The 72,089-nt window shown below is 36.4% G+C and overlaps 1 pseudogene; it reads right to left on the bottom strand.

Annotated features, from left to right (window-relative positions):
- Positions 1-19,140: 19,140 nt before the first annotated feature.
- Positions 19,141-70,902, bottom strand: LOC125935305 (40S ribosomal protein S3-like; annotated as a pseudogene).
- Between the last annotated feature and the right edge of the window lie 1,187 nt (positions 70,903-72,089).

Below are 72,089 nucleotides of genomic sequence, written 5' to 3'. Positions count from 1 at the left end.
TGAATTTGAAGCAGGCTCCAGGCTCTGAGCTGTCAGCAAAGAGCCCGACACAGGGCTCAAACCCACCAACTGTGAGATCATTACCAGAGCCGAAGTCAGATGCTTAACCGGCTGAGCCACCCACGCACCCCTTTAATTTTAGACTTTCTGAAGATATATGGTGATACCTCACTGTGTATTATATTTGCATTTCCCCAACTACTAATGTAGTTTAGCATCTTTCCAATTGCCTATTTGCTGTCTCTTTATCATCTTCGCTGAAGTGTAAGTTCAGACATTATGCTCATATTTAATTTTGTGTCTTCTAATTGAGATTTGATCCTTGCTTTTATATTCTGAATACTTTATTAGATATGCAGTTTTCAAATATATTCTCCAAGTCTAATTCCTACATTTTTATTCTTTTAACAATATCTTTCAATGAGTGAATGTTAATTTTGCTCAATTCTGAATTATGAATTTTTAAAATTTTATGGATTTGTACTTTGATATTTATTACTTCCTTTCTCTTTATATTTTGGAATAAATTTGCTCTATTTTCTGTTTTTTTGTTTTTTTTTTTTTTTGATTTTGTACAGAGATCATTGATCTGAGAAACTTTTTTGTCTTAATGTAGGGATTTGTTGTTCTACATTTCAACATATGTGCTGCTTTATTGGAATCCTTCAAACTTTGTTTTTCTTTATATTGTGTTTTCATTTTTATTCCGTTCAAAATACATTCTAATTTTTTTTTTTTGTTTGTTTTTTTTTGTTTTTTTTTTTTTGTTTTTTTTGATTCTTCTTTGACCAGTGAGTTACTTAAAGGCATGTTATTTAATTTCTCAATATTGGGACATTTTCTGTATATTGTCCTATTGATTCCTAATTTAATTGCATAGTGGTCAGAGAACATACATTATAATACTTGCATCATTTTATATTTAATGAGACATTTTGACTCCAGATATATTCTATCTTGGTAATTGTTCTGAATGTACTTGAAAATAGACTGAATTTTGTTTTGGATAAACTGTTCTAAACAATTTAATTAGGTCAAGCTGGTTAATAGTGTTGTTAAAGTCTTCTATATCCTTAGTGATTTTTCTGTGTACTTTTTCTATCAATTATTGGGGAGAGTAGCATTCAAATCTTGTGGATTTGTTTATTTCTTCTAGCAGCTATATCATTTTTCTTATAATTTGATATTCTATAGTTATGTTCATGAATGTCTAGGATTATTGAGTTGTCTTGAGAATATGACCACTTGGACGTTATGAAAAGATTCTCTTTATCTTTGTTAATAATTCCTTATCTGAAATATACTTTTTATGCTACGAATATAACCATTGCAGCTTTGACTTCATTAGTCAACATGGTCACATTTTCTCTTCCTTTTATTTTTAACCTAGTGAAGTCTCTCTATTTAAAATTGGTATTCTTTAGTTAGCATGCAGTCTAATCTTGAATTGTTATCCAATAAGACAATCCCTCCCTTTAATTGGGTATGTTAAGAATATTTATATTTAAGGACATTATTGATACCAATTGTGTCCCCTTTTCTCTTCATCTTCTTTCTTTTGGATTAATTTTTTTTTCTGAGTCCACCTTTTCTGATGTTTTAAGCCTGTTAGCAATAAATCTTTGTATTGTGTTGGTTGATTGAAGAATAGTCATCCATCCATACACATACATTCCTTTTAGGGTCCTTCACTGTATTTTGTTTTTCTCTATTTATTATGGACATATATCTATATCTATACATCTATATCTAAATATCTGTATCTGCATCTATTTATCTATCTTAGATGATGATAGACACTTTCCTATACTCAGAAAAATTATTTGTATTGTAACATGAAGATTTTTGCTGTGCATAAAATTTTAGTTTTTTTTTTTTTTCTTTTACAAGCTTGTTTATTGTGTGAATATATTTTGGACCTATTTATATGCTATAATTTATTATGCTTCACTAAAAACTTGTTTATTCATTTTTTATTGATGGAAAATATACATTATATTAATAGATCATAGCTATCATTTCTTTTATTGTTGAGATTTTTTGTTTTACCAAAATTGTCATAATTAACAAAAAATATTTCTACAGTGTATATTCTAATATTTACCTCCTTATGAATACATGGTACACTCTTTCTAGGCTAAGTGGGCCCAAAGTGAAATTGCTACTCTTTTGATATGCTAAAATTTGGTTTTCCAAATCCATATACAATAATTTTTATCCAATTTACACTTCATTCAATAGTTTATTGAAGTTCCTATATTTATACATCTCTTGAATAATTGGTATTGTCAGACATAAATGTATTCTCTGGTTAATGTAAAATAGTATCACATAGTGTGTCTTAACTTGCAGTTCCTTTGATCATAGTTTTCGTTTTTTTCACTTTGGTTTTGATTTGTAGTTTTTACATACATTATAAATACTAATCTTTTCATATGTACCTGAACTTAAAATATTGTCAATTTTATGGGATAGCTCTCTTTGATTTTGTTGTCTGACATAATAGGCCTTTTATTTATTTTTTAAATGTAGTTAAATATTCTAACCCTTTCAAATGTAGACTGTACATTTTGTATTCAAAATAAGCTGCCATAAACTGGGGTCATCATGATATTCATGTATTTTCTTCCATACTTTAAAAAATGTTTGCTTTTTATATATAGATCCTTAATCCAATTGATGTGTGTTAATACAGAACTTTTTTAAGGCATACTCCTGATGGTAATACCAGGGTTTTCAATAATATGAAAGGAGGCTTTACGTTAATTCCTCAAGTTGGAGGAAAGCTTGGGAATTTCTACAAAAGTCATTTAGTTTCACCTTTTCTTAGGATATATTTCCTTCTAACTGAGTCCTAGATATAAATAGGTTTCTATGCTACTTTGTTAACACACTTGTTTTATTTAGTCATTTCGTTAAGGGTCCCTACTGTATTTCTCCAGTCAGAATGATCCTGTATAAATAAATATTTAATTCCTAGATACTGGAGGCAGTATTTGAAGCAACATGCATAGTGTCTGTGATTTCACTCATGAGTTTCTCCATGGACTTTATGGTCATTCTTTGAGTCTAAACCCCAGGAATTCTAGGTTCATTTATTTTGAGCTCAACAGTATGTTGAAAAGTATATTATTTAAGGTTTTTTGTGAAGCTGTATGTATAGGTTTGTATTTTCTCTCATAAGACATATTGATGGATATAATGCTTCCTTTAGCCCTGAATTGTTTTCAGTTTTCTAATATACATTATTTAAATTTTATTTTTATTATCGATTTCAAATTATATTGTACCACAATTAAAAATTGTCTTCTCTGTGGCATTTATCCTTATGGATTTCTTAATGATTCCTTTGTGATCACTTTTGTGATAAATGTTTATGAATGTTACATGTGACCTCAAAAGAGAACATTAGTTTTAAGTTATTTGAGTTATTCAGTTGTTTATAGACTTATTAAAATATATGTGCTTGGCATGTCTATTTCTGTAAAAATTTGTGTACAAATGCTCTAATCTGATGATGATTTCCCATTTTTGTGAAGTTCATAATGTCTTTTGTGAATATAGTATATATATTATATATATATATATATATATATATATATATATATATATGTATTTGCTTCATGTATTCCGAGTCAGGTTTGCAATATTTATACAATATAATTGATTGCTGTAATTTCTTAGTGGGTCGTTTCTTTTAATTCATTAACTTCATATTAATATCATTAATAATTAATTGACAATTATTTTGTTATTAAACTCCAATTAGTTGAAAAGTAAGTAATCGTTTAATCGTCAAAATGATTATGAAATCCATCTTATTAATTACTAAATTCCTTTAATCTCTGCTAATGGACTTCATATTAAAACACAGTGATCTAATATTTAGTGTTTCTATGTGGGATTTGTATTTTGCATGGTATCATTTTTCATTGCCCTTATTTTCAGCCTTTCCGTGGCATCCTGTTTCAGATGGGCATTCCAGCTACTGCTACACTTTAAAAAGATGCACAGTTGAACCTGAAGTTGGGTGACAGTTAGTACATCTGTTGACCCTATTTACATTAATACAAATTATTGATAGAGGTATGTTTACTATCCAGTTTTTAACATCCTGATTTCTCTGTGGTAGTTACTATTGACTGACTAAACCAAAACCCATACCTAACCCTCTTTTTCCCTTGAAAGCAATCAATTACTGTCATCTACTACTTTTTTAAACTGGTGGATGCACGCGGGCCCAGGCATCTGAGAAGGAGAAGCAAGTGTAGCCATTGGCACCATTCCCCTTTGCTCTTAATCCTGTTAAGGGCAAAGAGCCAGAAGCTGTGCTGACCCTCTCACAGCCGCACTCTATGTGTGCTGATACACAGCTGCCTGCTGAGGGAGATGGGGGAGGGGGACGGTGCGGGGGGGGGGGGGGGGTGTCAACTATTTACTGAATAGCTGAACCAGTGTGAGCACATTCTGTCCCCCGTCCTGCATTTTCATTTTCTTTCAACATCGTGTTTTAATCACCCTACAGTCTTTAAATTTAAGCTTAATTAAAACTTGAATTATACTTTTACATTTAAGCCTAATAAAACTTAAATTACACTTTTTTCTGGGCTCTGTTCCTTCACAGTGTTTCCTCTCTTACTGACTAGTTGACCAGCATCAACTTGTCCTGCAGGCCAGAAACCAGGGATCATTTGTGGTTACCCACTCTCACTCTCGCCCCATACATATTTGCTACGGACTTTAGTTCATTGTATATTCAATTCTTGAATTCACCTCTGCATTCTGCCCTTTGAAACTGTAAAAGTTTTCTGGTTTACCCTCCACCTTCCAGGCCCCTTTATATACATCTGATATTGCTATGAGGAAACTTGTTAAAATTCTACAGTAATTATGCCAGTCCTGTTATTAAAATTATTATGTGGGCCCCAAGATTTCAATATGATTTTCACACTCCTTGTCTTAAACACACAATTTCTCAATAGGCCATCTCTGTTGAACTCCTCCTTTGTAAGCCTACCTTCACTCCACATGCTGACCCCTCTTTAGTCAGTGGAGAATTAATTATCTTCTCTGAATGTTGAACAATTTAACACTGTTGCATCTAAATGTAGAATATTATTTCAAAAATAATACTATCTTTTCTTATACTCTTAAAAGGGAAGAAAACTAACTCAATCTTTCCCAAAACTCAGCATCATTGTAAATTTCTACAAGCCTTCCTAGAAACTCTCTTCATAGTTCTTAGATGCTCCTGTGCACACCTTAAACTAATTGAAACTGTTATCATTGGGTGATATTTCTGTCATTTATTCTGACTGGACATTTATCATAGTGCAGTCTTAAAATATTCTTTTAAATCATCTCTTGGTTGCACCTTTGAAGAAACTACTCAGTACTCTGAATCTTCTGATCACCTTTTCAGATATTCTCAAGCCACTTTTTGAGAATCTTGTTGAAATGTTTTCATACTTCCTCAGTAAATCACCCCAACCAGATTATTACAAGTACAAGTTGTTCTTTCTCTTGGTTCAGTTTACAGCAAGCAAATACTCATATAGTATGATTTCATGACACATAAGCTGTTTGTCCACATCTGGGGTACTTCCTTGTTCATAGCTAGTTTTCGGGGTGTCAAGTTTGGGATTCACTATGAGTGAATCTCTTGGCTTCCTAATATCTGGAAGTTAAATGGCATTTTGAAAAAAAAAGAAATCTTACTTAAATATAACACAAATTGTGAACCATTTGAACTGTTTTTTTTTCTCTAATATGGTACTAAATGTATATTTGCATTTTAAGACATTCATAGCTTCTAGGCCTGTCTAAAAGCAAGTTGATGATTCCTCTATTCATGTGTAGTAAGATAAGGGTTTGATTGAGCTCCATGCAAGTATGTGTGCTCCTTGTTGCCTTTCCATATTGCAGAGAGAAAATGCTAGCACCTTCAAAATGTAGACATTTTATCAATTGAAAAATAGAGTGTACTTTCAAAGTTATTCCCCTGTTGCTTCCAGATCGATTAATACATGTACAGTGCCTGGCATGTTGTAGAGGTGTCAGCCAGTATTCTGGAAGAAAAGGGAGGTAACTCAAAGTGGGAAGTTTTGAGAAGAGCTTAATAAAGGGAAACCAAAAGGGAAAGTATAGGACCTTGGGGTGCCGTAATTACCCAGAGCCCTTAAAGTGCCGTGAGGCAGCAAGGTCACTGGAAACCAGGGCAAGTTAGCTGTAGGAGAGAACTGCCTTTTGAAAAGCTGAGGTTTCTTGTAGGGTCACAGCAGGCCTACGGCAACTACTAGAGCAGTGATCCAGGATAATGAATACTACTGACTTAACTTTCCCATGTCTATTAGATCTAGTGTTTCCAGTGTTCTGGCCCTCAGATGCAAGGGATCCCACCGAGTCTATACAGGTTAGCTTCCCAGAGCAGACAACAGATAACAAAATGGAGAATGAATTGAGTCACAAAGGGAAGACCTCCAGAACAGTCTACTTCATTACCCCCTCAGCATTCATCCTTACATTTTATTTTGGTGAAAATGTAATTTTTACAATGCAGGAGAACTTGAAGTTCCAGAAGCTACCACATCAGCATTTGCTGATGTCAACTCAGTTCAACTTCCCCCTGAAACTGAATGTATTAGACATCATTAGTGTTCTCCATATAAGGCAGTGAGGTTAAGGTGGTGTACTCATTAATATAGTACAGTCTTCGCTTCAGTGGATGAGAAGAACTGAATTTGTAATTATGTCTCTATATTACTAGTACTTCCTACTACTTCACTTTCCCTCAAGAAGCCACTCAGTTGAATGGCTACTTTAACCAATGGGGTGAACTTAACCTTCATATTTTGGAATAATTTTTTATTTGAGTTTACCTCAGTTTTCTATTAACCAGGATTATAAAGTGAGAAGGTAGTAATAGGGATCCTGAATAAATAACTAGAGTTCTGGGCACTGTCCTGCTGTCTTTCATAGTGTAGCAGAAACCAGTTTTCTTCCGGTGACTGAGATAAATCTCCCTGGTGAGCACATACTCTCTTTCCCTTTGTGTTCAGTCAACAACATGAGAATTCCAATCTGGACAGATGACAGTCATAGTTTTTGCAATTCAGTGGAATTTTAACTGTATTCCTCAGAGAAAACATGCCTTTATTAGGCTCAAAGATGTCCAAGTTAACCAAGTCAAAAATTGTGATTTTGAAAAAAACATTCTCCAAATAATTTTTAGGGATAATCATATAATTTGTCTCCCCTATGCCTTTGTTCCCAGTACTAGGCATTTTGCTTATGGAAGAGATGACATAGCAGATGCTGGTTTATGGCAGTTGCCTTATCCCATAGCCTGGCATCTCAATTTTTCATGTGATCCAATTTCTGATTTCCTCACCCTTCTAATAGCTAGTTTTTTGTTTTGTTTTTGTTTTTGTTTTTTTGTGATGGAACCTGTGAGAACCAGTTAATTCTGTGAGTGTGAATAGATTGCCACATTCATTTCTTGTAAAATGTGTCCAGTGGGTCAGAAGAAGTATTGTGTGTGAATCTACAGAGATAGATACAGCAATTGCTATGGAATCAAGTTCCCTCCCCATGCTCCTCAAAGGTGATTTGTGCAATCAGATTTCCACCAAGTGGTTAGCTATTTTTTCCAGGTAAGTGGGAATGCCTCAGGGATTCAGCATTGGCTCCTGCTATGAGCATGTTTCACATGCAGTAGTGGTACTGTCCATATTAGCGTTGATAAGAAGCTCATGTTGCTGAGCTCCTGCCTATCCACTCTCCTTGCTTCCGTTACACGTTTACAAGAGGACATTGGGTAAAGTAGCCTGGGGAAAGAAGCTGATATTTCTACTGCTGATCATTTTATATATATGATAACCACATGCTTTCTTTGCATTAGATGCTTTGGTAAACATTCATGTGCAAGATAAATATCTTCACACTTCATGGCCATGCATCCATACATCATCATTCCCCTAGACTTTCTGCACCACATTCTAATATTCCAAATAGGGTTTCATTTGTTTCTTTGCCACTGGTCACCTAGTCAAAACTAAATATTTAGTCAAAACTAAATATTGTTCATGAATTGCAAAGATCTATCCATAAAGAATAATTTCCCTTCTCCGTTGTCTTTTAAGTTCCTCCTGAGTGGGGTCATAGGGAAGAAGTCATTCACTTTTGACTGATAGCGGCAGAATGTGCAGATATATTAATAAATCAGGTTCTCACTGTTTTCTGTTCCATTAATTTGAGCAGAGGCACAGGTATGAGATTGGCAGAAAGAAAAAAAGCAAAAAAGCAAAGCAAAAAAGCAAAGCAAAAGGAAAGCAAAAGCTAAAGGAGATCTAGTTCAGGAATCTGTGACATCTGCACAGCTAGGTTTTTGTTTTTTGTTTTTGTTTTTTTCTTCTCTGAGTTTTAGGAACTACTCAGGCCCATGATTTTGTCTCATTGTATTAGTTTCCTGTTTCTGCACTAACAAGTTGATCACAAACTTAGTGGCTTAAACAATACAAAATAATTTTCTTACAGTTCTAGATGTCAGGATTCCAAAAATCAAGGGATTCAAAGAGCTGCATTTTTTGAAGGCTGTGGGGAGAGTCTGTTTCCTTAACTTTTCCAGCTTTTAGAGGACACCTGCATTCGTTGACTCATGGAACCGTCCTTCATCTTCAAAATCAGCAATGATCTCTAATTCTGTCATCTCATTTTTCTGACACTGAAACTCTTGCATTCCTTTTATTAGGACACTTATGATTACATTGGTGATCACAAGGGTCCTGCACAATCTGCAGGACAATGCTGCTCAATCCAGGATAAATTAAAAAAAATTTTTTTTAAACATTTATTTATTTTTGAGAGACAGAGAGAGAGAGCACAAGCAGGGGAGGAGCAGAGAGAGAGGGAGACACAGAATCTAAAGCAGGCTCCAGGCTTCGAGCTGTCCGCACAGAGCCCGAGGTGGGGCTCAAACTCACGGACCGCGAGATCATGATCTGAGCCAGTCGGCCACTCAACCAACTGAGCCACCCAGGCTCCCCAATCCAAGATAATTTTTCAGTCTCAAGATCCTTAATTCAATCATATGTACAAAGTCCTTTTGCCATGTAAGGTAACTTATTCACAGGCAGACTTCAGCATGAGCTGCACACAACATTTCAAATGGAGAATAATTTGTCAGTAGGAAAGGTCATGGCCTTTTCCCCAAATCCTGTGATTTAAGACTCCCAGTCCCTCACTGAGGTTTATCAAGGCTTCATGAAAATTATCCCTCTAACACTCTTTCAGTAACAATAGGTTTTTTGGGTCATAAGGTTCAAGTGTCAATAGTTAGCATAGCAACCTGGATCTATTGGAGAGCCCTTCTTGCTCTGGGCCAGCTCAAAATTAGCCACCTTTCAAATTACCCAAGAAGTATGTTGGAATGGGATGGCCAAATGTGATATATATTGCCTTCATAATCCATAAACAAGATTCTATTTCTGTTTATTTATTGTATGTACTGTTCTTATTTTTTGATTGTGGTTGTTGAAAGATGCCACAATATTTCTTTCTTTCTGAAGCATTAGAAAACATGTGCCCCCCCCCCCCCCCCCCCCCCGCCTCTAAGACATTTCAATCTTATAGATCCCTGAATATTGAGGGGTCTGTTTGTTACCCTTTGGCATCCTGTGTTTTACTAAGGATTTAGGGTGTTGGCTACTTCCTGTGTGTCTGTTTTGGAATGCTCATACAACCAGAAATGTCATGGACCAGTGTTGTATTCTGTACAGCATCAAGACAACACATGTCCTTAGTCTGGAATATTTTATGACAGGGAGATAGGAGTTGACATAGCCCTGAAAAAAACAGGAAGGGTATACTCTTGTATTTATCATATAACAGCAGACTGCTTATGTTTTCCTTTGCTGGCAGAGATAGGGGGAAAATGCATTTCTATTTCAATAGCTGTATACCAGGTGTCAGGGTCTGTGTTAATTTTCTCCAGGGGAGATACCATATCTGGAAATGCAGCTGTGCTTGGAATCACTACCTAATTATGTGGGTGATAATTGACTGTCATTCTCCTTGACACATCTGGCTTTACACTTTCCAAATAGGCATATTAAATGGGGATGTGGTAGGAATTAGCACTCTTGCATATTTCATGTTATTGATGGTGGCACTAATCTTTATAATTCCTCTAGGGGTGTGATATTTTTGTTTTGTTTTGTTTTCTAGTAAGTCAGGGTTGGGCAGGTGTGATTCCACTGGCTTCTACTTGGCCCTTCCTACAATGAGTCCTCCCTCTGTGGATTGAAGAACCAATGTGGGAATTGTGACAGTTATCTCTTATGTTTGCACCCTGTATATAGGTTTTGGGTTGAGAGGAACAACTATAGAATGGATCTAAGATTGTACCGTAGGTTCCTTGGATCCAGAGTCCATCTATCGCCTGACCTCTGTAAGTCCCCACTTCATTAGTTTCCAGAAACAGTTCAAAGCCAGGAGATAATAATCCCTAAAAGATTTGGTATTTATTTTCCTCTTGAGAAGGTTTGAAGAAAGATTAAAGTATATATAGCATATAGCAAGGTTCTTCCTCAAGTGGATTCTGGCTCCTGCTCAATCCAGATGCTGTAAGTCTTTAAAGTCCCTTCATTTCTTAAATGAGTGGAAAGGCCATGAATCTGCACTACATAATTCAGGCAAGCTTTCTCCCTCCCAGTTCTAAAACTTTTTCTTTTTATATATGTCACTGTATACTATATTATTTTGGTAATCTCATTCATTTCTAAAACCCCAGCAAATAAATTACCCAGCACTCTATATCCTTGAAGATCAAATAAATAAATAAGTGATCCATACAATGTGGCTTGTGGTGTAATTTTTTCCATCGTGTCTCTAAGAGTTAAAGGCTACCACTTGGGCCTCTACTCACAATTTCATCATTCCTATTGAGATCAAGCAACCCAATTCCATTTTTGCATCTCCCACTGTTGTCTACATCTTACAGAATTCAGTATCCATAGGGACTTTCAAGAACTCTAATGGCCCCTCCTCAAAGCATTTCTCCATGCCTTGATAAAGAGTAGATTTATTTCAGATGATCTCTCCCACATCATATGAATGAAGGGTAGCTGAGTAGATCACATTCCCAACATTCTGTTTCCCTAAAACTTTGGGCCAGATGCATGAGAGAACAGAATGATATATTGTACTGTCAATCTCATTAACTATAGGTGACTACTTAAAATTTTTTTGACGTTTCTTCATTTTTGAGGGCGAGAGAGAGATGGAGTGCGAGCAGGGGAGGGGCAGAGAGAGAGAGGGAGACACAGAATCTGGAGCAGGCTCCAAGCTCTGAGCTGTCAGCACAGAGTCTGACACAAGGCTTGAACTCACCAACTGCGAGATCATGAACTGAGCTGACGTAGGATGTTTAACTGACTGAGCCACCCAGGCACCCCTATAGGTGAGTGTTGAAACCATGATTTATTTAGCAGATTTTTTTTTAATTTACATCCAAGTTAGTTAACATATAGTGTCACAATGATTTCAAGAATAGAATTTAATGATTCATCACTTAAGTATAACACCCAGTGCTCATCCCAACAAGTGTCTTCCTTAATGCCCCTTGCCCATTTAGCCCATCTTCCTCATGCAAAATCCCTCCAGCAACCCTCAGTTTGTTCTGTGTTTAGGAGTCTCTTGTGGTTTGTCTCCTCTGTTTTTATATTATTTTTGCTTCCCTTCCTTTATGTTCATCTGTTTTGTATCTTAAATTCCACATGAGTGAAGTCATATGATATTTATGTTTCTCTGACTGACTTATTTTGCTTAGCTTAATACACTCTAGTTCCATCCCGTTGTTACAAGTGGCAAGATTTCATTATTTTTGATGGTTGAGTAATATTCCATTATATATATACACACACACACACACACACACACATATATACACACACACACATATGTATATGTATGTATACATATATATACACACCAGGGCTCTTTCCATACTTTGACTATTGTCAATAAGGCTGCTATAAACATTGAGGTGCATGTGCCCCTTCGAATCAGCACTCCTGTAGCCTTTGGATACCTAGTAGTGCAATTGCTGGGTCATAAGGTAGTTTTATTTTTAATTTTTTGAGGATCCTCCACACTGTTCTCCAGAGCGGCTGCACCAGTTTGCATCCCCACCAACACTTATTTACCAGGTTCTTAAAGTAACTTTCAGGCATTTGAGCCATTGCATTATACCATGACTTCTAGGTGAAAAACCCATAATTTTCCCAGTCAATCATTCTCTTTTATCTAAACCCCTTATGATTTTCTGTCAAATACCCCCTCTCCTACTGGAGCAATACTGTTTGTTGAAGTTTTGTAATTATGTGTATAGCTGTACCCTACCAAAAATCTTTTATTTTCAAGACATTTTTGTAACTAATATAGACTTAAAATTTTTTTTCATATTTATTTTTGTTTTGTTTTTTTTTTAAATTAAAATATCCATTCATTTATTCCATGCACATCTCTGAGCAAGGCATTGAATTGGTTGTTGGTACTCCACGTATGATTAATATATGGGTATTGCCCTCAGAGTATCATTCCTGCCAACGTTCTGCAAAAACTGGCCCTTTGTGGAGGTGAATAGTGGCCTTTCCAGTACATTTTCTTATCTCATATTTATTCTCAAGCAATTATTATTTTTTTACTGAGCATTACCAGCTTTTATTATTATTATTATTTTAATATATGAAATTTATTGTCAAATTGGTTTCCATACAACACCCAGTGTTCATCCCAAAAGATTCCCTATTCAATGCCCATCACCTACTCTCCCCTCCCCCCCACCCCCCATCAACCCTCAGTTTGTTCTCAGTTTTTAAGAGTCTCTTATGCTTTGGCTCTCTCCCACTCATATTTATTTATTTTTGAAGGAGAGAGAGAGAGAGAGAGAGAAAGCGAGAGCACGCCTGAGTGGGGAAGAGGCAGAGAGAGAGAGAGGGAAACACAGAATCTGAAGCAGATTCCAGCCTGTAAGCTGTCAGCACAGAGCCCAACACAGGGCTCAAACTCACAAGCCTTGAAATCATGACCTGAGATGAAGTTAGACGCTTAACTGAGTGAGTCACCCAGGTGCCCTTGTAATATAGCCTTCCATTTATTTTGTTTTGTTTGTTTGTTTTCGTGCTATCTTGACCCAGCTGGAGGCCCTGTTAGTTTTCCTTTTTGAGCAGTTAAGATTTAATTAACACAGCCACTTCCCTTACTGATTCTCATGCTGCAGGCCACTATGCACCCACCCTCATTACCCCAGGACCTGGTACTAGACAACTGGGGTTAGGCCTTATGCCCAGGAATCCACAACATTATTTAAATTAGCCAATCCATAGAGACCTAGGACCAAACCTAGCTAACCCCACCCTACTCACTCTATATAAACTGCCCCCTAAGCTCCAGATTTCTGTTCCCCTGTCGCAGGTTCAGCTCCCTATGTGGCCCTGCCTAGCTGTCTTCTCTCCTTGGAGCTAAATAACAGAATTTTGCCCCTTGTGTACTTTTGAGTGTTTGTGTGTTGTGTCACACCATCAAAACAATCTTTAAAGCTTATAAAATTTTTTTTTAATGTTTATTTATTTTTGAGACAGAGACAGAGCATGAATGGGGGAGGGTCTGAGAGAGGGAGACACAGAATCTGAAACAGGCTCCAGGCTCTGAGCTGTCAGCACAGAGCCCGATGCGGGGCTCGAACTCACGGACCGTGAGATCATGACCTGAGCCAAAGTCGGACGCTTAACCGACTGAGCCACCCAGGCGCCCCATATTTAAAGCTTATAGAACATTGATACTGTGAGCAGAATGGTGTGGCCATGACCACTGACTCGTCCATATCCTGTTGGAGGCTAGCTCTAATGTGTAAACTCCAGCAGCTAGACACTCACCCAGATGGGTCTGCCTTAACACAGGAGGAGTGATGAGCCGCTTGAACCACATTTTCCAGATTTTGCATTCCAGTGGGTTTTGGTCACAGCCTATATTTTCATAGCGGGCTATTCCAGGATTCCTTATGTCTTTCACTTTGGTATTTCTTTCCTATTATTTGAGACAGAACCCTGGTTTATCCATTTGTTTCTGGCAGCCCCTTTAGAAGAAGGTGTTGGTTGGGCTACCCCATGGTAGTGAAATGGCACCCTGGTATCACTGGTGATGACACTTAGGTGGGGATAGCAGCTACTTTCTTCTTTGCTGCCACATAGCCAGCTGCTGTCACCAGCAAAATACAGGATCTCCAGATCCTCAGGAGTACTGTGAATTACACCCTTAAAGCCCAGTGGCCCAATGTTTAATCCAAAAGGGATCTCTGGAGCAAGGGAAATACCTCATTCTTGCATCTCGCATCCCAAACCCAACACCTGCCAAAGTTACCCAGTTGCATGACAATGCAAGGTCCCTAGCTAAGGTGCTTGAACTTCAGTGAGTGCTTCTCCAAATTAACATACCAAGGCACTGAGAATTCAGATCAGGGGGCTACCTGTGCTGTCCTAAAAGGAGAATGCTCTAGTTCTCTAAGTGCAAGTTTTAATGGAAGCTGTATTGGAAAGCTTTAGAATGAGAGAGACACCTGGACTCCTCCCTCTGTGCTCCTTTCCTATAACCACCTAGAAATTCTGCATAAGGAGTTATTAAAAAAACAAAACAAAACAAAACAAAAAAAAAACAAAAACAAAACAAGGAACAAAAAGCACATAAAAACCTAGATACAGGTGGGGGATATTTTAAAAATTAAAAATAAATTATAATTTGACCTAATTGGAAATCCACAATTTACTAAAATAATTTATGTAACATAAAGATAAAAAGGACACTGATTCGCTTTTGGACCTCTGCATCACAAGTTCTAAATTACATTTGGCATGTGCTAAAATTCACCAATTGATAAAACTTCATGGATTGATCAATACTGGGGTTCAAATTACAGGTATACTTGGGGATCCTACTGAATTTAAACATGATAACTAATAATTTGAGGATTAAATAATAATTAAATATGATAGAGAAAACTCAGTATACCTCACTTTATAGATTTGCCTAAATTTTCCAAAGTCATAATACCCATTGCCCTATAATATTCCATAATGGGTATAAAGAGTCTGGCACAATGAATACCAAACTGAAATTAAGTTGAGCCTTTGGCAGTTATAAATTGGCTTACCCAGATAAGACTCTGTGGACACCCCCATTTAAGTTGGTTAAGATGGTTCAATGTAAGTTAAAATAGGACCTCTAAGTATTAAAATGTATTAGTGTACATTTTAATTATGAATTATGAATTAATTCATTAATTATGAATTAATGAATAGGTGATTATCTTCACTGCTTCACCATTTGACAGTCTAATTTTGTCTATTCTTAAGCCTAAAACGATGAATGGTGTCTCACAGTCCCATACTGCAAGCTTAATGCTGTGGTCCCATTCATTAAGGTCTCCAAACCCAATTCCCAGTATTACTGAAGTTACTAACTTCATCCAGTCAACAGCCAGTATTTTGTTAGTATAGATTTAGCTGATACATTCTGATTAGTTCTATTTTAACAGCCTCTCAGCTGCAGTTTGCCTTCACCTCCAAGAGGATACAGTATATAATTTTTAGGCTACCCATGGGTTACCTAAGCAGCCTTGCCATTGCACACAGTTTTCTCAGTGAAGATTTCGACTGCTTCCAACTTTTTCCAAGAGCACAGAGGTGACATTGCATTGATGACATCCTCTTCCCAAAAGTTTCATTTGACACTCATTAAGGATTCACATGTCCTGTATCTTTTAGTCATTTTTGAGTTCTGGATGCAACATATTCCTCACTTACAAATTTTACTTAATCTCACTCATGTTGCTACTTATAAATCCATTATAAACGGAGTTCTCTCCAACAAAGGCTGTAAAATCTGTGCACATCAAAATCAATAGGCATTCCCATTAGTTCCCCCAGAAACTCCCTGACTGTGGAGTCTTTAACAACCTCTTGCCACATTCCCTGGAATCTCTGGACCACCTGTGATGACCATAAATTGTTGATGGGTTTCTGACTCCAGAGATTACCTTTCTCAACCCAGTATTATATACCTTTAAGTGAAAATTGCTGGTCATGTACTAGGATCTTTTGAGAATAAAGACTCTTACAGATTCTTAAGCCAGTGTACCCAGCTTCCCACTGCGGTTAGTTCCATGGAATTAGAACCACATAAGCTCAGCAAGACTGCAGTGGCTTCTTTGATTCAGGGTGGAGCCAAACTTCAGCCCTTCTCATTTTCCACATGCAGGAGGGGATGGTCTCCCCTCTTCTCAGTCTTTGACAAGACACAAGACATTAAGTGCTGGAGGGGGTCATCCCTCCTCAAGACCCCTTAGCTACCAGGGGCATCTCTAGGGATTAACTGAGTCAGTAGGAGTGGGAATCCATAGAATATATGAATGGCATTGCCACCATCAGAAAATTGCTGGAGCTAAGTGAAATGCTTTCCATCCCTAATAACGATGTCCCAAATAAAAATGGGACCCAAGGTGAGCACAATCAGCCAAACTTCAGAGTGATATTTTAGTATTGGATGCCAGAAAATCACCCCATCTGCACATTTTTTTACAAAGTTTTGGGCCATTGCCTAAAAGTTGTCCCCTTTAGGATTAAAAACAACACACACACACACACACACACACACAATGTCTGGGAATCTCTTGCTCCACAGATTTATGGAAATGATCAATCAAGTCGGCATATCTCTACATAGTCTAAGGTCACAATATAATGTCTCATAGGACACTCCTTGTCCCCTTGGAGTTTCAGACATTGCTAACAGAAACCAAGGAACACATGTCACTTCTCTGAATACACAATGCTATACTCTTTAAAAGGCATGCAAGAGAATGTTCATCTCTCCAGTAGGTACTAGACAGCCAGTTTAATAGAGACATTAGAGACTCCTATTTATACTCCAGTCTGACAAAGGGAATTCCTAAATGGGTCTCTATCTTGCCCAAGGCCTTAATCTCTCTTAATTCAAGGCCTCTTGGCTGACTTCTCTCTCACACGAACTATAAAAATACTTTCCCTTTGCTGTTTAAAAGGGGGACATGTCTCTCTGCCATGTGCATAGAGACTAATTATATATGAGGTTATTTAATAACATCTGTCTCTATACGTATGGATTTTTTCAACCTGCTTCTGTTCCACATTGGGCTGGAGGTCAAATCAAAGGTGCATTCTCTCCTGGGTCCTGTTATACATAGGCTGTCCCTCTAGTATTGAACCCATGTGAACCTAAGCTTCTACCACCTAAAAAAACCTCCTTAGTATTTAGGTTATAAGGAGTGGTTAGTTAGTCCAGTCTTTCCCTCAAATCCTCTACAGGAAAGTAGAGTGTAAACTACCAAAAGGGGGATTAAAAAAGCCTGCTTCATAAATAAAAATCACATTCAGAAATAATAAAATCAATACCATATCCCAAATTATAAAACCAGACAGCTCTTCCTTGGTAATAGTACATGTTGGAGAAAAATCAACATTAGGCGACAGACACCTGTCAGGTGCAGCTGCACACCCTTCTGTTTACTGTCAGTCTTGTTATTACTGGTCTTGGTGCTTTCATTGGTTTGGGATTCAGAGCTCCAAACCCTTCAAGTATTAGCCATTATTTCAACCAAATATGGCAAATGCTAAGACCCACTTGGGTCTTACCAAATTTTGTTAATACAAGCACTGTAGACCAAAAATCTTGCTAACTTCCCTTTCAGCCACCGAACTGACAAAAGAGGCTTAGAGCCCATGGTGATTGGTTCGGGTAGAGGGTCTACCTACAGAAAAGATCAAAGACCTACCAATATCTTGATTGTATCTTTGTGGGACCCTAAGCAGAGTACCCAGGTGAACCACTTGGGTCTTCTGAACTGTAAACTGTAAGATAATACGTTTGTGTTGTGTTTAGATGCCAGGTTCACATTGAATTGTTGTGAAAGCAACAGGCAATTGAAATTATACATGTAAGCATGTATAGGTCCACACACATATATGTATAATATACATATACACATATTTTGTAAATATGAAATGATGAAATGGAGAGAGAAAAATATTCAGAGATGGACATCATATTTTAAAAATGCTTATAGACATTATTTAAGAAACACTCCAATTAGTTAAGGTTCTCACTTACCTACAACAGGTTTCACTCTGGTTAGATAAAAGCAGAAAAGAAACTTCTTAAAACTTAAAACCATTTTATTTTTTATTTTTATTTTTTTTTAAGTAATAACAATTGTATTTTATTAAAAAAAAATTTTTTTTTAACGTTTATTTATTTTTGGGACAGAGAGAGACAGAGCATGAACGGGGGAGGGGCAGAGAGAGGGAGACACAGAATCGGAAACAGGCTCCAGGCTCCGAGCCATCAGCCCAGAGCCCGACGCGGGGCTCGAACTCACGGACCGCGAGATTGTGACCTGAGCTGAAGTCGGACGCTTAACCGACTGAGCCACCCAGGTGCCCCTTAAAACCATTTTAAATAATATTAGGAATTTCAGAGTCTCCAAGAAATCTAGAAGCCAGTATTATATACAGCAAGATCAATGCATTGGGGCATCACTAACTACATTACCAATTTTGCTGCCATCCCCATCAATACTATAGCTTCTTCGGGTCGTACTAATTACTTGCAGGGTTACTGGCTGAAAACCAGTATGGTGGCTTCAGATAAATGAACACAGCACCAAACACACTAAAACATGGTTTCTGTGTATGAACGGAATATTTGATTGGCAATGTCTGAGACCGAGCATCAAAGGAAACTATGAGAATCAGTTCTGGTGTACATCTTAGGAAAGCAGTAGTCATTATATGAGAAACAGTACAAATACATATAGGGCTTTGTAACTACAACAACAATTAGACACTCAAACTCTAATAGACTATGAGTTGCTGTTAAATGTCACAAAAACATTTTTGGTGAAATGTTTTCCATAAAATTAATCTTAATAATGTTAAATAAATCTTTTTTTCCCTTATTTCCGGTAACTTTTTTTTTCTTTTACAAAGATTTTATTAATGGTCTTTGCAGAGCAAAATCCAGACTCCACATCTAGCTGCTGAGGTGACCCTGTTATGCAATTGATACTGGCTGTGTCCCAGTAGGCAGATCTGGCTTCCCACCCTTCTGTTCTGAGATGGGGGTGGTGGGAAGTATTTCATCTTTGATTTCCACAATGCTCACATGATCTGTCAGGGACTTCTTAGGGCCAGTCTTACCACTTGTGTCCCAGGGAAGCATGATCTTCACTTTGATGCCCGGGACACCCTGTCTGAGCACTATCAGTGTAGTAGTTAACGGAGCCCCGACTGTGAATCATCAGGCCATCCACAAACTTCTTGGGTTTAGCTTTCTGTCCTCAGAGTTTCCCGGACACCAGCACCTCACAGCCTTTGGCCCCACTCTCCTTGATGACCCACAGCACGGGCCACAGCAGCCCTTCCACACGGTGAGGCCTCCTAGGGGTTTGTAACGCAGAGACTCTGCCTGGGTCAGCACATGACCTCTTGGGGCCACCTTTCAGCATAAAGCTCTACACTGCATAAAAACTCTACAGGGAAACCAAACCTCTGCTGAACCACAGCAGTCAATTCTTGAATCCATAGGTCCTTCTCCCCAAGAACATCCTGCGTCCTGTTGGCCAAGATAATGATTTCTGTCCTGGTTGATGTAACTCGGACCCCAACCCAAGAGTCGCCATCTTCAGCCAGCTCCGAGTGAGAAACTCATTCCGTTCAGCTTTGAAGATGCCATCACCGACAAACTTCCTCTCGGAAATCTGCACCGCATGTATCAAGGAGCCCCACCCCCTTTATAATAAGACATTCCAAAATATTCTAACCTAAATGGAATTAGTAGGAATATACAAGATAACATTTGTGTAAAAATACTTTCCAACCAGTAAAATCTCGATGATACATAATGTGGGATTTTCAGCATGGTCCTAAATTAGATGGTGAAGTTAGCTTTATATACATTATAGTAGCTAATAATTATAATATTCAATAACACTATAAATTTGTAGCATTCAGACTCTCAGTTTGTATATTTAGAGAGGTAAATATAAGTAGCCAAATGTTTTGGATCTCAGTACAGGGGAAAAAAATCAACTCCATACCTGTAAGACATTAGTTTGAAAAGATTTTTCTCCCTTTAAGATTCTTAGCACATCTCATTTTCATAACAAGAACTGAGTTATGATTTTTTCACATTTTGTATCATAGCATAATTCAGTGCAAGGTTTTCGGAACCATAATTCCTAACCGTGTACTTTGCTTACAGATTCACTTGAGAAATCTCATTCTTTTTACACATCCTGCATTGAAACAGGCAGTTTGCTCCTACCTCGAAATAATGTATTGATACTAATAATGAAAACATCTAAAAAGGAAATCATTCCAAAGTAATATTTCTTGGGAGATGAGTTGAGTTATTAGCAGTTTGTTAGCAGGGACTAAAATTCTTCATCTTTTACCCTTTCTGGGATTAGAGCAGTGATAACATTTCTTTTGTGGTTCAAGGGTAAAACCATATTTTAAAAAGTACGGAGTCAAATGAGTCTTAACCTAAGTGATTCTTTGAACTTACAGCATGGGGGTTTGACTTGTAAAGAGATGGGATAGAATCTGTAAAAATGAAAGAAAACCTTCTTCAGGTTCCTTCTCAAGGAAAATTCTGTGTATTGTGGATAAACTGTCTGATAACTATCTTTGCACCTAGTGAGAAGCAGAAACAAATTTACACTGAAAATTAAATAAGGCAGCAGGGTGTGTGTGTAAACTTTTGTAGTACAAAACCTCATGAAAATGACATATGTAAGGAATATAGTGGTATTACAAGTAACCGGATTGTCTCGATTGGGGCACTTGATAAATGTAATATTGCCAATTCTTGTATATTTATATTGTATAACCTTCTATGTGACACACTAAACTTCCCTTGGGTATAACCATCCTATGCTAAACATGGGCCCGTGTACAGTACAGTAACATAGATTCATGATCTTACTTAGGTTTGGGAAAGCAGAGGCAATGCCTATTGTAGTTTCAAATGACTCCTGTGTGAAAATATTTTTACTCAAAAGTTTATTCAAAGACACAGTAAGCTGAGAGCAACATTCCTTTTTTTTATTTTTTTATTTATTTATTTATTTTTTTTTAGTGTTTATTTTTGAGACAGAGACAGCATGAGCGGGGGAGGGGCACAGAGAGAGGGAGACACAGAATCTGAAGCCTGCTCCGGACTCTCAGCTTTCAGCACAGAGCCCGACGTGGGGCTTGAACTCACGAACTGCAACATCATAACCTGAGCGAACTCAGATGCTTAACCGAATGAGCCACCCAGGCGCCCCTAGCAACATTTCTTTTTTAAGACTTAAGTTTATAAGTTTCACAGATCTGGGAGCTTGTTAATAATATCCAGCCCAGGATTTACAGTTTCAGTTAAATGTTGAGGTAGACAGAATTCCACAGTGGTCTCCTGTGACGCACACTTTTATATAATCCTTCCCCGTGAGGGTGGGCAGAACTTGTGAATATTACAAAGTATCACTCCTATGATTAGGTTGCTAATCAGCTAACTTTTTGGTAATCAAATAGAAGATTAATCTGGGAGGGACTGACCTAATCCTTTGACATTTTAGATTAAGCGTTCTGAGAGAGTCTCCTGTTAAACTTGAGGCGGGACACAAATGGCCAGGTTGTGAACTACATGTAGAATTACACCCGTAGGGCCTTGCTTCTGCAGCCACAGGGTAAGTGGTTCCTGCCAACACTATGGGAGCTTGCAAGAGTACTGAGCCTGAGATGAGACAATAGTTCCAGTTGGTTCCTTGATTTTAACTTGCTCAGAGCCTGAACTGAGGACCTTGCTAACTCATGCCTGGCCTCCTGATCCATGGAAACTATGAGATAATATCTGATTTTCTCAACTGCTAAATGTGTGGTAATTTGTCACACAACAGTAGAGAAATATCACAATAGTGTCTTACAAAATGTCTTACAATAACTAGTATTCTAAAAAATAATTGGTAATTGCAACAACTCAATTTCTCTGCAGAGTATGGATGAAAACTGTGAATATCCATAGTGCTAACATAACTGAGCAAAGAGAAGATAATAGAAGACAATAGGGAATTGTAGGACGTGTGCAGAATTGAGGGGTGAACTCTATTCAGCAACTGGCAATGACGTTAAATGTAGCCAAATCTAACGTTTCTTTAAAAACAACCAAAAAACTCTAGGTTTTTCTGTGTGTGTGTTCATAACATGAAATCAGTTGGCAATAACATGCTCCATCCTCTGCAAAAAGGAAAAAAAAAAAGAAAAAGAAAAAAAATATCCGTGTGAACCAAAAAAAGAAGTCAACAGGACAGTGTTTTGTAACTTGTGGCATAAAGTTTAAGAATAAATACATTTGCTTAAGTTCTCCTTTTTAAGATAATCTTTGTGATTACATATTTGTCCATATGGAAACCCTTGTTCTTTTTGTCTCATTCACTCATTTCCCCCCACCCTGCATTCATTTATTTACAAAAGAAATACTCACTGAGCATCTGTTATGGGACAGACACTATTCAATGCATAATGTACAAAGAATACAGAAATATCCCAGCCCACATGAGGTTTATTTCTCCCAATACCATACATGGAAAAGATAATTAAAATATATACAATGTGAATGTTGATAAGACCGGTAAGGGGAGAAAAAGTAAAGAAATTACAGAGAGAATGCAAGATTAGAAATGGGTGGTGGGGTGGAGAAAGACTGTTTCATGTGCATGTACTTTATTCCAGGTGGTTTCCTATGTGCTAGAACAACAGACTAAAGAGCATACAGTGCTCTTTCTCAAAGAGCTTATTATTTGGTGAAATTGATGTACAGGTAATCAGACTATGTTCTAATAAGTATTTGTGATGCGTGACAGGACACAGCAAAGGAGAGGGTATTAAGCAAACATGCAGGAATGCCAAAAGTGGACTCTGAGAGTTCCTAAAATGTGTGTAAGCTTTCAAATGTTTGCTAGGAATTTTAATTAAATAACCTCTAAGTATCTTTTGACCCTCTGAGCCTCTGTGATTTAAATTCAAGGAAAATATTTTCAAATTCTGTATGAGAATGCAACCTGTCAAACTTGAGATCTCCATAACATCCCAGGAATCTTTTGGAAAGTAGTTTTCCCCATAAACTTTCATATGAAGTCATGCCTAGAAAGACATTTGATATGTGGAAAACATGGAGAGAGTTTGGTTCTGAACTTTGCAACATTTCCAGAGGCACAACAACCCTAAAATTTCAGTTTTCAGAGTCACTAGAAGACAAAGGTGACCTTAGATATTTCAGATACGTTTTCCTGATGTAAGGAGTCTTTAAGCTGTGGTAGGGAGGAGATGGAAAGGATCTGGACTTGGTGGAGTAAATTATCACTGCAGGGAGGACAAGATCACCCCAGAGAGGAAACTGCTGTATCCAGGATGGCAGTAGAACAGGTTTTAAGTACTAGTGAAATTCAATAAAGAAGGCACAAAGTTTGCCAGAGTGACTTAAACATGTCAGTTTACAGAGAGTTCTACTAAAATTAAGTTTACAAGAATAAATTCATTGTTTTTCTCCTTGGAAATCAAGGGCTGTGTATCTTGATGACAGTGACCCGTGAAGCCGTCTAAGAAGGAAAAAGGGAAGCCTGGGAGCCGCCCAAGCTCTTTTGCCCCAGGTTGGCTTCTCAGTATCAGTGGAGGGACACAAAGTGGCTGCTTTCTCCACTGTAGCAAGAGAAGCCCAGCCATGGAACGGCAAAGCTTGAAAGCATTCTTTCCTACCTCCACGCATTCCTGAGAAACCTCTCGAAAGAGTTCAAGAAAATACAGTTAATTCAAATCCGACTAACAAAAATGGAACATACTTTCAGCAGAGATAGAATTACATGGACAATTACATTAGAATTTGGGGAGAAAAAATGCAAAGTGTTTGTCCCCCTATACACTGCTTTCAAACTTTTAAGGATTCTCTTTCAAAGATGGTCCTTGCTGGAAACCAGAGTGGATATTTTCAACCACAGTGTTTAGCAGTAAATGAATTACAAATTAGGTGACTTTGGTAATCACAAAATTCTTTTTTAGAGATAGTTTATAGTAAATTGTGACCATGTTAAAAGTTTTCATGTGTTTGTTTCCTGATTTAGAAGTATTGTGTACACTTTCAAAACCACTTTCTGTATCTTCTACAAATATATGAAAGGTTTCCTGACTCCAAAACAAAGAGGAAATCACTAGTCTGTTAAAAGAAAAAACAGAAGGTTGAATTAAATTGCTTTTCTAGGTGGGGATAGGAAGATGGCGGCGTAGGAGGACACTGGGCTCACCTCGCGTCCTGACACTGATTACTTAGATTCCAGCTACACCTGCCTAACTAACCCAGAAAACCACCAGAAGACTAGCAGAACGGAGTCTCCGGAGCCAAGCACAGACGAGAGGCCCAGGGAAGAGGGTAGGAAGGGCGGAGAGGCGGTGCGCGCTGCACGGACTGGCGGGAGGGAGCCGGGGCAGAGGGGGCAGCCTGCCGGCCAAGCAGAGCCCCTGAGTCTGGCTGGCAAAAGCGGAGGGGCCGGATGGAGTGTGGTCCCACAGCAAGCACAACTTAGCATCTGGGAGGTCATAAGTGAACAGCTCTGCTCGGAAAGCCGGAAGACTGGAGGACAAAGGGAGGGAGAGTTGCTGAGCCCCAGGACGACAGAGCTCGGTTTGGTGGGGAACAAAGGCGCTCGCCAGCGCCATCTCCCCTGCCCATCCCCCAGCCAAAATCCCAAAGGGAACCAGTTCCTGCCAGGGAACTTGCTCACTCAACTGGGCACAAACACTCACTCAGTGCTTCTGCGGAGCCACCCCTCCGGCAGCGGGTCTGACTCCCTCCCGCTGCCACAGGGCCCCTCCTGAAGTGGATCACCTAAGGAGAAGCGAACTAAGCCTGCCCTTCCTGCCCCCATGCACCTTGCCTACCCACCTCAGCTAATATGCCAGATCCCCAGCACCACAAGCCTGGCAGTGTGCAAGTAGCCCAGATGGGCCACGCCACCCCACAGTGAATCCCGCCCCTAGGAAAGGGGAAGAGAAGGCACACACCAGTCTGACTGTGGCCCCAGAGCTGGGCTGGGGGCAGACATCAGGTCGGACTGCGGCCCCGCCCACCAACTCCAGTTATACACCACAGCACAGGGGAAGTGCCCTGCAGGTCCTCACCACTCCAGGGACTATCCAAAATGACCAAACGGAAGAATTCCCCTCAGAAGAATCTCCAGGAAATAAAAACAGCTAATGAACTGATCAAAAAGGATTTAAATAATATAACAGAAAGTGAATTTAGAATAATAGTCATAAAATTAATCGCTGGGCTTGAAAACAGTATAGAGGACAGCAGAGAATCTCTTGCTACAGAGATCAAGGGACTAAGGCACAGTCAGGAGGAGCTGAAAAACGCTTTAAACGAAATGGAAAACAAAATGGAAATGACGGCTCGGATTGAAGAGGCAGAGGAGAGAATAGGTGAACTAGAAGATAAAGTTATGGAAAAAGAGGAAGCTGAGAAAAAGAGAGATAAAAAAATCCAGAAGTATGAGGGGAGAATTAGAGAACTAAGTGATACACTAAAAAGAAATAATATATGCATAATTGGTATCCCAGAGGAGGAAGAGAGAGGGAAAGGTGCTGAAGGGGTACTTGAAGAAATTATAGCTGAGAACTTCCCTGAACTGGGGAAGGAAAAAGGCATTGACATCCAAGAGGCACAGAGAACTCCCTTCAGACGTAACTTGAATCGATCTTCTGCACGACATATCATAGTGAAACTGGCAAAATACAAGGATAAAGAGAAAATTCTGAAAGCAGCAAGGGATAAATGTGCCCTAACATATAAAGGGAGATCTATAAGACTCGTGACTGATCTCTCTTTTGAAACTTGGCAGGCCAGAAAGGATTGGCACGAGATCTACAATGTGCTGAACAGAAAAAATATGCAGCTGAGAATCCTTTATCCAGCAAGTCTGTCATTTAGAATAGAAGGAGAGATAAAGGTCTTCCCAAACAAACAAAAACTGAAGGAATTTGTCACCACTAAACCGGCCCTACAAGAGATCCTAAGGGGGATCCTGTGAGACAAAGTACCAGAGACATCACTACAAGCATAAATCATACAGACATCACAATGACTCTAAACCCATATCTTTCTATAATAACACTGAATGTAAATGGATTAAATGTGCCAACCAAAAGACATAGGGTATCAGAATGGATAAAAAAACAAGACCCATCTATTTGCTGTCTACAAGAGACTCATTTTAGATCTGAGGACACCTTTAGATTGAGAGTGAGGGGATGGAGAAGTATTTATCATGCTACTGGAAGCCAAAAGAAAGCTGGAGTAGCCATACTTATATCAGACAAACTAGACTTTAAATTAAAGGCTGTAACAAGAGATGAAGAAGGGCATTATACAATAATTACAGGGTCTATCCACCAGGAAGAGCTAACAATTATAAATGTCTATGTGCCGAATACCGGAGCCCCCAAATATATAAAACAATTACTCATAAACATAAGCAACCTTATTGATAAGAATGTGGTCATTGCAGGGGACTTTAATACCCCACTTACAACAATGGATAGATCATCTAGACACACAGTCAATAAAGAAACAAGGGCCCTGAATGATACATTGGATCAGATGGACTTGACAGATATATTTAGAACTCTGCATCCCAAAGCAACAGAATATACTTTCTTCTCGAGTGCACATGGAACATTCTCCAAGATAGATCATATACTGGGTCACAAAACAGCCCTTCATAAGTATACAAGAATTGAAATTATACCATGCATACTTTCAGACCACAATGCTATGAAGCTTGAAATCAACCACAGAAAAAAGTCTGGAAAACCTCCAAAAGCATGGAGGTTAAAGACCACCCTACTAACGAATGAGTGGGTCAACCAGGCAATTAGGGAAGAAATTAAAAAATATATGGAAACAAACGAAAATGAAAATACAACAATCCAAACGCTTTGGGATGCAGCAAAGGCAGTCCTGAGAGGAAAATACATCGGAATCCAGGCCTATCTCAAGAAACAAGAAAAATCCCAAATACAAAATCTAACAGCACACCTAAAGGAAATAGAAGTAGAACAGCAAAGGCAGCCTGAACCCAGCAGAAGAAGAGAAATAATAAAGATCAGAGCAGAAATAAACAATATAGAATCTAAAAAAACTGTAGAGCAGATCAACGAAACCAAGAGTTGGTTTTTTTTTTTTTTTTTTTTAACGTTTTTATTTTTTTTATTTTTGGGACAGAGAGAGACAGAGCATGAACGGGGGAGGGGCAGAGAGAGAGGGAGACACAGAATCAGAAACAGGCTCCAGGCTCTGAGCCATCAGCCCAGAGCCTGACGCGGGGCTCGAACTCACGGACCGCGAGATCGTGACCTGGCTGAAGTCGGACGCTTAACCGACTGCGCCACCCAGGCGCCCCTAAGAGTTGGTTTTTGAAAAAATAACCAAAATTGACAAACCTCTAGCCAGGCTTCTCAAAAAGAAAAGGGAAATGACCCAAATAGATAAAATCATGAATGAAAATGGAATGATTACAACCAATCCCTCAGAGATACAAACAATTATCAGGGAATACTATGAAAAATTATATGCCAACAAATTGGACAACCTGGAAGAAATGGACAAATTCCTAAACACCCACACTTTTCCAAAACTCAATCAGGAGGAAATAGAAAGCTTGAACAGACCTATAACCAGCGAAGAAATTGAATCGGTTATCAAAAATCTCCCAACAAATAAGAGTCCAGGATCAGATGGCTTCCCAGGGGAGTTCTACCAGACGTTTAAAGCAGAGATAATACCTATCCTTCTCAAGCTATTCCAAGAAATAGAAAGGGAAGGAGAACTTCCAGACTCATTCTATGAAGCCAGTATTACTTTGATTCCTAAACCAGACAGAGACCCAGTAAAAAAAAAGAGAACTACAGGCCAATATCCCTGATGAATATGGATGCAAAAATTCTCAATAAGATACTAGCAAATCGAATTCAACAGCATATAAAAAGAATTATTCACCATGATCAAGTGGGATTCATTCCTGGGATGCAGGGCTGGTTCAACATTAGCAAATCAATCAATGTGATACATCACATTAATAAAAGAAAAGATAAGAACCATATGATCCTGTCAATCGATGTAGAAAAGGCCTTTGACAAAATCCAGCACCCTTTCTTAATAAAAACCCTTGAGAAAGTCGGGATAGAAGGAACATACTTAAACATCATAAAAGCCATTTATGAAAATCCCGCAGCTAACATCATCCTCAATGTGGAAAAACTGAGAGCTTTTCCCCTGAGATCAGGAACACGACAGGGATGTCCACTCTCACCACTGTTGTTTAACATAGTGTTGGAAGTTCTAGCATCAGCAATCATACAACAAAAGGAAATCAAAGGCATCAAAATTGGCAAAGATGGAGTCAAACTTTCACTTTTTGCAGATGACATGATATTATACATGGAAAATCCGATAGACTCCACCAAAGGTCTGCTAGAACTGATACATGAATTCAGCAAAGTTGCAGGATACAAAATCAATGTACAGAAATCAGTTGCATTCTTATACACTAATAATGTAGCAACAGAAAGACAAATAAAGAAACTGATCCCATTCACAATTGCACCAAGAGGCATAAAATACCTAGGGATAAATCTAACCAAAGATGTAAAAGATCTGTATGCTGAAAACTATAGAAAGCTTATGAAGGTAATTGAAGAAGATATAAAGAAATGGAAAGACATTCCCTGCTCATGGATTGGAAGAATAAATATTGTCAAAATGTCAATACTACCCAAAGCTATCTACACATTCAATGCAATCCCAATCAAAATTGCACCAGCATTCTTCTCGAAACTAGAACAAGCAATCCTAAAATTCATATGGAACCACAAAAGGCCCCGAATAGCCAAAGTAATTTTGAAGAAGAAGACCAAAGCAGGAGGCATCACAATCCCAGACTTTAGCCTCTACTACAAAGCTGCCATCATCAAGACAGCATGGTATTGGCACAAAACAGAAACATAGCCCAATGGAATAGAACAGAAACCCCAGAACTAGACCCACAAACGTATGGCCAACTCATCTTTGACAAAGCAGGAAAGAACATGCAATGGAAAAAAGACAGTCTCTTTAACAAATGGTGCTGGGAGAACTGGACAGCAACATGCAGAAGGTTGAAACTAGACCACTTTCTCACACCATTCACAAAAATAAACTCAAAATGGATAAAGGACCTGAATGTGAGACAGGAAACCATCAAAACCCTAGAGGAGAAAGCAGGAAAAGACCTCTCTGACCTCAGCCGCAGCAATTTCTTATGTGACACATCCCCAAAGGCAAGGGAATTCAAAGCAAAAATGAACTATTGGGACCTCATGAAGATAAAAAGCTTCTGCACAGCAAAGGAAACAATCAACAAAACTAAAAGGCAACCAATGGAATGGGAAAAGATATTTGTAAATGACATATCAGACAAAGGGCTAGTATCCAAAATCTATAAAGAGCTCACCAAACTCCACACCCGAAAAACAAATAACCCAGTGAAGAAATGGGCAGAAAACATGAATAGACACTTCTCTAAAGAAGACATCCGGATGGCCAACAGGCACATGAAAAGATGCTCAACGTCGCTCCTCATCAGGGAAATACAAATCGAAACCACACTCAGATATCACCTCACGCCAGTCAGAGTGGCCAAAATGAACAAATCAGGAGACTATAGATGCTGGCGAGGATGTGGAGAAACGGGAACCCTCCTGTACTGTTGGTGGGAGTGCAAATTGGTGCAGCCGCTCTGGAAAGCAGTGTGGAGGTTCCTCAGAAAATTAAAAATAGACCTACCCTATGACCCAGCAATAGCACTGCTAGGAATTTACCCAAGGGACACAGGAGTACTGATGCATAGGGGCTACTTGTACCCCAATGTTTATAGCAGCACTCTCAACAATAGCCAAATTATGGAAAGAGCCTAAATATCCATCAATTGATGCATGAATAAAGAAATTGTGGTTTATATACACAATGGAGTACTACATGGCAATGAGAAAGAACGAAATATGGCCCTTTGTAGCAACGTGGATGGAACTGGAGAGTGTGATGCTAAGTGAAATAAGCCATAAAGAGAAAGACAGATACCATATGTTTTCACTCTTATGTGGATCCTGAGAAACTTAACAGAAACCCATGGAGGAGGGGAAGGAAAAAAAAAAAAAAAAAAGAGGTTAGAGTGGGAGAGAGCCAAAGCATAAGAGACTCTTAAAAAGTGAGAACAAACTGAGGGTTGGTGGGGGGTGGGAGGAGGGGTGGGTGGGTGACAGGTATTGAGGAGGGCACCTTTTGGGATGAGCACTGGGTGTTGTATGGAAACCAATTTGACAATAAATTTCATATATTGAAAAAAATAAAATAAAATAAAATTAAAAAAAATTGCTTTTCTGAAGGACAGCACAAAGTAATTACGTAGTAAGGGGTTAAGATCTGGAGCAAATTTAGCAGGGTATAGTAGTTAAATGTTGCCCTCTCAAACCTAAAATATTTGGGGATTAAGATAAAAGTAAGCCATTCATTATCAATAATGGGTCATTTTTTAGAAATATATTAATGCTTTTTTTAAGCTATTACTTGTGTGCAACTGTTAAATTTTTTCTCTGTTGAAAAATCAGTGCCAAGGACGGTCAGTAGAAATAGGCTATCTCCTTTTTCTCTTTCTGTAATTTTCCACAGTGAAACTTTGAATACTGTTGCAACTCTCTTTTCCCTGGAGTTGGGTATGCAATACACATAATCAAATAGTACAGTTGGATTGACTTCACCAGTTAATTTGGTAAAATTGCCAGTTGATCTTGGTCATTGAATTGACTAATTAGTCAGCCAGTATCTTCTTACAAGTTGAAATTTTTACTGTGAAGAGATCAAAACTGTCTTTCCTTCATGTGATCCCAGTTCCTATTAGTAAAATGCATTCAATTCATATCCCTTCTCTTTATCAGGCGTATGTACCTTTCTAATCTTTCCTCCCAGGAATAGGACCCTCATGGTGGTAAAGACTGTGGTCCAAATGATTTTTTTTCTCTGTCTTTGTTGAATTTGCTGCACGGTGGATAATCAGAACTGCATCCTTGTGATTTTGCACAGAGGAGTCTCATTGTATGACCATTATTCCCATGTCATTTGGATATCATGTTAACACTCACTGTAGAAGTCCACCTGCTTCTCTTTTTCCTTCAAACATGAGGTATTGTGTATTATGTGGCTTCCTTGGGTGACCTCACATTATCGAGCAACCACTAATTCTCTTAGCACAGTTGTCTTTCGTGTGGCATAGCCCCTTGAACACCAAATGGAGGCCAAGGAAGATCAAAGTATCAGTTGGTACTTACTAGTTTGTTTTCATCTTTAACTTTGTCTTTGCTGTTACTCCATCACTGCTGGATGCATGGAGTCCCAGCTTTTATGTTCCTGTACTTTTCCCTCACCTATCTGGATGTCTTTGAGTACTTTAATCACCTTGTTTTATTTCCAAAGTCTCTCCATGCTGATATAGCATTTCCTCTTTTGCTTTGCTTTTGGAAATGTCCTGTGCATTCGTCTCCCTTTTCTGCTGCCCTGTGTTTTAGTGCACACAGAGATCAACTAATCCAGACCTGATGGTGAAAAGATTGCAAAGAAAAAAAAAAAAAAAAACTAATTTTCTAACACATCCAGGTTCACTATTTCAACAAGATTCCCCAAGTCAGCTTCAAATTGTCACTTGAAATTAACCCACCTCAAGATTATTATACTCTAATAATCCATTATTCTTTTCTTATTGCAGTAGTTTGCACTGCTCAACTCCTGAATTTAATGGTAAGGGATTGAAATGGAGCAGAAACACACAAAATAGAAGACAAATTCAAAATGCCTTTATAATCCATTGTGTAGTCATGGAATAATAGTTATTAGCCATGTTTTCTCTTAAATTCGATTTCCTTCTCTTGAGTCATTCATCTTAATCAACACAGTTTAAATAATTACCAGATAATATCTGAGCAGCCTCAATAACTCAGGATTTAGAAAGGCAATACAGAATTTATTAAGAATGACAATTATGATTAGGTAATAAATGACATACAATTTACTAATGACTAACAAAGACCCACATTAATAAATGTCAAGTTAAAATTTTATATGTGCGGCTATGCTAATAACATTAAAATCCTTAAACACTATAAGATTGCTGAAAGTCTTTGGTAAGGGTGGATATAAATATTGGTTTAGTGAGGATCCTTTCCTTTTGTTGTTCTGAGTTGCAGTATTTATCAATCTTTTGAACCCCTTGTGTTCAAATCTCATATATTGATTAATATTTGTTATTTCTTTGTATTAACACTTTGACTAACAATTATATAGTATACTAATCTATCCTCATTTAGACAGAGTTCATACTCTAAGTAAACTATGTTCAATTGCTAATTTTCTAGAATGAAAAGTGTTCTTTTCCTTCTAGTTAATATGTAATTCTTTTCATTCAATGCAGAATAAAAATGAAATTGGATGACTTTAAATAAGTCCAAAACCTGAAAATTACTAACCACAGCTGCCTTTTACTGTAGGTTATGTGTCCACTCTGCTCATATACAATTGTTCAAATAAACCACAGTGACTAACTGGTGTAGCCTGGATCTCTGTCTTTTTATGTATCTCTGGCCTATTCTTTAAAAGGAATCCCACTGCAGACAATCTTTTGGGCCTTACAAGCTTGCAGTAAAGCAGTATTTAATATTCCTTCTGACTTCAGAAGCTGAGTTAAATTGTTTAGATTGTTTGCCTGCATTCTGACATAAATGCCTACTTTAACTTGGCAAATATCTAACATTTGGCATACTGTCATTATTATACTTGTTGGTCTAAAGAAGTAATTTGAGTGACAGTTAATATTTGAAGCTTTCAATTAATCAGATATATATTGCATACTAGATGGAACTATAATTCAGGTTTGTATTCATTCAACTCTTTTGGTGCCATACACAATGCACGGAATGGAATTCAAATATTTTCTTTGAATTTATATTTAAACTCACAAAGAATATAGTACGTAGTTACCAATTTCAGAAAAAAAATGACAAGTTTGTGTTTGAGATTATCTTTTTTTGTTTGAAATTCAAAAATTTATTTTTATTTAAATTATTTCCATGTTTTTCAAATGACAGAAGATACAGCAGATGTAAAACAAAGAAGCAGTAATAATTAAAACATATATGTGCTAACATGCATTTATATATCAGTTTTTAAAATTAAATTATGATAGTGTCACATCTAAAACTGAATACCTGGCAGTTTCTGGAACACTTATTTAAATTAGTAGCTGTCTGCTGAATATTCTGTGCTAAATAAATGTTCCACAAGTAAAAATAGTCCCAAATCATCTTTTTGTTGGTCATTAATTATCATTAACACATTTATTTATTAGGGGGACAGGATCACGTAAAACAACTTAGAAGTATTCCAAAGCTAGTGATAGCTAGTAATGACTCAATATTAACATCGTACCCTGAAAATTATTCATTCAACTTATATTTGACTAGAGGAACAGTTTTAAAATGTGATTCTTATTTTCAAGAGTGCATTTAAATTAATCCAAGATGTTGTGGCAATGGAAATTCCTAAGGAGTTGAGAAATTATTGGAAGTGCACCCGGCAGTGTGAATTGCCTTGAAGACCAATTTATGTACAAAGACTTTCAAAGATTCATCAGATTTATATCTATCTATCCAACTAAGCTTCACATAATTTTTTATTATAGGATTACTTTAAATCAAATCTTCAAACCAAACTGCATAGTTTGTGAGATCCACATATAAAAATTCAAAGAGATTATTTTTTAAATTTTATTCTCTATTATGCAGCAGTTTACTGGTTACCTTGAAATGACAGAAATTCTGCAGCAAAATGATTCTTGCATAAACTGGAATGCTAAAACATTTTGGGGAATAAAAGAATTCCTATAAATGTTTAAATAAAAATTTTATTGTTACAGAACATTTTGCCCATATTAACATCTGTTCCTGTTTGGGGAGATTTTCTTCTTGGCAAGGTAGGACTGTATCTATCCAATGGTTCTCAACCAGTCCCAGAATGCGTGGAGAGCTGCTCAAAGAGCTCATCACTCTGCACCTGTTCAGGCTGCACAGCCCAATTTTGAACTGCAGAGTGAAAGCAGAAAAACACACACAAGGTGCTGTAACTCTGCAAAAAAGAATCATATTATGTGTCCCTTGTTGTCAGAATTCATGAATGCCCCACATAATGTGATAGTAAAAAGAAAAATCTTTGGATTTATCATTACTGTCTTTAAACCTTTAGGACCATATAGTGCTTTAGAATCTTCTAAAGTGAACCTTCAAGTGTAGTTACTTATTAACCGAAGTTAAATGCTTCATACACCATATTTTCTACTTATTCAAATCAGTCATGTTATGACAGACTAGCCCATCTATCTGTAGGAGAGTGCTGGTTGCTTCCACTAACTCAACAACTTCTTGTAAGTCACTTAACTTTAGATTCCTGATCAGTTTTGTTTCCATCGTTAATACTGAGGCCTTCTGGCATCAAGGACAGAATTTGAATCAGAATTCAGGAGTCCAGAGGGACCTTATTTATTAGTAACTCTGTCCTGGGAGACAGCACATAAAAGGCTAATTGGGCTCAAAGTCTGAGGAAACAAAGTTCCACTCTTATAAAGTGCAGATTTACACAATTCCATGGATTCTCAAAGGATGCCTTGGACCTAAAAAAGTCTCTGTACCTAAAACATTCTCCTTTTCCATATCACTCTTCTTATTCACATAGTATGAAGAAGCCACTGTTTTATTTATTTTCTTGAAAATATTTTATTTTGAAAAAGTATAAAGATTCAGGAGAAAAAAACAGAGTTTGTTTTATTTGAGAAAGAGTTTGGCTCCTACGACCCTATTTAAACTGCCAATCTTTGGGAAATAAACAGCAGTTGCAAATAATACAGTGAATTCAGATATTCACAAACAGGGCCAATAAAATACAAATTTAAAAAATGAAATCACTCATTAGGTTTCTCTAGGTTCCAAAATATCTTAGAGTATCTTTAATTCTATTTAAGCAGAAAACTGATGTAACCCGTAGGAAGAGCAAGCAAGAGTTACAGAAATCTGAATATTCCTGCTGCCAAGATTTACTTTTAATAAAATTAGCTGAAGGCTAAGTTTTAAGAAATTCCCATTACACAACCTTGAAACTTGGAAATCGATGATGGTGTTGGTTTTGAGCCCATGTGTCTCTCAGAAATGAAGTGATTTGTTACTTGGGATAGCTAATCTTCTGCCAATAAAAGCAGTCCTGGTGTTGGTGATGGGGGTCTAGGTACCACTAAAAAATATATATCATTGGGAGATCATGTCTTTCAGTAGATGGAAAATATAAATCATGCTACGAGAGAAGCTTTATAGTTCTTGTACCCAGCCCAAAACATTGTGACTGTGCATTACCCCTTCTAATCTATACTTCTCAGTATTTTGGGTTGTCACTATTACTATTGAATAAATGAATTAATGCTAGACAACACATATTTTAATGAGCATATATAGTAACAAAAAATAATTGCATAAAATATGTTTAATTGTGTTGATTTTTTTAACAAATAAAATACTTATAAATATTTCTTATATTACATTTGGGTCAAGGAGTTGGTTTAACCTATAACTATAAAAGTATTTCTTGTGATCTCCATGCCCTTGGTCTCTAGCGTTCACTCAAATCTTGTTTACATCGTACTGTGAGCTGAGGGCAATTTTGTGCAAATATGAAATTAGCATTATATTCTTTTCCCACATACCCCAAATTTTTCAATAGATAATTATTGCAAAAAAGACCTCCAATTACTATATTCCAATTACTATATGAAATGCATTGGTATTCCTTTTTTAAAAAAAAATTTATCCTTAAGTATCTCTACACTCAACTGAGTCACTCATGTGTCCACATCAGTATAAGTTTTTTAATGAGTACTAAAAGGGTCCGTTTATGTATGAATTTATTGGAAGAAGAATAAGAGAAATTTCTGGCGTGTTAGGTTAAAATGGGATTGAGTAGAGAACATGTCATCTGTCTCAGATTGTAGACATGGATGAAACTGTGTCCATCTCATAATTTTAAGGGATGTTCCATTTCCCTGAGAAAAAATTCCAAGCAGCACTGTTTAATGGATAAGAGACCTTTGCCAACACTTGTGTCATAGAGCATCAAATGGCCTCACAGAGGAACAAGGAAAATCATCAAAGATACCCAGGAAAGGTGATAACAATCACCGAACTTAATGGTGCACAGTGGCAAAGGATGGGGCAGAGGTGTTAAATAGCATTAGAGGAAAGAAACCAAATCAAAAAACCAGGTAGCTGAGTAGACTTTTTTTAAGCTAGCACTAAGGCACACTTTAATCCAAAATTTCACAATTCATTTGGAGTCCTGCTTCCTTTTCATTCTTTGTTTCTCTGAGTTTTGGGTCCAGTCTGAGGCTGTACTCCATATGGTAGCAAAAATGGTGGTGTGAATTTTAGTCCTTAAAACACCCATGTCATTCTGTCCTTAGAACAATTCCTACCTTCTCAGAAAATGGTTGAAATTTACTATGATTCAACTAGATAAGGTCAGATGCCTAGTCCAGAATAATGCAGTGTTCTCAAAAAAATGGACAATTCTGATCAGCTTAACCTAAGTAAAGGCCTTCACTCCTTGAACTAGGTGTGGAGTAGCTTTTCTGGAAGATGTTTAGTTCCTAAAGTGGGTTTGTCAGGGGGTCGCCAAGGAGGCAAAGAGGGTTCATTATTGTTAAGAGGGCAACCATCAGTTATCTACTATATTATCTTGTATGTGTTGTAAAAATGAAGTGAAATAATGCATGTAGAGTCATTTTCACAATGTGTGGTCACTATTAACCAATTATTTTTCAGTGACAATGATGTGATATTCTTAGGATATGAATATATAATATAGAAATGCATTTAGGCAACTAAACCTACTTCTAGGTAACTTGGGAGTTGAATATTGGCATCTGATTCTGATCTCCTTCCTAACTTAACATAAAAAAACACCGATTTTATGTGAAAATAAGGGCTATGATACATATCTGTGCTGGAAGTTAGAAAATGTTAGTATACACGTCAACAACTTAGAAAACTATCTGCCAAGGAAAATTATCTGAAAGAAGAGCCAAACTGATCTGCAGTTATTCTCAAATGCCTTCTAAGAAGTACACAGAAATAACAAGATTCTACACTAACCCTTTTCCAAAGTGAGAAAGTAATAGAAGCCATTGGGCGCTATTAAGTTATGGAGTACACATGTACAGAGCACTGAAATCGATGTCATAGCGAACAAGGATATTGTGTCTCATCTTTACCACACAAAGGGGGTAAATAAAATAGTACCAGTTGTTAACAGCTACACAAAACTTTAAATAGTTCTTCACCATAAAAACAATCATTCTACCTTGGACATCCCTGGAAAGACTTCTCTCCTTATCCCTCTTATCTGGTCCCCTCAATGGGCAAAATTAAACTACTCTATATTTTAATATTTTCTGTATTCCTTACCTAGTCCTGAATGATTTGTACAGCAGTCAAATCACTGATAAACTTCATTTCAATTTTATTTTGTTTTCAACATTTATTTATTTTTGAGAGACAAAGTGTGAGCAGGGAAGGGGCAGAGAGAGAGGGCGACACAGAATTCAAAGCAGGTTCCAGGCTCTGAGCTGTCAGCACAGAGCCGGATGCGGGTCCCTAACCCACAAACTGTAAGATCATGACCTGAGCCGAAATGGGACGCTTATCTGACTGAGCCACCCAGGTGCCCCATTTTAATTTTAAATACTGATCAAGCAGAGGATTTTCTCTGAAAGGATAAATAAAATAAAGAATCAGACACATGAAAACATTGTTTCAAAAAAAAAAAAAAAAACAAACCCAAAACCCAAAAACCAGAAACCTCCGAAGTAAATCAATAGTTGAATTAATGCAAAAATTAAGATGTTTAGGAAAGTTTTATAATTTTTATTATCAAAAATTTAAGGTGTGCCTGGGTGGCTCAATCAGTTACGTGTCCAACTTCGGTTCAGGTTGTGATCTCACAGTTCGTGGGTTCCAGCCCCACATCAGGCTCTGTGCTGTCAGCAGAGAGCCCACTTCAGATTCTCTCTCCTGCTGTCTTTCTGCCCATCCCCTACTCACATTCTCTCTATCAAAAATAAATCTTTAAAAAATTAAAACAACTTCTCATAAAATCAGAGAATATCATAGGAATTTGAAAATATGATCAATGTATTAAACAAATTGGCATGGTGAATACTTAGTGTAATAATGAAAGCAAAGAATTGAAGTTGCAAATTATTGTTAAGAATTTTTGTTGAAAGAAGTGGTATTTTAAAATGAATGAAATAAGACAAAGAATGGTACAGCAAAGCTAAATTTTGTATAATAGTAGTTTAGAAGGAAGTAGATTACAAGAATAGAAAAAAACTATAAAAGGAGCATTTATGATGTGGAAGCAAATAAACTGAACTTGTAATTTCAAATAAAATAAAAATCCCACAAAAAGTAGGGCGAATGGGACTCCAAAATTTTGAAAATCTGGTTGTAATGTTTAAATTTCAAAGACAAAGAAAAATACAGTTTGATATGGAAGAGGAAATGGTTCATAAAGAGGAAAAAACATATGAATATGTGAGCAAACGGAGGATCAGACTGTCAAATCAGAGTCATACAAATCAGTTCTTACCCAGGATTATACTTTACTAATAACATGAAAGGCAAACAAAGAGGCTCACATACAGCTGGGAGATGTTTTTTAATGTTTATTTATTTATTTTGAGAAAGAGTGGCAAAGAGAGACAGTGGGGGGGGGACAGAGAGAGAGGAAGAGAGAGAATCCCAAGCAGGCTTTGCACTGTCAGCCCAGAGCCTGATGCAGGGCTCGATCTCACAAACTGTGAGATGATGACCTGAGCCAAAACCTGGCTCAACCGACTGAGCCACCCAGGCACTCTGAATGTTTCCATTTTATACCAAGATGGCTTATGATTTTATATAGAGCCGCCTGGGTGGCTCAGTCGTTTGAGTGTCCGACTTCGGCTCAGGTCATGATCTCACAGTTTGTGAGTTTGAGTCCCGCTTTGGGCTCTGTGCTGACAGCTCAGAGCCTGGAGCCTGCTTCGAATTCTGTGTCTCCCTCTCCCCCATTCATACTCTGTCTCTCTCTTTCTCTCTCAAAAATAAACATAAAAAAATTTAAAGATTTTATATAATATTTTCAGAAAATCATGTATACCTAAATCCTTGGATTTTAGCTGTGTTTACTATAAGGAATCCTAGGCCAAGGATATTTGGCTAAGAGTTTTGATAAATAAGGACTCTTCTACTTTCAAGACAATATTAAGAGTCTCTTTAGGATGACTTTCAGTTTGCAATTTGCAAGGAAATTAGACCAGGTCACCTGTCTCTTTCCCTAGGAGCATTTCCCCAGTATTCAGGTCAGCGATGAATCATGGTCTAACTGCTTTAACTCTTTTTTTCCCATTTGTATTCCTTTCAGTTTAATATCCCCTTGCTATATATATTTTTAAGTTTTTAAAAAATATTTGTCTTACAAAATTTTCTCCAAAATCTTTTTACAAAGTAATATGCAAAAGGACCACTGGGATTTGAATTTTCCAGTGAGAAATGGCAGTCCCCCCTACAGCCAGGGTAATGTGACTCCATACCTTCTACCTTCCCTCTAATTCAGACTTTCCAGCTCAGCAGATGTACAATTTGCTACAAAGCTAATAATAACATTACATTCACTAGAAATTGCTCTTGGCCCCTACTCCCAGTCATCTAACTTTATTTTGACAAATAGAGAATCCTAGAACTGTCATAATAGAGGGATTCACAATTAGCCTTAATGAGACCAGATGAGGTAAACTTATGACCCAGCCTAAAGTGTCTCTGGAATATACACTGTCAAAAATAAAGTTACTGATATGATGTTTCAGGGCTTCAATTTACTTGGAATGCTTATTTAATCTCAGGCGTGGGAACACTAGATTAGGAAAACAAAAGAAAAAACGTGTTGAAGAGGTAAAAAGTTACACAGTTAGGCAATTGCATTCTCCACCAACCAGATTTTAGAAATCTTACTTCCTTTCATAATTCAATTTGAAGGCCCACTAATTTAACTAAAATATCCCAGGTTTTTATAAATTTATGTATATAACTGAAGTACAGTTGACACACCATGTTATGATAGTTTCAGATATACAATATAGTGATTCAACAGGTCTGTATACATTATGCTATGCTCAGGCGACACTATTTTAATACTGTTGACTGTGTTTCCTATTCTGCACCTTTTATCCTTGTGACTTATTCATTCCTTAACTGGAAACCTATACTTCCCACTCCCTTTCACCCATTTTGCCTATCCCTTATCCCCTTCCCAATGGCTACCATCTGTTTTTCTTTGTATTTATGGGTTTGTTTCCACTTTCCTTTTTGTTTTTACAACTTTTTAAAGTAACAAGTATTTGCATTTTTCATTCTGTTTTCAATGAGGTCACTGTTCTAGGGACAGTAAGATAGTTGTGAATTATTCACCTTGATTGATGTATGTTGATCAAAAGAAATTCATCCAGGTAGGCCAAATTGATAGAGTTTGCTAAAGACCTTAAATTGCATTCTTCAAGGCTGGTTTTGTTACAGCATAGGGGTAGTGTAGAACTAGGCGTCATTCTGGTTAATACCTACATGAGGCTAGAAGAGAAGTCTCATGCAATCCACTTGACATCTCTGCCCTGGAGAATTTTGCTTACAGCTATTTTAAAGTGATGCCTTTCCTGTGTAGATGGGGCACAGTTCTTTGGCACAGTGACCCTGTAGTTTGATTTTGTCCTTAGGTTTCTGTCATCTCAGTCCATCAGACACAAAGTCTAATTACTCACACAACTAGAACCAGGCAACCATCTTTGGGATATAACCAAGGCATCTGATTTAGCCTTATAATCGTTTTTGAGTCTTCAACTATGTTTTGGTTTTTGGTTTTTGGTATTCTTTTTTTTTTTTTTTTTTTTTTGGTGGTCATCTACATAAACTACTTCTTCAGATTTCCACAAAAATTACATTCATTCTGAGCCTATTTGTCTAATTATACATAAGTGCTATTGGCTATATCCTAAGATTCTGTGCATATTATTATAATGCATTGAGAATGGGAGACACATATAAATATATAGAGATCAATAGTTGAATTAATGCAAAAGTTAAGATGTTTAGGAAAGTTTTGAAATTTTTATTATGAAAAATTATGTATATATACATATATTCCATCATCAAGCTGATTTCCAAACATGAAGTGTCCCTTAATCCAGAAAGTCTCATCAGTGAGTCAGGTGGCCAGCTTTGCCTTGGCGGAGATAGAATCTGGGGCTCTGACAGACAGTCATGGGAGCAAAAGATCTTTGGAACCTTCTCTCCTTCACTTCTTGGGCAGTGAATCAGCCTCCTCCTGAACACAGTAAACTCCCCTTGAATTCTGTTCCCTTCACTGTGTTCTTTGACATAATCCAGTTTACGAGTGGGCTTTACCCCACTGCTCCCTCTTGTTTACTACTAGAAGGCTGTTTTCCCCAAAGTATTGAATGTAGCTTATGATTTCCACTTTTATTTCACTCTCAGTAGGAGGCAAGATATTAGCTTTTCATTCAGGCCTTTTCAGGTTCTATGGCTTTAATTGAAGCAATAAATTTAGCACCTTATTTGAGAATTATCTGTTATAAATCAGTATCCTCATAATTGGATTTGAGTTCGTTCAGACTAGGATATAGAAAGTGAATTTGCTAAGGTGTTTGAGGAGTTTGGAGCATGGCTGGGGCTGCTCCCTTCACCAATCAAACTTTGATAATAAGCTGTCAAACTTTTAATAGAAAAACTATATATATTTACTTTTTTCACTCCATTTTTAAAAACTAAATAAACAAAACCACCCAGCCGATCAGGCTGTCATTTCCTCACAGGCCTTTTCAAGTCTCCCCTTCAGCCTCCCTTTCTTTTGTAAGGTGTGGAATTTCCCCCCTAATTATGTAGTTCTTTTACCTTTAATACCTTCTCCTGAATATTCCCCTTCCTTCCCAAGTGCAAGTTTATACAAGGCACCCAAGATCAAGAGCCCACCCTATCACCACATCTAGAAACATCCTTGTCAATGGCATTACATTCATTTGTTTTGAAGTGCCAGGGTGGGTCAGTTGGTTGAGCATCTGGTTCTTGATTTCAGCTCAGGTCATGATCCCAGGGTCGTGGGATAGTGGGATAGAGCCCTGCGTCAACCACTCAACCACTGTGCTGGGCTCTGTGCCAAGCATGGAGCCTGCTTAAGATTCTCTCTCTCTCTCTCTCTCTCTCTCTCTCTCTCTCTCCCTCTCTCCCTCTCTCCCTCTCTCCCTCTCTCTGTCTGCTCCCATCTTCCCCACTCTATCACTCTCTAAAATAAATAAATACATAAATACGTAAGTTAATTAATTAATTAAGTTTGTCTCTGTGGCTATCATAAAGACAGTAGGAAGTCACTTATATGGTTAACATTTTGACTACTCAGGAAGGATTCCATTTGTATGTTGGGAAGGGTAGGACCGTTACCCTTCTCAGGGTAGATGTGCCCAATAGCATTTATCTACTGCTGCAGATTAGATGGAATATGCCTGGAAACTCCTGTCCACAAATATGTGCAATCTATTGAGTATCTGTATCAACTCACATAAATCCCTTTCACTCAGTAGAATAAAAAATTAGTGATGTGCCTTCTGAATATTAATTCTAAGAATATGTGCCTATATAACTCACTAGGTTTCTGTTGATATTGTTTCATAAAACAATCCAGCTATTTAAAAGAATACACTCTTTGGCCTCCAGATATCTGTATATTCTTACAGATAATAGAAGACCTTAATTGAGTTACCTTGTAAGTGAATATCACATTTCTTCACTGCCATAAGGCTTCTTAAGCCAAAGGCTTAAGAAAGCTTTTCAGAGACAGGTAAACTAGTCTTACATACAGAGTTTTCTCTTCGTTTCATTTATTCTTTCAAATTTTTAGACTGAACAAGGCTGTTAGCAATGACCAAGGAAGAGAAATTCTGCTATCTTTCTTTCAGTCTTATACTAATAATTATTTAACTACTGGATCTCTTTTCTCCAAATTCCACTGGTAAGACTCCCCACAATTTACCCCATCATTTCCCTCATACAAAGGATGGGTATGTAATAATTCTGTCATCAAAGTCTCATTATGTTTTTTTTTCCTCACCTTTTCTTCTAAAAAGTACCCTATTATGATTTATGAGCCTGTAAAGCAATCCTATTCATAATGCCAATGAAAGCTAACACAAAAATTGAATTGTCAGATCTGACTCACACAAATCAGAGACATTACCCAGCATTAAATGTTACTAATAATATGAAATACACAATCATGCAAGAAGAAAAGGCAAAGATGGGAGAAATCTGCACATTCTGCATAGTTCCTTGGTACTTGTTTCACATTGGACACATTCCCTCTGGCCCAATGGGATAGATGAGGTCACTAAGTGTAGTTTCTGGGTCACTTCACCCAAAAGTAAGAGCTTAGGTTTTGAAGCATCTTTGTTTTATATTCAGATGATTCTAGGGATTGTGTGACATTTTCCAGGGAATCATGATTCATAAATCTGTAGATTTGAGATTTGTTTACTATAAAAAATCCTAAAGCATGATAATTCCTCTAAGACTAATCCATAGATACTACTCTTATAGTAAATATCAGAAGTTTATTTACCAAAAGATCAAAATGTAAGAATACTTGCAGCGAGATAAAACCAAGCCATCAACCAACCTCCTTTTTCCCAGGACAACTTTCCCCAACAAACTTTCCTTATAATTTGGGGAGGAATGGATTCCAGGCCAGCTGCTTAAGTTCTTCTACAACGCAGAATGAGTTTGGGTGAGTCTATAACTCTAAAATCTAAAAGTTGGGGCGCCTGGGTGGCTCAGTCGGTTAAGCGTCCGACTTCAGCTCAGGTCACGATCTCGCGGTCCGTGAGTTTAAGCCCTGCATCAGGCTCTGGGCTGATGGCTCAGAGCCTGGAGCCTGCTTCCGATTCTGTGTTTCCCTCTCTCTCTGCCCCTCCCCCATTCATGCTCTGTCTCTCTCTGTCTCAAAAAATAAATAAACGTTAAAAAAAATTAAAATCTAAAAGTTAACAGGGAACAATGTCAGAAACTTGACGGAAAATGAGTTTGATCTAAGACTCCTAAAACTAATGATATGTGTTAAATGTATAAGAAAAATAATGTATATGCAGCTCTAACTAATTAAAGAAAATACTTCACATAAAAGTCTTATTTTTTTTGAAAATCTGATTTTTTAACAAAAATATTCACCCAGAATTTTAAAGAAACATTATGCATATGTCTCCATTTTCTACTTAAACTCTTACATATATATATTTTTAATTTGATTCCTTTTGAGTTTATTTTGGTGTATGCCGGTTGTATCGATCCAATTTTAACTTTTTCCACATAACTTCCTGCTTCCCAGATATCTTTTATGAAGTCGTCTTAATTCCAGGATTTCAGATACTCTTTTAAAAATATAAGTCCCCATAATAGGTTGATTCTATTTCTGGATCCCTATTCTAGTTCATTGGTCTTAATGTTCATCAGGAACCAATACCAAAACATTCTTGTTACGATGGGGCATGTTAGTTTTCTGGGGCTGCTATAACATAATATCACAAACTGGATGGGTGAAATAAACAGAAGTAAATATGTCACAGTTTTGAGGCTGGAAAGTCCAAGATCAAGGTGCTGGCTGATTCAGTTCCTGCTGAGAGCTCTCTTTATGGCTTATAGGTAGCCACCTCCTTGCTATGTTCTCACAGACTCCTTTCTCTGTTCATTCAGGAGAGACAGACTAGCAGATAGACAGGGAACATGCAGGAGAAAGGGAGTTTTCTGGTATTTCTTCTTATAAGGACACTACTCCTGTCAGATAAAGGCCTTATCCATATGATCTCATTTAAACTTAATTACTTTCATAAATTCTCTATCTTTAATATAGTCATACTGGGCGTTAGGACTCCAAGATATGATTATGTGGGAACACAAACATTTTGTATATAACATGGGGTTTTATCATATGTATATATTTTATTATCTAGTGGAATCTCTCCCAGCTCCTTACTATAGCGTATCATTTTTAGGATTGTTCTTACTATTTATTCTTATGTCTTTTCTTATATGAATACTATAATCAATTTCTCTCATCCACACACACAAACGCAAGACTATGTAATATGAAGTAAGTTTAACATAAGATTTCACATATGTGTATATATTGATATTTACATTTATATATGTGTGTGTTTGTATACCTGTAATGGGGGGAAAAAAGACACACTTGTTTTCCAGGAAATTTGAACATTTACAAAAGCTACATTAACCTATATTAAATCATTTTTTAAAAGTCACAATATACCATAAAGTAAATCTGATTAAATGCAGTATATGATCAAAATAGAAAAAAAAAGTGTACATTTATTTGGAAGAATAATGGATTTCCCAATTAGACACTTTAGGTCAAAAGCAAAATGAAAATAGATGGAAAATGATTTTTAAATGTTAATGAATATAATATATACTGGAATTTGAGACACAGTAAAGTTAGAGAGTGAAAGAGGACTTCATTTACCTCCATTTTGACCTCAGTGTGTACTTTCTAATTGATTAAGTTCTTCTTTCTAGCTTATCTCTTACCTCAAGCAAAAGACCCTGAAAGCAAAGTATCCCCAGGCGGAAACTGAAACTACCCCCTCCACCAATAATCACTACTCCGATTCAGCAAGACCCCATGTGATTGACCCAAAGACAATGATCATCCTGACCTTTGCTGCCCACCTAAATGTACCCACTGACCTTTGTCCTACATTTTTCTCATATAAACCTAGAGGTATTTTCAGCATTTTGGAGACAGTCTGTGAAACACTAATCCACTGTCTTCCTAGTGTTGGCCTTATTGAAATAAATTCCTTTATTGCTTCATCACTGTTAATTTCTCTGCGTTTGGATTTTGACAGTGGTGGGTGGCTAAAACTGGTCTGTAGGGGACTCCTGAGCCAGGTGATTTTCCACTCCTGCACCCTGGTTACAAGAATAGTGTTAAATATTTATATAAACAAACCATAAGCCCCAAATGGTGTCACCTAAGGCCGTATGCCCATAAACCAAGACTTAAACCTAACCTAACTGCAGTTTCAACTCTCTAAAGTATGAATCCTTTAACCAATCACCATTGACATTTCCTAGTCAGCACTAGGAAATTTATTGATAGACCCTTTCTCTTCCCTGTAAGATGGTGATGTTGATAAATAAATAAATAAATAAATAAATAAATAAAAGATTCTTCATTAATATTTTCTCTTTTTTTCACTCACTCGTTACTTTTAAAAACCTTTCCTTTTCTGTAGTACTTTGGATTTCCCCTATACTTGCTAGATGGGATGCTGCCTAATTCATAAATCAATTAATAAAGCCATTTAGGGGCACCTGGGTGGCTCAGTCAGTTAAGTGTCCAACTTCGGCTCAGGTCATGATCTCATGTTTTGTGGGTTTGAGCCCCACATTGGACTGTGGTGACAGCTCGGAGCTTGGAACCTGCTTCAGATTCTGTGTCTCCTTTTCTCTCTGCCCCTCTCCCACTTGTGCTTTCTCTCTGTCTCTGTCTCTTGGTCTCTCTCTCTCTCAAAAATAAAGAAACATTAAAAAAACAAAAAATAAAGCCACTTAGATCTTTAAAATTTACTCTGTTGAATTTTTATTACTTAACAATATAAACATAATGAAAAAAATAGAAAGTAAATGAGTTAAGAAAGAACTTCAAAAAATATATAAAACTTCAACAAAGCAAACCAAAAGAAAGCAGAAATAGGAAATAATATAAAAATTAAAAAAAATCAACAATCCAAAACCATCCATAAAATGGAGGTGCTAAATGAATAAAATAATATGTACCCCCAAGTAAAATTCAGAAACCACTCAATAGCCTAAAGAAGGAAAAATAAGAATTATAAATATAAGAAATCATACTACCGTGCTATAAAACTAGAAATCAACCACAAGAAATAAACCTAGAAAGAGCACAAATACATGGAGGTCAAATAACATGCTACTTACTAAACAATGAGTGGGTCAACCAAGAAATCAAAGAAGAAATCAGCAAACACATGGAGACAAATGAAAACACAATGGTTAAATCTTTGGGATGCAGCAAAAGGTTTATGGCAACACAAACCTACCTAAAGAATCAAGAAAAATCTCAAACAACCTAACCTTACACCTAAAAGAGCTGGAAAAAAGATAAACAAAACTCAAAGCCAGTAGAAGGAAGGAAATAATAAGGATTTGAGCAGAAATAAGTAAGATGGAAACTAAAAACAAACAAACAAAAACAAAACAAAACAAAAGCCCAAACAGATCAAATTAAATCAGGAATTGGTTCTTTGAAAAGATCAATAAAATTGGTAAACCTTTATACAGACTCACATATTCATACAAAATAAATAAATAAATAAATAAATAAATAAATAAATAAAGTGAAGAGAGAGGTGTGGGAAAAGGAAGACTCAAACAAAATGAAATGAAAGAAAAATAACAACTGACACCACAGATACAAAAGATTATGAGAATATTTTGAAAAACTGTGTGCCAACAAATTGGACAACGTAGAAGAAATGGATAAATTCCAGGAACTATATAACCTCCCAAAATTGAGTCAGGAAGAAATAGAAAATTTGAACTGACTGATTACCAGCAATGAAGCTGAATCAGTAATCAAAAAAAAAAAAAAAAAAAAAAAAAATCCCCAAAAACAAGTGTTGGGACTCTATGGCTTCACAGGTGAATTCTGTCAGACGTTTAAAATAGAGTTAATACCTCTTCTTCTCAAAATGTTCCAAAATGTAGGAAAAGAATGAAAACTCCCAAATTCATTCTATAAGGCCAGCATTACCGTGGTACCAAAACCAAATAAAGACACCACTAAAAAAGAGAACTATAGGCCAATATCCCTGATGTACATAGTGCAAAAATCCTCAACAAAGTACTAGCAAACTAAATCCAACAATACATAAAAAAAAAAGAAAAAAGAAAAGAAAAAAACATTCACCATGATCAAGTGGGATTTATTCCTGGGATGCAAGGGTAGGGTATTTGCAAATCAAGCAATGTGATACATCATATCAATAAGAGAAAGTATAAAAACCATATGATCATTTCTATAGATGCAGAAAAAGCATTTGGCAGAGTACAACATCCATTCATGATAAAAACCCCCAACAAAGTAACTTTAGAGGGAACATACCTCAACATAATAAATGCCATAAAGGAAAACCCACAGCTAACATCATACTCAGTGGTGAAAAACTGAGAGTTTTCCTCTAAGGTCAGAAGCAAGACAAGGATGCCCAGTCTTACCACTTTTATTCAACATAATAATTCCTAGCCGCAGCAATCAGACAAAAGAATAAAAAACACCCAAATTGGTAAGGAAGAATTAAAACTTTCACTATTTGTAAATGACATGATACTATATGCAGAAAACCCTAAAGACTACACCAAAAACAAACTACAACTGATAAATGAATTCTGTAAGGTTGCAAAATACAAAATCAACATACAGAAATAAATTGCATTCCTATATGTTAATAATGAAGCAGCAGAAAGAGAAGTTAAAACAATCTCATTTACAATTGCATCAAAAATAAAAAAAAAATGCCTAAGAATAAACTTAACCAAAGAAGTGAAACACCTATACTCTGAACATTATAAAACATTGATGAAATAAATTGAAAACAATACAAACAAATGGAAAAATATTCCATGCTCATGGATTAGAAGAAAAAAATATTGCTAAAATGTCCATGCTACCCAAAGCAGTCTACAGATTTCATGCAATCCCTATCAAAATATGAATAACATTTTTTCACAGAACTAGAACTATCAATTCTAAAATTTGTATGGAACCACAAAAGACCCTAAAAGCAATCTTGAAAATGAAGGCCAAAACTGGAGGTATCACAATTCCAGATTTCAGGATATTCTACAAAGCTGTAGCAATCCAAGATAAATAGTACTGGCACAAAAATAGACACATAGATCAATGGAACGGAATAGAAAGCCCAGAAATAAACCTACCATTATATGGTCAATTAATCTCAGACAAAAGAGGGCAAGAATACACAATGGGGAAAAGTCTTCAACAACTGTTGTTGGGAAAACTGGACAGCTACATGCAAAAGAATGAAATGGGACACTTTCTTACACCCATACATAAGGGTAAACTCAAAATATATTAAAGACCTAAATGTGAGATCTGAAATCATAAAAAATCCTGGAAGATGGCCTAGGCAGTAATTTCTCTGCATTGTCCATAACAACACTTTTCTAGATATATCTCCTGGGGCAAGGGAAACAAAAGCAAAAATAGACTATTGAGAATACTCAAAATAAAAATCTTCTGCACGGCAAAAGAAACAATCAGCAAAACTAAAAGACAACCTATTGTATGGGAGAAGATACTCGCAAATACATATCCAATAAACAGTTAGTATCCAAAATTTATAAAGAACTTACACAACTTAATAACAAAAAAAATAGTCAAATTAAAAAAAGGGCGGAAGGCATGAACAGACATTTGTACAAAGAAAACATACAGATGGCCAACAAGTACGTAATAAGATGTTGAACATTACTCATCATCAGGGAAATGCAGGTCAAAACCGTGATGAGATATTATGTCATACCTGGCAGAATGGCTAAAATCAAAACACAAAGAACAAGTTTTGGTGAGGATGTGGAGAAAAAGGAACGCTCATGTACTGTTTGTGGGAATACAAATTGGTGCAGCCATTGTGGAAGACAGTATTTCAGTATTAAAATAGTATGAAAACAATATAAAAAATTAAAAATAGAACTACCATATGATCAAATAATTCTATTTCTGGGTATTTACCCAAAGTGTATGGAAACACTAATATAAAAGATGCACGCACCCATATATTATTGCAGCATTATTTACAATAGCTAAAATATGGAACATTACTCAGCCATAAAAACAAAGTCTTGCCATTTGTAAAAACATGGATGGATCTAGAGACTATAATGCTAAGTGAAATAAATCAGGGAAAGACAAATATCATATAATTTCACTCATATGCAGAATTTAAGAAACAAACAAATGAGTAACAGAAAGTGGGGCTGTCTCTCTGGTTTTAGGGGGCAGGATGGTCCTGCCCAGTTCTACAAAGTTGGGATTACTTTTGCAAGAACTGAAGGGACAGGGCCACCCACAGAGTCATGGAGATGACTCTGTTACTGCAGTAGGACTAGAGGGCAGAATATTGAACTAAAGAAGATTATTTGCAAGCCATAAACTCATGAAATTTGCCTTACTAGGACTTGGACTTGCTTGCTATCCATCACCTCTTCCTCTTTGAATGGGAAGATCTATCTTATGCCTGTCCATCATTGTATTTTGGAAGCATGTAACCTGTTTAGTTTTGTAACCAAACCAAATGTGAGTTTGCTCCTTGGTGAGTCACAGATAGAAATTACACCAAGTGGAATTGTCATGCGAAGGAAACTTTTAAATAAGGAGATCACAGGGAATAACCTCCAAAGCTGTGACTCTCTGAGTAAGTGTGGATGGCTCCTTTCATTTAGAGTTAGGATAAATATTTAGATAAGGGAGGCTTGTTATCATATGTAGAGATGGGAGTAAGATTGCACCTTGGGGATACATGCCTATACATACATTGTGTGTTATGTAAATGAGCCTTATGCTTCTCCTTGGCTGAAGACTTTAGTATTATAATGAGGTAAAGGTAACTAACTGTTGGTCACTCTGTGGGTCACTCCATGGTCCATCTACACAAGTCTGAATCAAGGGTTGAGTTCAAACTGGTCTGGGTGGTGTGGCCAGTGGAACTCTTTGTCATGGCAGTCATTACTGCTTGATGGATAGGGAAAGACACCAGAGTCCTCTCCATGTTCATGCACCTAGGAAAGGTCATAAGAAGACACAGTGAGAAGGAGGCCATCTGCCACCAAGGAAGAGAGCTCTCACTAGAAACCAAATTGGTTGGTACCTTGATCTTGGACTTCCTAATAGTCTCCAGGACTTTGAATAAGTTTCTATTGTTTAAGCCAACTAGTTTTTGATATTTATTATGAAAGCCCAAGTAGACTAAGACAATAGGTTTCATAGTCCCAAGAATCTTCTCCTCTGGTATCTGAGAAACCTGTGACTAGGTGTATTAATACAGCAATGGTGAAGAGTAGAACTATTCAAGAAAAGCAGTCACTGCAGGGAAATTTGGGGCAGCCCTGGATACTGCTGGGAATTGTTACTTACATTACTAGCTAACATTTACAAGAGCTGTCACTGTTCATTTCACAAGCTGCCAGGAACTTCTGTCTCTAGGAGGGTTTGACAGCTGATGGAGACACTGGTGTTAGGGCCTCGCCTTTGAGGGTGCATCAGGAAGTGTTTCTGTCAAGAGTGACTGTATCTGCCAAGAGGCACTGCAGTCAAGTAAAGCCCTTAGGACAAAGCAGATCCTGTTCTTTCACTTTTAGAGAGAAAGTGACTGGTGGTGAAGGTATTAAAAACCTTTTACATGATAAAAAGCTGAAGGACTAGAGAATGTTTAACTTAGAAAAGTTAACATTCTGGTGATGTGAGAAGTCCATTCAAATATCTGAAACCATCCATCATGGAGTAGTGTTCTATAGTTTAAGAGATAAGATTGGAATGTATGGGTGGAAGCTTCAGGAAGTCAAATACTGGCTTAGTATAAAAACTTTTTGTTTCTTTACTTGTAGAACTGTCCAAAGATGTAATTGAACTACAGTGACTTGTTTTTTTAACTTGTGAATTAGAAAAAAAATGGTAGATTTCCAGAAGAGTTGCAAAAATATACGAGTTCCACATATTCTTCGCCATTAACATTAACAACTTCTGTAACCATAGTATAATGATCTGAACTAAGACTAAAACTAATAACAAGAACAACAATGATAATATTGATAGAATATTATGAACTAAACTATAGACTTTATCTGGATTTCACTTGCTTTTTCCACTGAAGGCTTTTTTTTTCTTTTTCAGGATCTAATTTCAGATCTCACATTACATTTTGTTTTCACGACTCAATGACTTGTAATATCTAATGAGGCCTTGTTGTATTATTACTGAAGTGATGAATTAATGCCTATATTAATTAATATGCCTATATTGTTAGCTGCATTTATTATAATAATTTTATATTAATTAATTGTGACTGTTTTGTAGTAAGGCAAGTTCAAATTTATATGGATACATCAGTTTGGAATTTTGACTGAATGGCACAGTAAAATTATTACAAATGATACTGGCAAGAATGTACTTATGTAGAGTTCTCCAAGATGCTCTTTGATAACACTGTAGTGATTAAAATACATAGTAAGAATATGAAAGTACTGATGCACAAAATTATGCAGGAGTCTAAGTACAAACTTCTGGATATTGGATTTAAATATTAATTTCATGTATCTTAATGGTTATAAAATATTTCACCACTTCTACTTAAACAGCTGGTCAGGCTCACTGTATCTTATTTATGTATTTAAGTGTGATATAAATAGGTGGAGAAAGTTGATAATATGATAAGCTGAATATATTAAAAAAATTCTTTATCCATTAGTGGTTATTCTAAAACTTTTCTGCCTGAGAACTTGTGTTGTTGAGACTATAGACCCAAACCTCATTGCCTTTGAATCCGTAACCTTGTTAGGTGGATGAAACTATATGGGCAGCCTAACAATATGTATTTTTTAAATATTTATTTGCTTTCTTGGTTTGGCTAAAAAGAAATCGGGGCTCTAGAAAGAATATTAAGATGAAATCATTATTAAACAGTATGGCATACACCTAAAAAATACGAAATTTGTACAGTATCCCTCCAAAGTGTTAATGCCTGTTTGAATTGAGAATGCTAGGTTTGGATTTTTTTTTAATATAAATTATTGTCAAGTTAGCTAATATACAGTATATACAGTTTGCTCTTGGCTTCGGGGGTAGATTTCCATGATTAATTGCTTACATACATCACCCCATGCTCATCCCAACAAGTGCCTTCCTCAGTGCCCATCACCCATTTCCCCCTCTTCCCCCCCCACCCCCCATCAATCCTCAGTTTGTTCTCTGTGTTTAAGAGTCTCTTGTGGTTTGCCTCACTCTCTGTTTGAAACTATTTTTCCCTCCCTCATGGTCTTCTGTTAAGTTTCTAAATTCTTCATTTGAGTGAAAACATAGGATATCTGTCTTTCTCTGACTGACTTATTTCACTTAGGATAATACCCTCCTCACTCTCTTTTACCTAAAAGTATGTTGAATGGTGCAGTGCTTTTATGACCAAGAAGCAAACTAGTTATGTAGGATGGAAATTTTGAACAATTCAGAGTAGTTACTTTTCCCATTATATATATGTATATATTATAATATAATAATTATATATATAATATACAAATAAAAGATTTATATATATATATAGAGAGAGTATTTAGGAAAGTCTGTTCTCTTCCTAAAGTTTCTTGTCTTTTTTTAAATTTACATATTCTGGATCAACATATGTCTGTAAGGTATTTCGTTGGTGACAGTTTCATCAATCAAAGCAAAAGAACCTCAATATGATGCTGAAACTCAGAGTCAGAGCCATGTACTCACCTGTTCCTGTCCATGTAAAAAGCTGTCTCCCAGGGATTATACTTTGATGAGTCTTTGTTTTGTCTAATTAACTTCTCTTATAATTGTGACATTGGAGGAGAATTAGCTAAAAGTTGTTGAGTTAAAAGATTCTGATAATAATGTAGTTTTATCTCATTGAGATATGTATAACTTTTAAAACACAGTCTGACTGTTGGGTTTTACCAAATGAATCTTACTCAAAAGGGAGATATAGTTGACCCATACATGACACTCTACTGACTGGGTCTTACATGAATATGTTCCTGTGGAAGTTAAGCTTCCAGTTTTGTTATGTGAGAATCTTGGGAGAATTAGAATAAAAATCCACGTTCTGAGATTTCTTTGTCATGTAATATGACCTTATTATGAGAGAATTTACTTAATTGCTATAAAAAATGTTCATATAAACCTGTTCTCTAGAGGGACATTAAGGAGTAAGATGAACTCTTTGCATCCTTTCGTACAAACCCCCCCGATTTTGAGAGTTACGGTGTTTTCATGATCAGTAATAGAAATCGTTCTTATGACAGATCCATTTACCTACTTTCTCATTACCTATTGCTCCTACTGTGTAATTTACTCCTTACATATCATGCTTTACTTCTTACCAAAAGCTCTTATTTGCTTCTATTTTGTTGGCAGTGGAATTGGAGTTAAGTGCTTTTTCCCCAAAATTGGCCCTCTGAAACCACTCCTTAAAATCTTCCACATGCTTTTTTTTTTTTTTAATATGAAATTTATTGTCAAATTGGTTTCCATAGAACACCCAGTGCTCATCCCAACAGGTGCCCTCCTCAATGCCCACCACCCACTTTTCCTTCCATCCCACCCCCCTGAAATCTTCCACATTCTTGGGGCACCTAGGTGGCTCAGTCGGTTCAGTGTCCAACTTCGGCTCAGGTCATGATCTCATGGTTTGTGGATTTGAGCCCCTCGTCGGACTCCATGCTGACAGCTCAGAACCTGGAGCCTGCTTCGGATTCTGTGTCTCCCTCTCTGCCCCTCCCCTACTTGTGCTCTGTCTCTCTGTCTCTCAAATAAATAAGAATTAAATTTTTTTTTTTTTTAGAAAAAGTCTTCCACATTCTTCTTTTGTATGTCTTCTGCGCATATTCTGAGCCTGCTTTTGTCCTTCAATAAAATATCTGGATAATCCTGATTATAGAGCTCTCTATGATTAGTGCTGGAATATAATACTATCTTCCTCTCTGATTTTATTTATTAAGACACTATTTTTATCCAGTAAGAAACTAGGAGATGTTTTATCAATCAGTTCCATGAATGTATCCTCTCTCCATTCCACTGTCCTTGTTCTTCTCTATACTTCCATAATTTTGCTATGCTCTTTGCAATACCTCTTGTATTGGAGCTCCACAAATAACCCTCATTTTGAAGATTTGTTAGTAGGACTCGCAAGACTCTGTATATAATTATACTAACTACTAAGGTTCATCACAGTGACATAGTAGGAGTGTATAGTCAGATGATAATGGAAAAAGGCATGGTTGAATTCTAGAGGAATTTGTGTTCAGGCTGTTTTATGCTCTCACCCTCCTATGAGTGCTCACAGAGAGTATTATTCTTCAAGCAATGAAAATGCGCCAACATGTATGCGATGTTTCTAAAGGGAAGCCCACTAGAGACTCAAGGTTTATTATTGGTAGGTAGTCACATAGGCACCTTCTACCTAAAATTTATCAAAATTCCAGACTTCCAGATTAAAAGCAAGTATTGAGTATAAATCTTTTGCACAGTCTAGGCATGATGAAACATTATCATTTATTTAACCCTCTCAAAATCCCAGTTCTGAGCGTTTGATCCAAAGAACAACCTTCCAAGCAATCTCAAACCTAGTATGTTTACTCTCTTCTGTGTACTCTCCAACTTATTTTCTATTATAATTGTTTTGTCGAATCCATTTTCTACAAGGCAGAAAAATGGTTTCCTAGCCATGAATTAAATTATGGTCTTAAATCCTTGAAGTCATTCCAAAGATCCCTTGTAGGGATGTTTTGTAGATAAGATCAGATGTAGGAAATCAGTTTGGTAGCATCCTTCTCAGGGAATTATTTTGATGTATCCAGGTATTTTTTGCCACTTACACTATGATCATTTTTCAGCTCATACATCCTCTACCATTGTTGGAGGTGTTTTAAAAAAATATGTCCATACCTGTGTGTGTGTGTGTGTGTGTGTGTGTGTGTGTGTGTGTGTATTTTTCCGTTTAGTACAGAGTTGACAAACATTCCGTAAAGAGTCAGATAACCAATATTTTAAGCATGGCAGGCAATGCAGTCTGTGACAATCATTCAACTTTGTCATTTTAGCAGGAAAGCAACCATAGACAACAGGTAAAGGACTGGGAATGTGTGTTCCAATAAAACTTTATTTACAAAAGCAGTTGATGAGTTAGATTTAGACCACTGGCAAAGTTTACTGACCCCCAATTTAATGCAGATGAACTTAATCACTTACATTACTAAACCACAATCTCTACACATACATACTATTTTCAGAATTATTCCAGACTCAGATGTGTTTTATTTTAAGGAGTTATAACTAGAAAGGAAAGAAGGTGGTAGGATATAAGAGGTATTTTTATACAAACCTCCTCTGTCACACTAAATTTTTGTGTTACAGTTTGAGGGAAAACTTTTTGCTATGTGGATAGAGATGTTTGGTTTAAATGCTCACTTCCCTCTCATCTTATAGGAGTGGAGTAATAGATATTTGGGCTTAATGAGATTTTTGTTATTACATGAATGGCACAGTTTGAACAAAGTAAGTGTAAGAGAACCCAGATAGTTGTCTATTACCAAAGAAAGACACAGGACATTCAAGAATAAGGCTCCAGAGAAATTGTTCTCACTGCCACTTGAGCTATCAGTGGTTTTTCCATTTTGGCTGCACATTATAATTGTTCCAGAAATTATGAAAATTTTTAATTAATTCATCTAGAAATAAAAGATGATATTCACCAAAGATAATATCTTAGCATCTTTTAAGGTACTATCAAGATGCAAAATTAGAATTGGTAAATTGTGATGTACAATGACATATTTCTACAATTCATACATAAGATAGCTAACTATATATAAAACAATACAAATTAATCACCACACCAGAAAATTAAGAGAAATACAGATTTCTGATTCCCATTCTGGTTCACATTTAATAGAGTGATGTGAAATAGAAAGATTCTGAGATAGAGATATATTTGTGTTTTCTTAAACAGGCCATTGGCGGGGAATGAAAGAGGGATTGAGAATGATTGCACATATGGTTCTGGAAATATTTGTAGAGTAAAATAAATGGACAAATGATGATGCTAAAACCGAAATACAACAACTGTGTCAATATTGTGGACTGGTAAACAGTCTATTTGCTTGTATCTAAACAACTCTACTGGTAGAGTAGGCCACATTAACTATTTAGTTATTTATATATATTTAAAATAATACCTATAGTAAAGGTACAGTGAAACTAAGTAATCATGAACCCAGAATTCCATATTCGCTTTCTGTATCCTAGAATTTGCAGTCAGATAGTTAGCAGTCACTTAGGCTCGCTCTGTCATTTGAGGACCTCACAGTTTACACAATAGATGCTTTGAGCCTGCTTAGAACAATCTTGAGAGACTTTACCATATATATTTAGCATCTAGGTTAGCAGTCTAGAAATGTAAGGTCTAACCAGTGTTACTAATATGATAAATTCCTGCTCTGTTTGTATTTAAATACTGAGAAGTTTTAGTGTTCCTTATATTCAAGAAATTGGCTATATATCTCTTCAGTTAAACAGTCTTCCACCCCAAAGTGCCTATAATTATTATTATAAAGTAAAGTATTACTGTTACAAAGTAAAGGAAACAATATCAAGTTTCTTGCTAAGCAAGAACTTAAGAAGGCAGAAAATGACAGGGAAGTAATAATTTAAATAAGTTGATTAAATATATGTACATCATTCTGCTTTGGCAGAGACAGGAAGGGAAATAAGAGTACAGAAAAATAATGGCCTAAAACTATCATTTGTTGGGGGAGGCGCCTAGGTGGCTCAGTCGTTTAAGCATTCAACTCTTGATCTCAGGTCAGGTCATGATCTCATGGTTCCTGAGTTCGGGCCTCGCATTGGGCTGTGTGCTAATGATATGGAGCCTGCTTGGGATTATCTCTCTTCTTCTCTCTCTGCCTTCTCCCCGCCTTGTTTGCACTCTCTGTCTCTCTGAAAACAAAGAAATATCATAGGATTTCACTCATACATGGAATTCAAGAAACTTAACAGATAAACATAGAAGGGAAGGAAAAATAAGATAAAAACAAAAAAGGGAGGCAAACCACAAGAGACTCTTAAATACAGAAGACAAACCGAGGTTGATGGGGGTGGAGGGGTGAGGGGATGGGCATTAAGGAGGGCACGTGTTGGGATGAGCACTGGATGTTATATGTAAGTGATGAATCACTGGGTTCTACTTCTGAAGCCAAGATCGCGCTGTATGTTAACTAACTTGAGAATAAAAAAAAAAAAAAGACTATTGTTCAGCCATAAATAAATAAATACATACATACATACATACACACATACATACATAAAATAATCATTTTGGAACGGTTTACTCCTAAACTAATTGCACTGATTCTGCATTTGCCCAACCTGCGTGTGGAAAACAGTCTTCTTTGGATTGCTTACACTGCACAAAAATGGAGAAGAGAAGAAAGTTTTGTTCAGAAATGAATACAGAAATAAACCCCTTGAGGTAAATAAAGGTCCATCTGTCGTATAGTTCTTTATAAGGAAATCTTTAAAAAGGTTAAGGAATAAGAGGAAGTGGGAGGAGGAATAGAAAGAGGAGACAGACACAGAAGGGAATGGTCTGAGTTCGTAAATATTTGGAGTAAGAACAGGATAACCAGAGTCAATTCAAAGAAACCAAAGTGGAAACAAAGTGGAAGCTATTCTGATGCTATTTTGAAGGGTTCTGGATCTATAATTTCATGTACCAGAATGTGTTGTCTATCAGAAGTCTTAACTCGGCATTCTCTAGAAGGAAGAAGGATAGTAAAGTTACTAATAGAACATGTTACTGAAATGAGATTAAACCAGATTGTTCTGTTGGCCCTTACTAGATTTATATCTTCCATTGATGTTACTTACATAACTGTAAAGCCTCAGTTTCCATCCTGGTGAAAGGAGAGCAGCAACTTTTAATTTATTAAAATTTTCATTTATTAAATTTGTAATTTATAAACTGGTTGAGAAGATTGAATCAGATCATGCATATAAAATGCTGTTTAATTTTTCATATTATTTACTGCTGCTTCTGTCGTCTTACTCCAGTGTGACTTTAGTAAAGTCACAGGATTCACCATGTGGTTATTTCTCAGAACCCATAGTCACTAAATCTAAGCAAAGGAGTGTGAGATGTATTTTGTCAAAGCAAAATGGCTTTCCAAAAACCACTGTCACTGTGTACATTTACAAATTTTGTTTCTTGGTTCTGCTTCTTGATGTAAGTAATTCTTGGAACATTGCCATATTAGTGACAACAATGTGGTTTACCAGAGTGATGCCATCTCCGTAAGGGAACCTATCGGTTTCTGATGGGGTCAGCAGAAGAATCTGTTTTTTACCCTATAAGCAATGTGTAGGCTTAGCATAATGAGATGAAATTTTATGAGAATATTTTCTCTCAAGAACAGATTTCCTGGTGACAGGAACAGCAGATTCCACAAATTTCCCCAAGTTTAACAGGAGCTATGCTTTGAAATTATATGGAAATATGATATTGATTTTTATGGTTGCTTGATGAGAGGGACTAGAAGTTCTACTATTTTAGAAAATATGCATATAATAAATCATTCAATTTAGTGTGACCATTTTTCTTTACCTCACACTTTTGTGGTTCTGTGCTTTGTAAAACCTGTGTTCAGTTATGTCTCATTCCTTTGTTTACTTTATTTTTAAACCTTATCTAGAGGGTGATGTTATGCTCATTGATTCTATATAATATAGAGATACAGAGAAGGTAAAAGGATGTTTTAATGTTAGGGTTGTTTTAAATAAGATCACATCTTCGCAATCATTTTGAATGATATTTAGGATCCCCTGTTCTGAAAGTTATTAGAAACCCTTTTATATTGCCTTTAGGATATTAAGGAATAGAAAAAGAGATAGCTTTTCATGGGCATTCTCGTAGACTGAATGTTTGTGTGCCCCCCAAAATGCATATTTTGAATTTTGAAGCCCTAATTCGCAATATGATGGTATTAGGAGATGGTGCCTCTGGGATATAGTCCGGTGTAGATGAAGTCATTGGGATGGAGCCCTCTCAATGGAATTAGTAACTGTATAAGAATAGGTGTGAGAGAGCTCTTTTCCCTCTGATATGTGAGTACACATGGCAAAGACTTCTGTCTGCAGATCCAGAGTGCTCTCACCAGGAACCAGACTTCCCGGCCTCCAGAACTGTGAGAAATAAATGTCTGTTGTTTAGGCCAACCAGTCCTTGGTGTTTTGTTATAATAGTCTGAGCTAAGACAATTATATAATAATTGTGAACCTTAAAACAAACAAGCAAACAAAAAACCTGAATCACAGGAACTTCCTCTGTTGGCACATTGAAATATTTAATTTTTAAACAATGGGAAACCTGCTTGTTTCCTACCTCCTTAATCTTTCTCAGCAATATAAACCAAAGGAAAACTAAAGTCAAAACTTCAAATGCCTATGGAGTATTTAAGTAAAATCTTATCACTTAATGTTGATAATTAAATCAAATGGAGTATACCTATGGATGAAGTGAGACCATGGGCTAATAGGACTTTTTTAGCAAGGGTATCATTTGGGTATGACTTTTATTCCTTATACGTCAAATTCAAGCTTCAAAATTTAAGCATATATAGCTTTCAAATTAAAGTGTATATTTAAAGAGATGTATATATGTGTGTGTATATATATATATGCATAATTATAGTTATGTACATATACAAATATGTATTTAATAACCTGGAATATAATAAGTATCAAAAATCAGAACTGCTTTAGCATGAAGTGACTATAGCAAGATATTAAAAATATCTATACCAATATTTATGACCTAGATAAATAAGCAACTGAAAAGATTAAGAAATTTGAAAAAAAATAAGTAATTACTAAGATTCCAAAGGGGGAATCTTTTTAAACTAGATTAGAAATTAGTAAATAAGTAGAAAAATCACCTTTTAAAGTGTAATTTGTAGTTATTTCAATAATTATTGAAGTGTCTTTAAATAAGAGAGCAGAAACTCTGGAAAGCTAAATTTCCTTCAAAGATATTAACTTGAAATGAGTATGAAAGATTTTTATTTCTATAATAACTTAAACACCATTTTGCCAATGCAAAAAGAAAAAAAAAGAGACTTTAAATGCAGCTTAAGCACAAAGATACACTCCAGGCTACTGAGAAAAGTCTACTTAATTTTATTGATTTTTCTCCTTCAGTTTAAATTCCCTAGTCCCCATGGTCTTTTATCATTTTTATTCGGAGGTGAATATGAGGTCAAAATTCAATTTTACTATATCTTTTATATTATCATTTATAATCATATCATGGAATATTGAATATCATTAGCTACCCATTGAAAGTTTTAACCCAAGAACCCAGCTTAGAATATTCTCTAGAAGAAATTGAAGTTCCCATTTATTTTATACAGCTTGTATATTTTTAAGCATATGCAATAATTTCTGAGGGAGAAATACAGTAACTTCAGCAGTATTTACTGTTATTAAGCTATGAGTGGGTTTTAAAAAGCTTAGCTGACTTTTGACTTACATTTCTTAAAAATACATAACTGTTGTAGAATGCTGGAGATAACTCTTCCTATGCATACATTGTGCCACATTCCACAAAAGGTTGTATGCTATTTCCAAAAAAAAAAAAAAAAAAAAAAAAACCCAAAACTATTTTGGTCATGTATGAAGGCATAAAAGATTTAAGAGAGGCCACTCCCTTACCACTTGTGTCAGTTCTGGATTTAAGGATTGGCAAAAATAAGCATTCTGATGCACACGTAAAATATGCAGAAAATGAGTTTTACCTTAGTTATTTGTAGGCGTCAGCCTAAGGAATATTCGTGAACACACATTCCTGTGTCTCCCTACCGCATACCCTTATGAGCAGTCACTCTCCCACTTGGTTGCCAGCATGAGTAGAGTGGAGTCTGTAATCTCAGGGTAAGACTAAGCTTTTCAGATTTCTTGTAGCCCAGCCACATTTCTGAATAATTCTGGTATATACTTTTTAATATAAACGTTTTCAAAAACTTCTTTGTGATGAGCTGTTTTACCCACATGTAGCATCATAGGTCCTGGTTTGAGATACTTCTTATGCAATCAATGCCATGTCACTGCATTATCTAGTCATTGTACACAGCTGGTCACACCACAAGTAGATAATGTAAGCTTTAACAATTAGGAAGGATGGATAATGAGACAATACGGGGAAAAATCATTTTTGAGTAAAAGTCCATTCAAAGCACGAGATAGACTGATGGATATTATCATTGATTAGGTTCTATATCACATTCAGTGTAGAATCAAAGAATATCCACAATTATCTCAGAAGTCTTTGAAAAAAGTCCTTCTCCTTTCTAATGATTTATCTCTGTGGGAATGGATTTTTTTAAAGCCATTCCACCAAAATAACATGGTATAACATTGAAGGCAGAAGCAGATACAAGAATCCACCTGTCTATAATGAAGGGAGACATTAATGTAAATGAAGCCATTCCTCTCACAATTTTTTTGTACTGGAAATGTGTCTGAAATTAAAAAAAGGTTATTGATGTTAACACATGCTTGGCTTATCACGGTTATTTTTAAATAAATAATCAATCTCCATTTTAATTTCAGGTATGGTAATATTACTAAAAAAATTTCACATCATCATAATCTCTGGGTTTTCAATTGTTTTTAAGAGTATAAAATATTTCTGAGAAGAAAATTTGAGAACCACTGCTTTATAATTAAAACCTTTCCACTTAGAAAACAAAGACGGTGTCTGTTTTAGATGGTGTCTGTTTTAGATGGTGTCTTTAGTAACATAGCCTGGAATTTTACAATGTTCCTTACAGTTTGTTTGTTTGTTTGTTTGTTTTTAAATCTCTTCCATTTGATCTTTTGAGGCTTGCCTTAATTTTAGGGGGGACAATCTACTTTTTTTAACCTCTCTTCCTAATTATGCCAATGCAACTTCTATCTCTGGTATCTTACCATCTCTTCCTTGATATATTGTAGTTTACCTTTTAAAAGTGTTTGTATAGGACACAGCTTCATTATGACGTTTGTGTAATGATGGCATGTTTGTTGACAATATTAATGCACCCAAAAGCAATATTATTTTTCTTGGTAAGAATGCTTCATATTTCACAGTTTTTTAAGTTCCTTTTTATTTTTGAATTTATATTGTTTATTTTTAACTTATTAATATTTATAAAGACATTTTTCCCTGAACCACCTATTAAAAAAAAAAAAGTTTGTGTTGTGGGGGGCAAGAGGGGGAGGGTAGAGTGATATTCTTGACTAATTAGGAAATTCCTTTAAAATTTTTTTAAAAATCTTTATTTATTTTTGAAAGAGAGAGAGAGAGAACCGGGAAGGGACAGAGAGATGGAGACAGAATCTGAAGCAGGCTCCAGGCTCTGAGCTCTGAGCTGTGAGCTATCAACATAGAGCCTGACTCAGGGTTCAAACCCAGGAGCAGTGAGATCATGACTGTGAGCTGACTGAGACACCCAGCCACCCCAGGAAATTCCTTTTTTTAAAAAAAATAATAAGTCTAATGTTTATTTCTTAAGAACAAGTTGACTTCATGAGCTCTTTTTTAAAACAATGCAGCTTCTCTTTAGTGCCATGAGAGACACTCTTATTCTGCAAGTATGAATTTTCTGTATGATCACTTGTTTCAAAATACTTTTGATTCAAGTGAGTGTCATTTGCTTAGAATCTCTATTTCTATATTTGTGAAGAAAGAGCTTTAGGATTTGCAGTAGGATCCAAAGAAGAAATTCACTGTGATTTTAGAAAAGTATCAATTGTGGTGTTTTTTGAAGTATAATATTCTTACACATGCCTATTTTCTACCCCCAAAAATGGTATACTTGCACTTGAGGTATGTTTTTCAATGGTCATGTTATATTTAATTCATAGATTTATGTGGAAAAGCCAATAGATGAAATCCATTTATGTATACAGTATGTATATGTATCTCAATTTGTTGTTTCAGATTTTTCTATAGAATGAACTATCATTTTGAATTGCACTTTTGATTTCAACGCTCACAAGTGTTTCATGTCAAATTTTATTGTAAGTGTATTTCTGGCATTTGAACTTATTTTATATTTATCTATTATTTTTGTTCAAGTAAATGTATGTCAAATGTTATGACGCACAATACAAAATGATATGTTTTCTGAGATTTGTTTTTAGATTTGACGTGATGTCAACCTTTTGTACTCCCTTGCTAACAGACATTCTATTTTATATTTAAATATAGTAACCTCTTACATATTATTTAAAGTATGTATATATACATATATATATACATAGACAAATGTGTTTTATGTGCATATATCTATATATATTTCTTTTATACATCAGTGTGTATATATGTATTGATTTTATAAACAAGAGTTTAGATTTTCTACATAAATATATCTTACTATCTATTTATCCTAATATTTTTGTATATTTATTTATACCTTAATGGACTACTGGTTACGTTTGTGCTTTTCACTTATGTTGAAAATTTTATAAATTCAAAGAAAATGAAGAATTATATAATAGAAATTAGTGGAGCTTAAACTTACTCATTGGTGTTATATAGATATTTGAATCATAAAAATAAATATTTCTTAGTTATTTGACATTTTCTTCTTCGTGAGCTTGCCAATCATAGCTATGCTTTTGGGAAAATACTCCCATTTCTTTATTTTTCTAACATAAAACATGCAGATACCACACCTACACCTTTTCTTTCATTTAAAATTCTTGTCTTATTCGATACGACTGCAAAACTGCATCACCCTCTGACTTTTTAATCTTTAGATGGCCTTAATGATGGTTCCTTGTGATTTCCTGTCAGATATAGAATATGTTTGGTCAATTCTTAAATAATTATGTTTCAAAGTTGTGTATGTAATGTCCATGTCAGATACAAATAACACTGTCCTCCAATAAGTGGCGTCTGTGACTGCTCAAGAAACCATTAACTTGGTTAGATAACATGTTCTGCCTCCTGCCATCTTGAAGGTCATGCTGATTTTATTGATCTGGTTTGCTATTTCTTCCCATTAACTTTTCTTTTAAAGGCAATTGCACTGAAGAAGAAGCAGTATTCACTGACAGCTTTCAGCCCCATGTCACCTATGGAGATCTTTACTTCTCTGTGGTGTTTTCGTGGTTTAGGTTGTTAATGAGCTGTCTTCTGCAGGCTGATTGTCAGTTCATAATACTATGCTGATTCGGCAAAGCCATCCCTAATCTCCTTCTGTGTGCACTTGTAAGGAATGGTTATCAGTTTTCTAGAGTTTCTTTGTTAATAATATCTGAAGGAGTTGTTATGATGCCCTTGGCTTATTGGACTAGAAAGTTTCTTTAGACAGACTAAGAAATGAGCAATCTATCATGGCCTTCTGAATATTTGTTGCCTTTTTGTACATAAGTATATAAAAATAATTGATTAAATTCAGTCTTACCCTGTACTTTTCTAAACTTTTATGGTGAAGAAAAACAGTCTGCTATTGTATTCATGTAATATTCAAGCAATGAGTAGCTAACATAGCACATAGAAATATGCTTTTAAAAGTTAATGCCAGGCTCTGCAAAGATCTTTGAGGAAAATTCATATACAGATGCTTTGCTGATTAGAGCCAGTTATCTTTTATACTCTGGTATGCATTCAAGGCAAGAAATGGTAACTCTTCAAATGTATTGACATTTTATTGCAAATTTGATTGTATACTTGTGTGAATGTGTTAATTTTGACATTTTGAAATGTGACGTTTCAATAATTTAAAAATATGTTCTGTTGGAGCGCCTGAGTGGCTCAGTGGGTGAAGTGTTGGACTCTTGATTTCAGCTTAGGTCATGATCTCACAGTCGGTGTGTTTGAGCCCCGGGTTGGGCTCTACACTGACAGTGTAAAGCCTGCTTGGGATTCTCTGTCCCTCCCTCCCTTGCTTCTCTCCTGCTCACTCTCTCTGTCTCTCTCTCTCAAAATAAATAAACTTTAAACAAAGTTTAAAAAGGGTGTGAAAAATGTTACATTAATGCACCATAAAAAACTGAAATGCTGACATAAATTAGTGAAGGTTTTTATAGGCTATATACCTATCAGTTGGCTTCAGTTAGATGATTCTAGTGAATATTCCTGATGTACTACCTACATTCCCTTTACCTAAAGTTGTAACCATCTGCAAGGTGCAGGTAATGGCTTAAGTTTGTAAACTTATACAAGGAATTGTCCTTGGCTGAGAGAAGCCATCTGGAAAGATATCCACCCCAACTCTTAGAGTCTGTTATATACTTTTTTGACTAGGCAAAAAAAGTCTAGGCTTTTGTAAATAAAATAAAGAATAAAATGTATTCTATTTTGTAAGGTTAACATTAGGAAGTGTATGTGTGTGACATCAGCGTCTGATTTCTACTATAAATACATTTATTTTATTTTATAGAAACCTGATTATTTGAATATTTTCTTTAATTGACATTTTTAAACATTTTTTAAAATTTTAATTCCAGTATAGTTAACATTCAGTGTTATATTGGTTTCAGACATACAGTGTACTGATTCAACAATTTTATACAATACTCAGTGCTTATCATGGTAAGTAAACTCTTTAATTCCCATTAGCTATTTCACTGATCCCCCCTACCCACCTAGCCTCTGGTAACCATCAGTTTGTTTACAGATTTTTTTGTTTTTGTTTTTGTTTTTTTTTTAAATTTGGATCCAAGTTAGTTAACACATAGTGTAATAATAATTTCAGCAATAGGATTTAGTGATTCATCACTTACATATAACATCCAGTGCTCATCCCAACAAGTATCCTCCTTAATGCCTCTCTCCCCTTTAGCAGTTTCCCAACCCAACACCCTACCAGCAACCTTCAGTTTGTTTTCTGTATTTAAGAGTCTCTTATAGTCTGTCTCCCTCTCTGTTTTTATATTACTTTTGATCTCCTTCCTTATGTTCATCTGTCTTGTATCTTAAATTCCATATGAATAAAATCATATGATATTTGTCTTTCTCTGACTGACTTATTTCACTTAGCATAATACCCTGTAGTTCCAGCCACATTATTGTAAATGGCAAGATTTCATTCTTTTTGAGTGCTGAGTAATATTTCAGTGTGTTTGTGTGTATGTATATATATATATATATATATATATATATATATATATATATAAAACCTCTTTATCCATTCATCAGTTGGTGGACATTTGGGCTCTTTCTATACTTTGGCTATTGTTGATAGTGCTGCTATAAACATTGAGATCCATGTGCCCCTTTGAAAAAGCACACCTATATCCTTTGGATAAATACCTAGTAGTGCAATTGCTGGGTCATAGGGTAGTTCTATGTTTAATTTTTTGAGGAACCCCCATACTGTTTTCCGGAGTGGCTGCACCAGTTTCAAGAGGGAGAGAGAGAGAGAGAAGAGAGAGAGGGAGAGTGAGATCCTCTCTCTCTGCATCCTCACCAACATCTGTCATTGCCTGAGTTGTTAATTTTAGTCATTCTGACAGGTGTGAGGTGGTATCTCATTGTGATTTTGATTTGTATCTCCCTGATGATGAGCCATGTTGAGCATTTTTTCGTGTGTCTGTTAGCCATATGGATTTCTTCTTTACAAAAGTGTCTATTCATGTCTTTTGCCCATTTCTTCATTGGGTTATTTGTTTTTTGGGTGTTGAGTTTGATAAATTCTTTATAGATATTGGATACTAACCCTTTATCTGATATGTCATTTGTAAATATCTTCTCCCATCCTGTCAGTTGCCTTTTAGTTTTGTTGGTTGTTTCCTTCACCATGGAGAAGCATTTTATCTTAATGAGGTCCCAGTAGTTCATTTTTGCTTTTGTTTCCTTTGCCTCCTAAGACATGTCAAGTACGAAGTTGCTGTGGCCAACGTCAAAGAGGTTGTTGCTTGTTTTGTCCTCTAGGATTTTGATGGCTCCATGTCTTACATTTAGATCTTTCATCCATTTTGAGTTTATTTTTGTGTATGGTGTAAGAAAATCATCTAGGCTAATTTTTCTGCATGTCGCTGTCCAGTTCTCCCAACACCATTTGCTGAAGAGACTCTCTCTTTTTCCATCGGATATTCTTTCCCACTTTGTCAAAGATTAGTTGGCCATATATTTGTGGGTCAATTTCTGGGTTCTCTACTCTGTTTCATTGATCTATGTGTCTGTTTTTGTGCCAGTATCATACTGTCTTGATACTACAGCTTCCAAATACAGTTTGAAGTCCGGAATTGTGATGCTTCCAGCTTTGGTTTACTTTTTCAGGATTGCTTTGGCTATTCGGGGTCTATTATGGTTCAATTCAAATTTTAGGATTGTTTGTTCTAGCTCTGTGAAGAATGCTGGTGTTATTTTGATAGGGATTGCATTGAATATGTAGATTGCTTTGGGTAGTATTGACATTTTAACAGTATTTTTTCTTCCAATCCATGAGCAAAGAATACTTATCCATTTTTTTGGTGTATTTCTTCAGTTTCTTTCATTAGCTTTCTATAGTTTTCAGTGTATAGATTTTCCACCTTTTTGGTTAGGTTTATTCCTAGGCATTTTATGGTGCAATTGTAAATGGGATTGATTCCTTGATTTCTCTTTGTGCAACTTAATTATTGGTGTATAGAAATGCAATGAATTTCTGTGCATTGGTGTTATATCCTGGAGCTTTGCTGAATTTATGGATCAGTTCTAGCAGTTTTTTGGTGGAATCTTTTGGATTTTCCATTTAAAGTATAATGTGAAAGTTTGACTTCATACTCACCAATATGGATGCCATTTATTTCTTTGTATTGGCTAATTGCTGAGGCTAGAACTTCCAATACAGTGTTGAATAACTGGCAAGAGTGGACATCCCTGTTGTGTTCCTGACCTAAGGGGGAAAACTCTCAGCTTTTCCCCATTGAGGATGATATTAGTGGTGGATCTTTTACATATGGCTTTTAAGATCTTGAGGTATGATCCTTCTATCCCTAATTTCTTGAGAGTTTTTATCAAGAAAGGATGCTGTGTTTTGTCAAATGTTTTCTCTACATCTATTGAGAACATCATGTGGTTCTTATCCTTTCTTTTATTAATATGATGTATTGCATTGATTGATTCGCAGATACTGAACTAGCCCTGTATCCCAGGAATAAATCCCACTTGATCATGGTGAATAATTCTTTTAATATATTATTGGATCCAGTTTGCTAGAATCTTATTGAGAATTTTTGCCCCATGTTCATCAAGGAAATTGGTCTGTAGTTCTTTTTACTGGAGTCTTCCTCTGGTTTTGGAATCAAGGTAATGTTGGCCTCATAGAAAGAGTTTGGAAGTTTTCCTTCCATTTATATTTTTGGAACAGCTTTTAAAGAATAAGTATTAACTCTTCTTTAAATGTTTGGTAGAATTCCCCTGGAAAGCCATCCGGCCCTGGATTCTTGTTTGTTGGGTTATTTTTGATTACTGATTCAATTTCATTACTGGTTATGAGTCTGTTCATTTTTTCTATATCTTCCTGTTTCAGTTTTATTAGTTTACATGTTTTTAGGAATTTTTCCATTTCTCCCTGATTGACCAATTTGTTGGCATATGATTGCTCATAATATTCTCTTATTATTGTTTGCATTTCTGCAGTGTTGGTTGTGATCTCTCCTCTTTCATTCTTGATTTTATTTATTTGGGTCCTTTCCTTTTTCTTTTTGATCAGTCTGGGTAGGGGTTTATCAGTTTGGTTAATTCTTTCAAAGAACCAGCTCCTGGTTTTATTGAAGTTGATATCTGTTTTTTGATTTTGATATCATTGATTTCTGCTCTAATCTTTATTATTTCCCTTCCTTTGCTGATTTTGGGATTTATTTGCTTTTCTTTTTCTTGCTTTTCAGGTGTAAAATTAGGTTGTGTATTTGAGATCTTTCAAAATAGGAGAGCTAAAGAGTTTCCCGGACAAACCAAAACTAAAGGAGTTCATGACCACTAAACCAGCCCTGCAAGAAACTTAAAAGGAAACTCTTTGAATGGAGAAAAGATAACAAAGCAAAAAGGACCCAAAGCAAAAAAGACTAGAAAGGACCAGACAACACCACCAGAAACACCAACTCTATAAGCACCACAGTGGCACTAAATTTATATCTTTCAGTACTCACTCTAAATGTCAATGGACTAAAAACTCCAATCAAAGACACAGGATATCAGAGTGGATAAAAAAATTTAAAAAACCAAGATCATCTATATGCTGCTTACAAGAGACTCATTTTAGACTTAAAGACACCTTCAGATTGAAAGTAAGGGGATGGAGAGTTTTATCTCAATGAACTTGTGTTTCAAAACCCTACATGTCAGAGACTCCAGAGGCTTGGACCTATGCTCTCTGGGTGAGGGTCTCACTGAACAATAGGTGGGTACCAGCTTGCCCCAGAAAACGTGGAGCAGTTGCACAACGGCAGAAGTTCAGAGATTATGCTAAATCACAACACACAGCCAGCCCCAGGTTTTACCATAGTCTGGCATCTTTGTGCCAATACCAGGATACGTAGCTGCTCTCCAGGGTCATCTGGGACCTTTGCCTGAGGGGACGCCGTATGGCCTCTACCAAAGGTACTCCAAGCGGGAGAACTGCTTCTCCCCATGTGGCACATGGACCCCTCAGACCCTGCTGCCTGCTGCTAGGGATTTGCCCTACTTCCTCACCAGGGCACTGCCAGGCACTGAGCTCCAGAACCTCAGACTCCCTGTTCCAGTGTTTATAGAATCCTGGTGTTATTGAAACCCTCTCCTTTCTTCCCGTCAGTGGTTTTGGGGAAAAGTTTTCTTGTTGAGTCCCTGTGTTTTCACCGTTTCTTTCTCCAGATACTTTCAGGGGAGTGCTTTTCTTGCACAATCCCAGTGTGCTGCATTCTCCCCCTTTCTCTTTCTCTGTCGTCTCTCCACCAAAACAGCTCCCTACCCTTTCCCCCAGTTTTTCTCCCCCCCCCCAGTTCCCCTCTCCATACCGCGTACATGCCAAGTTCTATGGCTCAAGTTATGCAGATTGTCGTGGTGAGCCTCAGATCAATTTCCTAAATGTTCAAAATGGTTTGGTGCTGATCTAGCTGTGTTTCAGGGATGAGAAAAGCTCAGGGTCTCCATGCTGTTCTGCCATCTTAACTCTTCCTCCTTTGAGTGAATACATTTTAATCTAAAGTCTGTGAAAGTCTCCCTATAGAATATCTAATTAACTGGTATTTGGAAACCCCAATATTGACAGAATTAGCTTATTAAAAACAGATGCATGACTATAGGCATTTCAAGATAGTGGGTGCTTGAATTGGGAATTGTCTTCCCTTATCAGACTAGGGGAATTTTCTCAGCCCTAAGGAGATTCTTATAAGAATCATTTTGATGAACTATTAAAGTCTGAAGAGGATGTTTTCAACTAGATATTTCTCTGTATTTTTCCCCATATGTTGAAAACTTCAAAGAAGTTATACATGTGTTTCCATATAATTTACTTTTATTTTTTTCACAGTGACTATTTCTGTCTTAATTATATCCTGAAAGATAGAGGTGTTATTTTTTACTTGTTCCTAATTATTAGACATTTTTAAAAATTTTGCTTTTTTCTTTATTTCCCAGAATAGATTGAACAATCCACATGTTGGGAAAATTAGTATTTTTGAAGATGTGTCATTTGTGGAATGCATTACACAATGTGTCAAACAAGTAGTTTCCTATCAAACAAATCTGTAGATCACATTTCATACTATTTTTTTTCAAGATTTTTGGTATCAAATTGATATCTTGTGTTATTGGGTTGCTGTCTAATTGTCCCTCATGT

The sequence above is a fragment of the Panthera uncia genome, assembly GCF_023721935.1.
Source record: "Panthera uncia isolate 11264 chromosome A1 unlocalized genomic scaffold, Puncia_PCG_1.0 HiC_scaffold_17, whole genome shotgun sequence".
Lineage (NCBI taxonomy): Eukaryota > Metazoa > Chordata > Mammalia > Carnivora > Felidae > Panthera > Panthera uncia.
This window is presented reverse-complemented; position numbering and strand designations above follow the sequence as displayed.